The sequence below is a fragment of the Hibiscus syriacus genome, unplaced genomic scaffold (assembly GCF_006381635.1).
Source record: "Hibiscus syriacus cultivar Baekdansim isolate YM2019G1 unplaced genomic scaffold, ASM638163v2 tig00116995_pilon, whole genome shotgun sequence".
NCBI lineage: Eukaryota > Viridiplantae > Streptophyta > Magnoliopsida > Malvales > Malvaceae > Hibiscus > Hibiscus syriacus.
The window spans coordinates 367,893-426,526 of record NW_024063511.1 but is presented as its reverse complement, the minus strand read 5'-3'; the positions used below and the strand labels follow the sequence as shown (position 1 = coordinate 426,526).

General features: G+C 32.8%; 6 protein-coding genes and 5 pseudogenes across 6 annotated transcripts; 3 read left to right on the top strand and 8 right to left on the bottom strand.

Annotated features, from left to right (window-relative positions):
- Positions 1–11,972: 11,972 nt before the first annotated feature.
- LOC120193345 lies at positions 11,973–13,268 on the top strand. Its single transcript, XM_039195855.1, has 3 exons — positions 11,973–12,298; positions 12,412–12,485; positions 13,042–13,268. The coding sequence occupies exons 1-3, from the start codon at positions 12,041–12,043 to the stop codon at positions 13,127–13,129; spliced, it is 420 nt and encodes a 139-aa protein (XP_039051786.1). The 5' UTR covers positions 11,973–12,040; the 3' UTR covers positions 13,130–13,268.
- A 953-nt stretch (positions 13,269–14,221) lies between these two features.
- Positions 14,222–17,878, bottom strand: LOC120193421 (phosphate transporter PHO1 homolog 3-like). Its single transcript, XM_039195920.1, has 10 exons — positions 17,278–17,878; positions 16,808–17,199; positions 16,527–16,728; positions 16,310–16,430; positions 15,965–16,223; positions 15,769–15,873; positions 15,209–15,685; positions 14,983–15,119; positions 14,802–14,894; positions 14,222–14,366 (listed from the first exon to the last, which is right to left on the bottom strand). The coding sequence occupies exons 1-10, from the start codon at positions 17,876–17,878 to the stop codon at positions 14,222–14,224; spliced, it is 2,532 nt and encodes an 843-aa protein (XP_039051851.1).
- A 3,943-nt stretch (positions 17,879–21,821) lies between these two features.
- LOC120193420 lies at positions 21,822–24,724 on the bottom strand (annotated as a pseudogene).
- Positions 24,725–25,595: 871 nt separating this feature from the next.
- Positions 25,596–29,407, bottom strand: LOC120193419 (annotated as a pseudogene).
- A 1,635-nt stretch (positions 29,408–31,042) lies between these two features.
- On the bottom strand, positions 31,043–33,486 carry LOC120193323 (vesicle transport v-SNARE 12-like). The gene is made up of 5 exons (XM_039195835.1): positions 33,208–33,486; positions 33,051–33,109; positions 32,784–32,972; positions 31,779–31,949; positions 31,043–31,366 (listed from the first exon to the last, which is right to left on the bottom strand). Exons 1-5 carry the CDS (start codon positions 33,302–33,304, stop codon positions 31,211–31,213), a joined length of 672 nt encoding a protein of 223 aa, XP_039051766.1. The 5' UTR covers positions 33,305–33,486; the 3' UTR covers positions 31,043–31,210.
- Positions 33,487–34,316: 830 nt separating this feature from the next.
- On the bottom strand, positions 34,317–36,932 carry LOC120193307 (annotated as a pseudogene).
- Positions 36,933–38,228: 1,296 nt separating this feature from the next.
- On the bottom strand, positions 38,229–38,748 carry LOC120193359. The gene is made up of 2 exons (XM_039195868.1): positions 38,434–38,748; positions 38,229–38,341 (listed from the first exon to the last, which is right to left on the bottom strand). Exons 1-2 carry the CDS (start codon positions 38,731–38,733, stop codon positions 38,255–38,257), a joined length of 387 nt encoding a protein of 128 aa, XP_039051799.1. The 5' UTR covers positions 38,734–38,748; the 3' UTR covers positions 38,229–38,254.
- A 3,513-nt stretch (positions 38,749–42,261) lies between these two features.
- Positions 42,262–43,116, top strand: LOC120193418 (annotated as a pseudogene).
- Positions 43,117–47,893: 4,777 nt separating this feature from the next.
- On the top strand, positions 47,894–52,231 carry LOC120193358 (annotated as a pseudogene).
- Positions 52,232–52,539: 308 nt separating this feature from the next.
- LOC120193305 (eukaryotic translation initiation factor 5A-2-like) lies at positions 52,540–54,107 on the bottom strand. Its single transcript, XM_039195825.1, has 5 exons — positions 53,866–54,107; positions 53,474–53,596; positions 53,334–53,390; positions 53,170–53,244; positions 52,540–52,824 (listed from the first exon to the last, which is right to left on the bottom strand). Exons 1-5 carry the CDS (start codon positions 53,986–53,988, stop codon positions 52,723–52,725), a joined length of 480 nt encoding a protein of 159 aa, XP_039051756.1. The 5' UTR covers positions 53,989–54,107; the 3' UTR covers positions 52,540–52,722.
- A 1,675-nt stretch (positions 54,108–55,782) lies between these two features.
- On the bottom strand, positions 55,783–57,844 carry LOC120193355 (cell division topological specificity factor homolog, chloroplastic-like). Its single transcript, XM_039195865.1, has 2 exons — positions 57,707–57,844; positions 55,783–56,537 (listed from the first exon to the last, which is right to left on the bottom strand). Exons 1-2 carry the CDS (start codon positions 57,791–57,793, stop codon positions 55,941–55,943), a joined length of 684 nt encoding a protein of 227 aa, XP_039051796.1. The 5' UTR covers positions 57,794–57,844; the 3' UTR covers positions 55,783–55,940.
- Between the last annotated feature and the right edge of the window lie 790 nt (positions 57,845–58,634).

Here is a 58,634-nt window from a genome sequence, read left to right as displayed (position 1 = left end):
CAAAAGAACTTGGTCTGTGGTTGGAAATGATGTAACCAAAGCAATCATATTTTTCTTTGAAGAAGCTTTCATTATGTCTGCTTTTAACTCCACGATTATAGCCTTGATTCCTAAGATACATAATCCAAGTACTATCAAGGATTATAGACCTATCTCATGTTGCTCAGTGGTGTACAAAACCATCTCCAAAATCCTTGTTAAAAGGCTGACCACTTTACTTCCTGCTGTTATTACTCCTAACCAGTCTGCTTTTGTTTGTGGAAGATCTATAATTGACAACACTCTTCTTGCGCAGGAACTTGTTAAAGGTTATGGTAGAAAACAAATATCTCCTAGGTGTGCTCTCAAAATTGATCTACAAAAGGCTTTTGATTCTCTTTATTGGGATTTCATCTCTGCTACCCTCAAAGTCATTGGTCTTCCTAGTATCTTCTTAAAATGGAAAGAGGTTTGTTTCAAAGAATCCATATACCCTATCTCATTCAATGATAGCTTAGTTGGTTATTTTAAAGGTCAAAAAAGGATTAGACAAGGAGACTGTGACACCCCCAACCCGTATCCGACCCAGATCCGAGTCCGAGATGTCACATTGGCTTTTCAAACTTTGACTCTTAAAGAAAATCATGAAAATTTTAAACTTTCATTAAAATAAAAGATGTTAATTCACACAAGTTGGACCAAAATAAACAAAATCAATCAGAGCATTAGTAATTCACAATTTTGTTACATGCCAACACATTATATACAACCAAATATCTACACTTAACTACAATTCTGATCTGATATGTGGAAATGAGAGTCTGACCTGTCTTGCTTCTCTTCACTTCTCTTCTCGCTTTCCAGAACCTACGTGTAAAACACTCACACGCTATGTCGATGACTTAGTGAGGCATTAAACATGCTAATCTGAACTCTCTATAATAAATAGTGCATGTATATTTCACAATTCATATAAAACTATAATACAAACATCATATATCAATTCATATAACCCCAATTATAAACATGTACACATATCATCATTATTCTAGTCACACTATTGTCATTATCACTATCATTATTCCATTTAGAACATATAACTAGAGTTTAATCTTTGAAGCACTTCATACTATACTTTTCACAAACCAAAACATATAACATCAAATAACATTTCTTTATATTATTTATTTGTTTAGCCCATGTACGCTTTTGAGAACTACATGTATGTGAGTACATAGAGGTTGTGCACTATGCTGTCACCACAGCTCGTATAATTCCCACTAGGGGCACTGAATATTTATCCCGAATGACCATTGTTAATCCCTCGACTTTTGGCATGACAACTATACCCCTAGCTCTTACAATCTATATCATGGGCATTATCATTATATTATCATACATTCACATATTCACTTAGTTCACTTACACATAGTTCACTTCCATATGATTCACATGTCACATATTCACTTATTCATATCACATAGGCTCATAGCGTTTTATCATATTATTTACATTCTCTGACTTATTTCTGGTAATCATGTAATCACTGCACTTATTTTCATATAACCTATTGTCACCTACCTCATACATTACATATAGACATCTATATCACTTTCACATAGTTTATATTAACTTCCAAGTCCCTTTAATAACATATGTTCTATAATCTACTTTATGCTTCATTCTTTTGTATTCAATTGGATTACATAATTTATGTTATATTATAAACATATCCCACTTAATAGTATTTTATTTATATACTAATTTAATTTATTTACTTAATTCCATTTCCTATATTTCTTATAACATTTTAACATATCTCCATAGTTCTTTAGCATATAACTTATCTTACAGGTGTGTACCATCACTTCGTATATAAATTTCCTAATTGATTTACTATTCCTATTTCATTCTATAGTTCAATCCTATTTAGTTTCTCCCATTCACATTAACTCATCTAATTCTATTATACAATTCTTTATAATTGATCATACCACTATGTACTTATCCAACTTATGTTTCTATATAACTGTTACACATGTTTACCTAATTCCTATTGCTTTTCATGAATTCACTTTCATCATATTCTTCTATTATTATGTATTTTATATTATGACCATATCTTCAAATAATCTTATACTTCATTATCATATGACTTATATTTTGTTCGATTATGACTCTTCATAGACTTATATTCTCATTTCCATAAATTCCATAAATCTTATCACATGACTTATCTTTTAGACTCATATAATTTCATATCTATTCTTATATTATCATATAACTTATGTAAACATATATATATATATATATATATATATATATATATATATTACTTATACCGGTTCTTATATCTTATCACTCTAACATATATTCATACAAATCATGCCACACATACAGTAACATATTACTCATTCACTCATAACAAACACATACTCATGGTCATGAATTCATGCATAATGCTATAGAAAATAGACTTGTCATAAGTCTTATTACCATTAAACATCATATATTATCTAATATGCACTTACCTTGGCCTCACTAAGTTTCAAATCCACTTTATAATTTCCTTTCTTACAATCGAATCTTAACTTGATGATCGTTCCAAAACTTGTTCGTACTCGATATCTACATAATTATATATGGATCCATATAAGTATTCTAATTGATATACTCAAATCTTTCATTCCTTAGACTAAAAGAAAGGTCTATTTTATTTCCCCTTGAAGTGCATCGGTACACACTATAGTGTATCGATGCATTCCTTATCGGGTGTACAATGTACTACCTATGCATCGGTACACAAATTACATTCAATGTTTTCATTTTAAGGGGTGCATCGATGCACTTCCGGTGCATTAATACACACTGAATAATTTCTTGAAATTTACCCTTGATGCATCAGTACATGTTAAATGTGTACCGATGAACACTAGCCTATAATTCCAATTTATGCACAAAAACCACTTCCTTTTAGCTCAATTGTTTCATATTTCATCTCTTTTCTTATTATTAACTTACATACTCATTATTAAACTCATTTATTCTCATTTATCACATCTTTATCCTCAAAATCCTATCTTCCAAATGGAATTCAAGAATCTTACCAAATTTTTCATGTTATCCAAACTTAATTCTAACACCTATAACTTCTTATTCTTATAGATGACAAGTCAAATTCAACCTCCAAATTCATTTAAATCTTCTTATTCAAAATTTCACTTAAAAACTCTATTTACTTAATCTCTCCTAACATCTTCGTCTTTGAGTTTTTACTTATGTTTAAACTTCCTTAAGCTTTCTTACTATCCAAATAATCGAAACCAACTTAGAATTCAAATAATAATCAACTAATAAAAACTCTCACCTTTGCCTTGAGCTCCCACGTATGAAGAAGAAGGAGAAGAGGAGGTTTATGGAAGCTTGGATATTTCTTCCTCTCATCTACGTGGTTACTCCTTTAAAAATGAAAGAATAAAAATCTTTCCTTGCCAAATAACCTTTTTACCCTTCATCTCTTTTCATATTTACCAATCAATCCTCTAGAATAAAATTCTCTATAAATTCCTTAAACTTTTAACTTATTTCAAAATCGAGCACAAAACTTTTCAAAATTTGCAATTTAGTCATTGATCTTGATTTGGGATGTTACAAATCTCCCCTCATTTTAAGAAAATTCATCCTCAAATTTTCACTATACATTGATAAGAATATATCTTCTAATGTTCTCATGTTATTTTCTCTACTTTATACCTTCGAAATTACAATTAATGATTTGCCTTCAATTTCTAAAGAACTCAATCCATTTTTATCTTCTCTCTTACTCGATTGTACACTTACTTTTAACCTTTAAAAATCCATATCATATCACTTATCATACAAACAGTAACATTCATTCTTATCATTCAAAGTCATAAATCAATTGATTTCCTTCGTCACTTTTTAATTGACTTACAATAATAACTCAATCTTTAATCCTTTATCATTTCAAATAGCATGCTTGTTCTTGATAACTTGATCAAAATAATATGATAATTCAACTATATTTTGAATTTCCTTACTACTTATAAATCATTTCTTATTCCTCTGACTATGCCCACTTGACCAAGAAACACAACCTTGAACCCTCATCAAATCTGATAAAAACATACTCTTTACCAAAATCAAACAATCTATTTATACAACCTTACATACTTTTCTTATTTCTGTATCGAACTTAGAATCTACTCCTCCATATAATCAAATCTCCTTATAACATAACTAAACCATATCTTTTCCTTCATACTCATATACTCTTTTCATATTACTCATATTTATCCCTTATCATCAATCTTTATAACATTTTCATGACTCTGATAGTCAACACTACTTACACAAATCTTATCCTTTGAAAAATCCTAGTTCGAACCACAATACACATATCATTTGTCATCATTTTCAAACTTTCTATCAATTCTTAAATATCTTCAAACTTACAAATCCTTATCTCATTCACTACACTACCTTTACATGATCAAGATACATAACCAATCATATTCAAATTCACACCATACTTACGATCACATAATTTTGTTAGTTAGTATCAGTACTTCCAATCTCGAGTATAACTTTCATTGAGTCATTTATATACATTCTTCCATTCGGATTTAACTCAGCAATAATTTACTTAACTTTATCTTTCCTTTTAATCTTATAACCCTATCACCTTTACTCTTACAACTAGTTAATAATAATTGTTCAATCTAGGGCATATGCCCTAATCAATTAATCATATACACTCTTTCCAATCAGAATTATCTCAACAATAATTTACTTAACTTATCAAATTCATATTCATTCTCATACACCATATAATTTTCGTTGTTCAAACTTGACATTTTGACTTTCTTTGTCTTATAAACTGATCACTGATGTATTTATTCTTAAACTCTTCTTATCAATCCTTAGTTTTACTCAAATATACAAATCCTCACTTCCTTCACTATATCACATTACTAGGATCCAAATATACAATTGTATCCATATCCACTTTATATTTGGTTATCTTAACTTGTCAATATCTTAAAATATATCAACTCCAATACACTTTTCATCACATAATCTTGTTAGCCAACGCCAACTCTTTCCATCTAAAATGCAGCCTCTTATCATATCCACACTTTTGCTTATACACAGTACTATTCATTTGTTTCAACTTCATAAACTGGCTTTCTATATCTTATACGCTTGTCATTGATGCACTTATTCTTGAACTCTTCTACAAATTCTAACCACATCTTTAGATCTTTTAACTTTCTTATGGTGACACTTGTTCACCATATTCTATCTTATCCATGAAATAATAAGAATACTTCACATCACTTTTTCGATTCAAAACTGTGAAAACCTTCTATCACTATTCTAATATGATTTTAACTTTCTGAAATCAATCTTTGATCTTACAAAGCACTTTCTGAGGTGTCCGCTCTTCCTCCTGCCTAGCCAGGGCAAGTGAATTGCTATCACCATCAGGTTTACCTTTCACTTTTCTTCAAAATTCATATAATTGGATTTCTACTTTATTAAACTAATTTTATTCTATTTGTAAGACAACATACTCCTTACACTATCATATCAGAATTTTTTCACTCTGGGTTGGCATGTACTCATTTAACTTAGGTTTAAGCCTAGAATTGGCTAAACCTTAGCTCTGATACCATTAAATATAACACCCCCAACCCGTATTCGACCTGGATCCAAGTCTGAGATGTCACATTGACTTTTTAAACTTTGACTCTTAAAAAAATCATGAAAATTTTAAACTTTCATTAAAATAAAAGATGTTAATTCACACAAGTTGGACCAAAATAAACAAAATCAATCAGAGCATTAGTAATTCACAATTTTTTACATGCCAACACACTATATACAACCAAATATCTACACTTAACTACAATTCTGATCTAATCTGTGGAAAGGAGAGTCTGACCTGTCTTGCTTCTCTTCACTTCTCTTCTCGCTTTCCATAACCTACGTGTGAAACACTCACACGCTAAGTCGATGACTTAGTGAGGCATAAAACATGCTAATATGAACTCTCTATAATAAATAGTGCATGTATATTTCACAATTCATATAAAACTATAATACAAGCATCATATATCAATTCATATAACCCCAATTATAAACATGTACACATATCATCATTATTATAGTCACACTATTGTCATTATCACTATCATTATTCCATTTAGAACATATAACTAGAGTTTAATCTTTGAAGCACTTCATACTATACTTTTCACAAACCAAAACATATAACATCAAATAACATTTCTTTATATTATTTCTTTGTTTAGCCCATTTACGCTTTTGAGAACTACATGTATGTGAGTACATAGATGTTGTGCACTATGCTGTCAGCACAGCTCTTATAATTCCCACTAGGGGAACTGAATATTTATCCCGAAGGACAACTATGTCCCGAAAGACCACTGTTAATCCCTCGACTCTTGGCATACCAACTATACCCCTAGCTCTCATAATACATATCATGGGCATTATCATTATATTATCATACATTCACATATTCACTTAGTTCACTTACACATAGTTCACTTCCATGTGATTCACATGTCACATATTCACTTACTCATATCACATAGGCTTATAGCGTTTTATCATATTATTTATATTCTCTGACTTATTTATGGTAATCATGTAATCACTGCACTTATTTTCATATAACTTATTGTCACCTAACTCATACATTACATATAGACATATATATCACTTTCACATAGTTTATATCAACTTCCAAGTCCCTTTAATAGCATATGTTCTATCATCTACTTTATGTTTCATTCTTTTATATTCACTTTGATTACATAATTTATGTTATATTATAAACATATCCCACTTAATAGTATTTTATTTATATACTAATTTAGTTTATTTACTTAATTCCATTTCCTATATTTCTTATAACCTTTTTGCATATCTCCATAGTTCTTTAGCATATAACTTATCTTATAGGTGTGTACCATCACTTCGTATACAAATTTCCTAATTGATTTACTATTCATATTTCATTCTATAGTTCAATCATATTTTGTTTCCTCATTCTCATTAACTCATCTAATTCTATTATACAATTCTTCATAATTGATCATACCACTATGTACTTATCCAACTTATGTTTCTATATAACTGTTACACATGTTTACCTAATTCCTATTGCTTTTCATGAATTCACTTTCATCATATTCTCCTATTATTACATATTTTATATTATGACCATATCTTCAAATAATCTTATACTTCATTATCATATGACTTATATTTTGTTCGATTATGACTCTTCATAAACTTATATTCTCATTTCCATAAATTCCATAAATATTATCACATGAATTATCTTTTAGACCATGGTTATCAAAACCGGACCGGACTGGACCGACCGATTCAACCGGTAACCGGTGGCATGTCCGGTCTGGTTACCTCACAAAACCGGTCTGATAATGAACCAGCTGAAAACCGGTAAAACCGGGGTGAACCGACTGAAAATCGGCAAAACCAATTTGAACCGATGGTTCACTTTTTTTCTTTTAAAAAAAATTAAACCAAACGACGTCGTTTGTTCAACGAGCCAAGTCAAATTTGAGTATTGTTGAGCTCGACTCGAACTCGAAAACTTTAAAAGTAAGCTCAACTCAACTCAAAAACTCACGAGCTAAAAATTATCAAGTTCAACTCGAACTCGAAATATAATATTAAAACTTGAACTCGAAAAGGCTCGAACTCAAAAAAAATTTAGAAGTTCGATTGAAGCCTAAAATTTGAGCTCAATTGAAGCGAAAGAATAGTTCGATCTGTGCTCACCAAAAGGCTCCATGATTTTAAATGTCAAATTACCTCTATTATTTATAAAAGTAAGTTGGGATGCTCTTTTATGTTTCTTAACTATGTGGGATTGTTTTGTTCTCATATTTTTACTCTTTAAACTTTTGGGATGCTCTTCTATGTTTATTAGCCATGTGGGATTATTTTTTTTAAAAAAAATTAAACCAAATGACATAATTTGTTTTGATTTTTTAAGCCCTAATTTTATTTTTTATTATAGTTATATAATTATATTTATTATTTAATATGTTTTACCTTAAATATTATGTTGTAGTTGATTTGAATCATTTTGTTTCACTTGATTTTATGGTTTTTAATTTATATATATTATGACTTGTATCGATTAAAAAGTGTTACATATATATTAATATTGCTTTGAATATTATGTAAAATTAAAAAAAAATATTATTTTATATAAAATCCGGTTCAACAGCGGTTGAACCCGGTTGAACCAGTGAACCAGTACCTTCACCGGTTTAATGTCCGGTCCGGTTTTAAAAACATTGTTTTAGACTCGTATAATTTCATATCTATTCTTACATTATCATATAACTTATGTAAACACATATATATATATATATTACTTGTATCAATTCCTATATCTTATCACTCTAACATATATTCATACAAATCATGTCACACATACAATAACATATTACTCATACACTCATAACAAACACATACTCATGGTCATGAATTCATGCATAATGCTATAGAAAATAGACTTGTCGTAAGTCTTATTTCCATTAAACATCATATATTATCTAATATGCACTCACCTTGGCCTCACTAAGTTTCAAATCAACTTTATAATTTCCTTTCTTACAATCAAATCTTAACTTGATGATCATTCTGGAACTTGTTCGTACTCGATATCTATATAATTATACATGGATCCATATCAGTATTCTAATTGATATACTCAAATCTTTCATTCCTTAGACTAAAAGAAAGGTCTATTTCATTTCACCTTGAAGTGCATCGGTACACATCTTTATCCTCAAAATCCTATATTCCAAATGGAATTCAAGAATCATACCAAATTTTTCATGTTATCCAAACTTAATTCTAACACCTATAATTTCTTATTCTTATAGATGGCAAGTCAAATTCAACCTCCAAATTCATTTAAACCTTCTTATTCAAAATTTCACTTAAAAACTCTATTTACTTAATCTCTCCTAACATCTTCGTCTTTGAGTTTTTACTTATTTTTAGACTTCCTTAAGCTTTCTTACTATCCAAAAAATCGAAACCAACTTAGAATTCAAATAATAATCAACTAATAAAAACTCTCACCTTTGCCTTGAGCTCCCACGTATTAAGAAGAAGAAGAAGAGGAGGTTTCTGAAAGCTTGGATATTTCTTCCTCTCATCCACGTGGTTACTCTCTTAAAAAGGAAAGAATAAAAAACTTTCCTTGCCAAATGACCTTTTTACCCTTAATCTCTTTTCATATTTACCAATCAATCCTCTAGAATAAAATTCTCTATAAATTCCTTGAACTTTTAACTTATTTAGAAATCGAGCATAAAACTTTTCAAAATTTGTAATTTAGTCATTGATCCTGATTTGGGATGTTACAAAGACCCTTTATCCCCTATCCTCTTTGTGCTTGCTATGAACATACACTCCAAAATCCTAAATCTTGCTGCTTCTAAAGGGATATTTGGGCATCACCCTAAATATAAAAAAATTGGTTTAACTCATCTCTCTTTTGCTGACGACCTTCTTATTTTTTGTAAAGGAAATCCTGAATGTATAGCTAGAATCATCTCTGTCTTAAACCATTTCTATGCCTTGCCTGGACTCAAGCTCAATGTAAGCAAAACTGAACTTTTTGATGCTGGTATTCCCTCTAGAAACCTTAAAATTATTCATTTCATTTATGGCTTTACGCATGGTCAGCTCCTAGTTAGGTATTTAGGAATTCCAATAGTCACTAAAAAACTGTCTGAACTTGACTGTCAGCCTCTTCTGGATAAAATCAAGTTAAGGTTGTATCATTGGTCTAGTAAGCTGCTCAGTTATGCCGGGAGACTTGAATTAATCAAAACAGTTCTTTTCAGTGTGGCCAATTTCTGGTGTAGGCAATTCATGCTTCCTCAATCTATTATTAACCGTATAGATAAGCTCTGTTCTCGGTTCCTGTGGAAAGGCACTGATCAAGCAGCTTCTGGGATGCGAGTCAGCTGGACAAGTATTTGTTGTCTTAAATCAGAAGGTGGCCTAGGTCTGAAGAACTTAAAATCCTGAAATATTGCTTGCATGATTCAGTTAATTCGAAATATTCTGGCAAGAGAAGGATCCCTTTGGGTGGCTTGGTTGCACTGCTATGTTCTCAAGAATAATGACTTCCGTGACATGGATGAAAGCAATGCACACAGCTGGTGTACTAATAAACTTCTGAAGCTGAGACTTACTGCTCTCCCCATTCTGAATGCTCGAACAATTTACACTAAAGATATTTGGGAAGATGTCAGAGATAGAAAGAGTAAGGTGACTTGGCATAAAATCATATGGTTCCCTATGCATATTCCTAAGTTTAGTATGATAGCTTGGATGACAATCCTAGACAGACTCCTAACTCGGGATAGACTGTCCAGGATGGGAATTCTTAATGATGTTCAATTTGTTCTATGCAATGAGGCTTTTGAGTCTATGAACCATCTTTTTGCAGATTGTAGCTTTGTTAAAACTCTGTGGAACTCTATCTTAAACTTGACTCACTTGCATAAACCCCAAATATCTTGGGAAACAATGATTGAATGGGCTTGTGTTGAATGGAGGGGTAAATCTTTAATCCCCACCCTACTGAAAATAGTATGGACTTCCTTCATCTATGCGATTTGGGAGGAGAGAAATAGAAGAATTTTCCAGCAAAGAACCAGGGAGGCTGCACAACTTCTGTCATCTATCAAAGAGATTGTTCGAATCAAGCTTAGTGGAAAAAATGTCAACAGAAATGATTCTGTTAACTATAACATTTGTTGTAAATGGGGTATAGACTAATCATTATTTTGTTGTAATTATTGTTTATACTCCCTTTTCGGACGATTTTTGTAGCTACTTTTCCTCTGGATAATAAAATCTAATTATCCAAAAAAAATTAAAATAACTTTTTTAAAGTTAAAACATATTTATTGTTAAAGTTCAATTTAACTGTAATTGAAATTAACTTTTTAATTGAAATTGGTACCTAAATTTTCAATTAATTATTATATATTTTTTATAACAAGAGTAAGGAAAGTAGAACAAAGACTAATCTAGCATGGTATTCTTTCGTGTGTACCACATCCGAGGGTTGAGTCAACTCATATAACCCGTTTGCAAGTGTCCATGCATATTTAGCTAGAGTATCTGTTGCCTTGTTCCCTTCTATTGATGGAGCCATCCCGGATTAATTTCACGGCCTCACTGCTGTACGTTTCACTTATGACTTGCCTTTCTTCTAGTTTCCAAGCAACCCGGAGTCCCTCGTATAGCGCTGCTTATAGAGCAGTAAATATGCTTATTTTCCGTGCATAACCTATCATCCAGAGCCTTTGTTATTCTGGGCCACCCCTCCGCAGGTAGGCTCACCCTAGGGAGTCTATGCTTATCTAGCCTTGTCGTAGTTTTTTTTTAATTAAAAATAAAAACTGCTAATCCTATTAAAAAGTTAAAATATTTAAAATTACGAAAGGGTTTACAACTATGAGGAAAAAATTCAATGTTAGATTAGATCTTGAAGTTGAATTCAAATGCAAAATTCATGTTTACCAATTTTAAAATATATGAGTTTTAGCTCATTAAATTTTGTATTAACCTCCCAATCCCAAACCATTATAAAAGTATTTTCATTCGTCGCCTCATTTCCCCAAATTCCCAATTAAAAAACCAAAAAACTTAATTATTGTATAAATACATAAAAATTAAAAAGGTGTATTAGTAAACTAATATTTACTTCAAAATAATATCCTTATTTAATGCATTTCTTTAAACGAAAAACGAATAAATTATATATCTATAAAAGCCTCGAATGCAGCCCAAACGCAGGATCTTCTTCAGCCCAACTCAAACACTGTTTGCCTAATTGAAAAACGGCGTCGTTTGAAAGAAAATGTCCTCGCGGTCTCTTTTAAAAACGATATACCTAGACGGAGCTGGCGCACCAGTCACCGCCGCTGTCCTTCCAAAAATGGCGTCGATACTAGCGATGCTAAAGCGCTCCGCCGCCGCCGAATATGGTTCAGTTATGGGGTTGAGGAGATGGGTTCATGCTTCAGCACTCGCTCCACCTCTGGATGCTTCCATCACTCGTCCCCCACCATCACAGCCGTTGGTTTTACCCGAGTCCAATCAAATATCTGACAGCAATAGTAACATCTTCGGGTTTGGGTTCTCAAGTTTCCCCTTCGGAGGATCCATGGAGCTCATGGCTGTCCCAAAGAGAAAAGTAAAAATTGTTTTCTAAATACTAGCTTTATTTATTAATACAGTTAGATATGTTCTTAGAATACAAAGATGTTCAAATAGATTTTTAAATTTTTTTTCTTCTATATTTTGTAGGTGAGTCGCCATAAGAGAGGCATAAGAAATGGACCCAAGGCTTTGAAACCCGTTCCGGTTATTGTTAGATGCAAGTGAGTATTTTTAATTCATCTATTATTGTTTTATGTTTGTTATTGGAAATTTCTTGATAGTTTAGTACATTAGTTGTTCAAATGGTTGAATAGCAATGGATGTTCATCATATTTATTGAAATGTTAAGTTTTAGCTTGGATTTGCTGTCCTTAGTAAGAATAGCAAAGCACTGATCAGAGCCTTGGATATGGTTTAAGGTTTTTACGGCATATCAAGATTCGAGACTGTAAGATAAATGGTTGAATAGCAATGGATGTTCATCATATTTATATGAATGTTAAGTCTTAGCTTGAATTTTCTGTCCTTAGTAAGAATAGCACAGCACTGATTAGAGCCTTGGATCCGGTTTACGGTATATATGCATATCAAGGTTCAAGACTGTACGATAAGTAAATGATAATGTAAGCTTTTGGCCCTGTAAATCTCTTGAAGACTGAACAAAGAGATGGAATAGAATATTCAACATGTACCTTAGATAACCTTCCTTCAAAACAAATACATTGTCAATATGTAAAATCAGCATACATGTAATCACCATCCACTGCTTTATTGCAGGAGCTGTGGTCGTGTTAAGTTGCCACACTTCTTTTGTTGTAGTGGAGATCGGGGACAGAACAGCGAACAAGGTCATTCATCTGGTTAAGTATGTTGTGTCTTCTGTTGGTGAACTACAGAGATAAATAAGATGATTTCTGCGTTTAATGATTAAAACTTTGTATGGATGTCACTTATCCATTTTTCCTTGTAGAAATCTAGATTTTCCTAAGCTTTATGATCATCTGAGGCTGTCAGCGGATTCGATCACGAAATAGGTTATAAAGTTTCATTTGATGCGATTATAACAAGATTGTGTTGCACTCTATTTCTCTTCACCTTACAAGATCGTGTACAAGAATTGCAAATTTTGTGTTTATCGGTTGAAATTTCCAGATATTTCTTTCAAGGAAAAGATGACTGTGTTTCATGTATTTATTGGCTGCAATTTAGTTAAAGTTGTTTTCATGGTCATAGGATTGGCCATTGCATTTGCATTTACCCGAAAAACAGTAGTTACAAGTTCAATATATTGATTTCTGGCATGTTTGCTGCCGCATGGCTAAAATTTACGTGATTGATCTCTAATATCTCCTTTTCTAAGTATTTCTTCTGGATTCTCATCCTAGTTGGTTTAGAGTTAGGATTCGAGTATGGAGATGGCCACCAGGTAGTCGTTGTCCCTCTGATTATTTGACCTCCTGATACTGTTTCAGATAGAACCCACTCTCTCCATTCAATCGGCAACAGTTCAGTCACTCAACCCAGCCTTCACTTTCAATAAGCAAGCCTGTCATTGCCGTCGCCACCTCCCATGCTCGGCATGAAATGCATGTCTCACAACGAATGTAGAGGTTGTGTGGGTTCTGTGATCGTCAGCATCTCTCGACAACATAAATTCCAGCGATAGGGCCACTCGGTCATCTTCATCACCGCTGCTCCTTGTATACTCAATAAGAAATATATAGAGTAGTTTACCAATGAGAAATTCGAAATATAAATCAAACACGATAGTTTTACGTTTCTATCAAATAAATCAAATAACATTCTCACTAATATATCACGTAATATTGTGTTCTAAAAAGACTACTTTTAAAGATAATTTTAAATTCAGTGAATCAACATTTCCCTATCTATTTTATTAAAAATATTTTTTTTCAATAACGTATGACCTCCCAAGACTAGGCTGAAGAACCCAACCCTACAAGGCAACCTCCGGAGGACTCAAAGAACCTATTATTCTGTCCCCCGCTTTTTTCCAGTATTCCCAGTCAACGCGGTTCGAACCTAGGACATGAGACCAACTAATAATCCCAATAGTCATTGCTTTACCAACTGGACCACGCCTATTGTTAAAAGTATTTATAAGTAGATAAAATACTCATTTTAAATATGATATTATAAAATAAAAATAAGTGATGTTAAAATTCGCGAACATAATTATATTTATAATAAATAAAGTTAAATTATAAAAAAATATAAAAAAATATAACAACTCATTAGTAATATTTAATATATAAAAATATAGATTTTAAAAATTATAAATTCAATCTAAAAGTAATTTTTTACAATACAAATTGAGTGTTTAGATTAGGTTGATAAACAAATTTTCACCCTAATTTTAAAGTGAAAACTAATGTGTTTGACATTGCTTTTTCCGGCGAGAAAATATTTTGAACAGGCAAAGCATCGGCAAACGCACTCTTTATCAAAACTAGTTTCTCTTGTATATATATATATATATTATTGAATTCTAAACTACCTATTCATCTTCTTCTTCTTCTTCTTCATCATCTTCCTCATAGTTGAAAGGCAACGGCACCGACTTGAATGCCCGATACTTTCCGACGTTATTCAAATGCTCGTTTTCTAACCTGGAAATAACGTTTACAAACATGTCAGATTCAGATTCGATATTAGAGATTTGAGTTTATCAGTTAACAGGAAAATAACACAGTTTACCTGAAGAAATTCCACACCCCTCGCCGGATTATCTCCAGGCTTGCGACAATGGTGATCATATTTTGTGTATGCAAACCAGATAACTTGAAACTGAACACTGTTTGCAGCCATGCAAATCTCAGCACAACATTCAGGACCTGCATTCCAATCAATGAACCTTGTTAAAACAGATGAACGACGGTGATGAGCAAGTTTTGGAGTTCTAATCCTTGGTGTTTAGACTTACCATGGCACCAAAGTAGACACTTTTTCGTGGTATAAGGAGTTTATCTCTCAACCATCGGTTTCTGGATTGGCGTTGAAGAAGTCCCCAGTCGTAGATAAGGTCCCAATAAGTACCGACAATGGCGGCTGTCACCGAGAAAACGAGAGCCAAAATTTTCCAATTTAACTTATTGTTGTTAAGACTGTAAGCAGTTCTCAAACAAAGGGCTACAATGGTGAGGAAATATTTCACCGCGTTGTAAACTTGAGGAGTGTCTTTCTCTTCGAAGAAACGACGCAAGCACTGAAAAAGACGAGACCAGAAAGGAATAACGGAGACGATGAAGCTGAAAGTGGTGAAAACGTCGTTGCTTTTACAACTGTTTTCTCTGTGTCTGAAATCTCCCCAACCATAGTAGCAAATGTAGAACTCAAGGCTTCTAAATGCTTGAACCTGGCTAGTTAACTGGTCTGCCAGGAAGAAATCTGGAAGCCTGACCTGCAATTTGAAAGTAATTTAAAGATTAAAATTATCTGACATGGATATCTGACGCCGGTTCTTCAAGAAAAATGAGACCTTACCTTGTAAAGAGGGGCTAAGATACAGTGAAACAAACAAGTGAGGAAGAAGAAGCGACTCGATCGATACAGGATGTTAAATGGCAGGAACAGTATGACAAATATCACCTGCAAATAGAAGAAGACACCAAGAAATCAGTTGTATATATATATATCTATATATATGTGTGTGTGTTTTGAATGAATTCAATGATCTTACCAGCACCACGATCAAAGGGACGATTTCGGTGAAAGCTTTATAATCTTTAGTTTCGGGATCCATCTCCATATGAAGATTAGAAAGCACACTAGCAAGTGCCATTGCTGCAAGGCCAAAACTTACAAGCAGCACTTCCCTGTACCCAAGCTCCGTTCCTTGCTTGAAACCAAATATGAAGGCGTAATTAACTCGATACCGTCTCCAAAAGTACACACTCCCAGCATACATAACCGTATGCAGAACAATGAATCCAAATAAACTGCAAAATTGTTTGCCAAAAACATGTCAAAACAAATGGTTCATGCAGACTGAATCAACTCGAACTGCAGGGACAGGATACGTTACCTGTAAAGAGGAAACATGGTTTCCATGTACTTGTTCGTACCGTCGTGATTGCTGAAATGCCGAGCACGAATGATCAAAATAAGCGCTAATATCAGAGCAAATGCGCATCCAGCAAAGAAACCTGAGAAATATCCAAGAATTGCAGAGAGTTATATCGATTGAAACGAAATCGCTTTGGTAATTTCCCTATCTATATGTATGAATTTCAAAGTTGTACCTGTATAAAATGTTGTTGTATGTCTTTGTTTCCTAGTTTTGGGTCTTAAAATATTCATTCCTTTTCTGCGGTTTGAGTTTGCAAAATGTTTGATGACTGTAACCTCGACTCTTTCCATAAGTTTTGTAACCTCTTCGGAACTACCTAGATAAGAACTATCCACCATGTTCATGTATGATTTTGAAGCATTCCTTGAACTGATCTGCAATCATAAAAGAACAAAACACTGTCAAAAACCAGAAATCTATACAATTTGCCACATAAATGGTGTTTATGTATACCTTGTCATATTTCTTCATGATTTTTGAGAAAGCCAATGTATTTAAGAAGCTGTAACTTTTGAGGAGGAGAAGTTTCCGGTAGAATTCAACTAAAGCTCGCTTAAGTTTGTTCTCAATACTCTTGAGATTTTCCATATTAAACTTCAAATCAGACTGTTTAGGGGCGTTTAGGATCACTTTAATGGTTGATCGAGGCGTCTCAAGTGTGTTATTCATTTTAACACGGTCCAGTATCTGTAATGGAGCATGTTTATGTTGCTTGAACCCATTAACCGGCTTTTCAATGGCTTGCGCTTCAATATCTGGCTTTACATTATCTTTCTTTTCTTCATCTGAATCGTTGTTCACGATCGGTCCTTCTTCGATGATCTCCATGTGCTCAACTGATCTTCCTGCAAATCAACAATCAAAGTGTATTCATGAAAAAATTGCTTTCCGAGTGTAAAATTCAATGCCTGTCTTGTACTTACTGCCACTCGCTCTAGAACCAGCGGGAGTCGAAGCGGTCAGCGCGGTGGCCGACGCGGTGATGGCGGAGGCTAGACGAGTCATGTCATCAGACCGGTCCTGCCACGACCATCCTAGAGGATTCTCCACTTTGATTCTAAAGGCAATAAAAGCATCCATTTGCTTGTTTAAGGTCTCAGCCTCCTGCTTCACCTCAGCCACTTTGGACTTGTAAAACTTAACCACCTTATTGAACTCATCGTCCAGTCTTCTGAAGTACACCAGTTCGTACTCTCCACCTTTCTCTCCTTGCATATAGAACGTCGTCTCGTACTTCTCGAAGCCGTTCCGGTTGACGAAATTCACCAAAATGGAATGATCTTCGACGTCCAACGACGTCGACGTTGAGCCAACGGATTGTTGCCTATGTAAAAGCCCACTGAAAGCTCTGTACATCGACAAGCTTCGTATCATTCCATGTGGGATTGGTTGTTGTTGTTGCTGTTTGATTCTCTGTTTGAAAGCTTGAATTTCTTTTAAAAGGGACTTAAGATAATCATAATCCATGTATGCCGTTTTCCATTCCGGCACCATTTGAGCTGCAAATTCCTTCCCAAACTTCATTTTTTTTCTGGGAATTTTCAGCGCTCAACAGAGTGTCATTCAAAAGGCAAAACGAAGGTTCAAGAAAGAATGAAAATGGGGTTATCTGGTTCAAGAAATGTGTATCTATAGACGTAAAAAAATTGACTTTTTCTCTTTGTTTCCACTCTCACTGTTCACGTGGAGAACTTTCCAGTGCGAGTGAAAATAACGTTTCACTATTCGCGTAAAAATTTTCAACTTGTTTGAGGACATTTGTTACCAGAACACACAGGTGAGTAAATAATTCAAAGAAAGAAAAAAAAGGATAAACTAAGTATTTAGTCATCAAATTAGTCTCGTGTTTCTATTTTGGTTAACTATTTGTTTTTTTTAAATCATGCCTAATGTTACGTTCTGATCATCCACAGTTAAAAAAATTAACGGTGATGTTGACATGTCAGCCTAAGATAATGTTACATTATCATTGAAAAAAAAAAATTAAAAATGACCACATCAACAGTTTTATTTTTTTAACGATGGATTATTAAAACAGAAAAAAAAAGTAACATTTGATATGATTTTTCTTAAAAAATAATTCGGTGATAAAAATAAAACTGTGAGAATAATTAGATGATTAAATATGTAATTTACCCAAACAATATTTGTTATTAGGTTAAGTGATACGTGGATTTGTATGGACCACAACATCTGGTGTAACACAAAAAAAATTAGTTGACCCTATTTACATATGTAATGGGATAAGGGGAGATAGGGTAGTAGGCTGCCCCCAACGCTAGGTTGAGAGCAAGTTTCGTGGAAGATCTCCGACAATTATGAATTGCCCACTATGAAACTCGATCCCACGACCACAAGGTTAAGAGTCTTGCGGTCTACCAACTGAGTAACACACAAATAATTTAATCTAATTAATGAACAAAATAGACCTCATGAGAGATTAAATATGTTAAAAGTACATAATTCACTAACATTACACAAAATTCGACCAAGCCGAAGAAAAAAATGTTAATTTGAATTTTAACATATTAACTATTGGTTTTAAAAATAATTACATAAATTCATTCAATTAGGTATTGATTTCAAAGTAATTATTTCGGGTTGTCATTACACTTTGAAAGTTATGAGTTAAAACATATTCTTAATTGAGTGATTTGATTTAAGGATTCAAAGAATAATAAATAATTTGAGTTTATTTATAAAAATTAACCTCAATAATATTTTTCTTTTTATTTCTTTTTTCAATTTTTTTTTAAATATGTGGTGAATACAAGGTACATAGTATCTATTAAAGACTTTTAATCATTTGATATTAAACGCTCATATCTCTTCATACGCTGTGTTCGAATTCGAGACTTTAAAGAATAATAGTAAATTCCTTAATCACTGAGACCACTGGTATCGGAATCTCTTTCCAAAATCACCATGAATAAGCATTATTATTACTTTTGTCAAATTGGAAGAGAGTACATTAATAATGAGTTGTATACACATCGAAGAATGTCAAAATAAATAAATGATAATGAATTTAGCAACAAGCAATAGAAGATGAAGATTATTGATTTTCATCTCATATTAATTAGGTTCTTAAAGTTTTGGTGTTGAATTATTAGGTGATCGATCATTGACGTTATCAAAGTTTCTTTTATTAGTCGTTAGGTGGCACGAATACATAATTTGGTCAAAATCGATGCATTTATTAAATAAAGTTTATGAAATCTTAATTTACAATTAATTATTATTATTATTATTATTATTATTATTATAAGAGATCTGCCACTTTAAATTGATATAAACCCTAGACAATCATAGATTATATATGTATAAGACAATAATTTTTTTAATTATTCGTATTTAATTTTGTTAATATAATGACATGCATCGCTATCACTTCTTGATTAGTTAAAAAATAAAAGAAACTTGGATTCAATTCTATTGAAATGGAGTTTAAATTAATAACATTAATTAATTTTAAAATACGAGTTTTTAAGCAACATGTTTTTAAATTGTGTATACTTTATTTTATTTCTCTTTGAATGTTCTAAAACCGTTGGCTGAAATTGACTAATTTTTTTTTTCTCGTGAATATCTTTTCATTTCCTGCTGTTAATCTCAACTATTTATTTTTATTTATCCATCGCTCCTAAATCTGTGTAAAACTAAAAGAGTTTTACATTGTGTAACAAAATCTTTTATATATATAATACTCCATGACTTCGATAATTATTAAAAAATGATCAACTCTATTTTTTTTTTAAAAATAAACGAAGAAGAAATTTTAAAATTGTATAAACATTCAAATTATCTTTTAATTTTAGATATATTTTAAAAATACTTATTTTATTTTATAATATTAATTATAATTATTTCACACCTAACTTTTTTTTGAATTAATCACAGTGTCCGAATTATTAACCAACTAATTCATATTGGATATTGCAGGACAATGACAACCCTCCTAACCCAGTTTACTCCATTCGCAAACGTTAGGGTTTGAACTCCTAACTGTTTGAAAATATAAAAGAAAATAGTAAGTAATTTAATTTTTTAATTATTAAAAATAATTTAATTATTTTTTTCATCTTTTTACCTATTATTTTTGTGTATCATGATTTAGTATTAATGTAATTAATTTGAATAGGCTTTACTTGATAATTGAAGTTTCTATTGTTGGTGACAAGAGTTTTTTTAAAATAATTTATAAGGTAATATCTATATTTTTTTAATTAATTGATAACATACTCTACAAATATAACTAGGCATGGCATGGGACTTGAACCCGTCGGGTTCCGATCTGACCTGATCCGATCGGGTCAAATTTTTAATAAAAAAATTCGGGTTTGGGTCAGGTTGAGGGTGAAAAATACCGACCCGACCCAACCCGAAAAAATATAATTTTACCTTATATTTAGGAATAATTATAATAATACACCCTATATATTATTATTTTCAATTAAGTCATTGTTTTTATTGAATAAAAATAATATTTTTATTATTATTTCTGGTTAGATCGGGCTTTTAAGTTATATATCGGGTCGGATCGGGTGAAACCTTGTTTTGATTGGGTCGAGTGGACCAAAAACCTGACTCATGCCCATTTCTAAATATAAATGCTCAAACTTAAAATCTCTTTAAAAGAATAATATTTTTTTACTACAGATAGATTCTTATCAACAACAAATTGAATATGAATTTGAGGTGTAATAAGCGATTTTCAAAGCTAAAATAAGCTAAAATCCAACACATAAAGAGATTGGCTTTTGCAGCAGTGAACCTAAGCATCTTTTTTAATGCTTTTATGTTGTTCTTTACCTTGGAAAATTGATAGTAAAATACAAAATCAAAATGTTATGAATGCGTAATCCAAAATAATTAAGACCATATTAACATGAAATGAGATAAAAAAAAGATTTAATATAATATAATTTTATTTATTTTTATGAATAAAATAATAATAATAATCTATTATAGATATAAGTATATAAAGATTATGAAGAGTATACACAAATATATAATATCTTATGCATCTCAAAATTATCTAATATATATGTCAAAACCTTATATATCCCAAAACATTATCTTAACATTTTAATAAAATTCATATCTACAACGTAAATCCTGAAATTGTAGACATTACTGATTACACTACAAAAGAATTATGTATCATAATTCTAAAAATTAAGACTGACCCTATATTTATAGAAAAAACAAATTTGGTCACTAAAAATAATTATTATATGATAATTTTTAACTAATTTTTTTCATCGTTAAGTAATTTTCAACTAGAAGAATTTATGTTTATTTTTAATTGGAATTTGAGATAATATCTAACCATTTCTTCCCGAACACAAATTCAATTAAAAAAATTAATCTTCTAATCTTTAACAATTAATCCTCAACATTTATATCTTCAAAGAAAGAAAGAAAAATTCTCTTTGTATATATCCTTTATTGAATTCTAAACTATCTACTCATCTTCATCTTCATCATAGTTGAAAGGCAATGGCACCGACTTGAATGCTCGATACTTGCCCACGTTATTCAAATGCTCATTCTCTATCCTGAAGAAATTCCACATCCCTCGCCGGATTATCTCGAGGCTGGACACGAGGGTGATCATGGTTTGCCTATGCAAATCAAATAACTTGAAATTGAGCACTGTTTGAAGCCATGCGAATCTCAGCAGAATATTCAGGACCTTCAATCCAATGAATGAACCTTGTTAAACAGATGATGAGTAAGTTCGGAGTTCGAATTCTTTGGCGTTTAATTTACCATGGCACCGAAGTAGGCACTTTTTTGCGGTATAAGGAGTTTGTCTCAACCATCGGTTCCTAGAACGGCGTTGAACGGGTCCCCAGTCGTGGACAAGGTCCCAATATGTACCGAAGACGGCGGCCGTCACCGAGAAAACTAGAGCCAACATTTCCCCACTTAATCCTTTGTTAGGACTATATGCAGTTCTTAAACAAAGGGCCCAAGTGGTAATGAAATATTTCCCTGCGAAAACGACGCATGCACTGAAGAAGACGAGACCAGAAAGGAATTACAGCGACGATGAAGCTGAAAGTGTTGAAAACATCGTTGCTTTTGCAACTGTTTTCTCTGTGACTGAAATCTCCCCACCCATAGTAGCAAATGTAGAACTCAAGGCTTCTAAATGCTTGAACCTGGCTAGTTAACTGGTCTGTCAGGAAGAAATCCGGAAGGCTGACCAACAATTTCAAGGTAATTTACAGATTAAATTACTCGAACGGATCCGTATATGCATCGGATACGTATATCTGACACGAATACTTCAAGAAAAATGAACCCTTACCTTATAAAGAGGGGCTAAGATAATGTGGAATAAACAAGTGAGGAAGAAGAAACGACTGGATCGATATAAAATGTTGAATGGCAGGAACAGTATGACTAATAATACCTGTAGATCAAAGAAGACACCAAGAAATGATCAGTTGTCTGTTATATATATATGGTTATGAAAGAATAGAATAATCTTACCAGCACCAAGATCAAGGGGACGATTTCAGTGAAAGCTTTAGAATCGTTAGTTTTGGGATCCATATCCATGTCAAGATTTGAGAGCACACTAGCAAGTGCCATAACTGCAAGACCAAAGCTTACAAGGAGTATTTCCCTGTACCCAAGTTCTTTTCCTTGCTTGAAACCAAATATGAAGGCATAATTAATTCGATACCGTCTCCAAAAGTACACATTCCCAGCATACATAACCGTATGCAGAACAATGAATCCAAATAAACTGCAAAATTGTTTGCCAAAAACATGTAAAAACAAATGTTTCATACAGACTGAATCAACTCGAACTGCAGGGACAGGATACGTTACCTGTAAAGAGGAAACATGGTTTCCATGTAGTGTTCCGTTCCGTCGTGATTCAAGATTTTCCGAGCACGAATGATCAAAATAAGAGCTAATACCAGATAAAATGCGCATCCAGCAAAGAAACCTGAGAAATAGTCAAGAATTGCAGAGTTATATCTATTGAAACGACATTGCATTGGTAATTTTCCTATCTATATGTATGAATTTCAAAGTTGTACCTGTATAAAATGTTGTTGTATGTCTTTGTTTCCTAGTTTTGGGTCTTAAAATATTCATTCCTTTGCTGCGGTTCGAATTTGAAAAATGTTTGATGAATGTAGCCTCAACTCTTTCCATAAGTTTTGTAACCTCTTCGGAGGTACCAAGATAAGAACTATCCACCATGTTCATGTATGATTTTGCAGCATTCCTTGAACTGATCTGCAATCATAAAGAACTGAAATGTGAATAATTATATATATATATATATGTATGTATGTATACCACTATACCTTGTCATATTTCTTCATGATTTTTTAGAAAGCCAATGTATTTAAGAAACTGTAGCTTTTGAGGAGAAATTTCTGGTAGAATTCAACAAAAGCTCGCTTAAGTTTGTTCTCAATACTCTTGAGATTTTCCGTATTAAACTTCAAATCAGACTGTTTAGGTGCGCTTAGGATCACTTTAATGGTTGATCGAGGCGTCTCAAGTGTGTGATTCATTTTAACACGGTCCAGTATCTGTAATGGAGCCGGTTTATGTCGCTTGAACCTATTAACAATCACTGGCTTTTCAATGGTTTGTGCTTCAATATCTGGCTTTACACTATCTGGCTTTACACTATCTTTCTTATCATCATCCGAATCATCGTGCACGCTCGGGCCTTCTTCGATGATCTCCATGTGCTCAGCTGATCTTCCTGCAAATCAACAATCAAAGGGTATCAATCAAAACTTTGCTTAATTTCCCTGTTTCCCAGCTATAATTTTTAGTATAAATATTCAATGCTAGACTTGTACTTGCTGCCGCTGGCTCTAGAACCGGCCGGAGACGAAGCCGCCAGAGCGGGGGTCGACACAGTGACGTCGGACAGGTTTTGCCACGACCATCCTTGAGGATTCTCCACTTTGATTCTAAAGGCAATAAAAGCATCCATTCGCTTGTTTAAGGCCTCAGCCTCCTGCGTCACCTCATCCACATTGGACTTGTAAAACTTGTCCACCTTATTGAACTCATCGTCCAGCCTTCTGAAGTATACGATTTCGTACTCTCCACCTTTGTCCCCTTGCATAAGGAACGTCGTCTCGTACTTCTCAGAAACCTTAATGGGATGATCTTTGACGACATTCGACGACGACGACGGTGAATCAATGGATTGTTGAGTATGTCTATGAACCAACAGCCCACTGAAAGATTGATACATCGACAGGCTTCGTTTCAATCCATGTGGGATGGTTATTTGGTTGAAGTTTGAATATCTTCTAAAAGGGACTTAAGATAATCGTAATCCATGTATGCACCCTGCCATTCGGGCACCATTTGAGTTCACTGCTCAGCAGAGTGTTGTTAACTTGTTATACAAACAAGAAGAAAACGAAGCTCGAAGAATTGTCAGAAAATGGATTTAGAACAAATTGAAAGGAAGTTAGTTTAATGGAGGGGAAAGCTTGGTCTCGACCAGACATAGAATCATGTCTATTTAATATTTATATGCATAAAACATTGACTTTTTCTCTTTTTTGTTTCATTGTTCATACTTCTGGTTTCACTGTTCACGTAAAAACTTTGAACAGCGAGTGAACATATTAAAATAAAGGGTAAACAAAGTATTTAGTCATCTACATATTCCCTAGGTTTCATTTTGGTCACTCAACTAACAATTTTTTCCAAAATCATATTTATCATTACATTTTAGTTCTGTTTTGATCACTCGCCGTTAAAAAATAAATAGAATTGTTGACGTAAAGAAATTTTATTTTTTCAATGATAATGTGACATTATCTTATGATAGTACGTTAGTATCACTGTTAGTTTTTTAACGATGGATAATCAAAATAAAATCAAAACACAAAATTAACTATGAATTTTAAAAAAATAATTAAATAAGTAAACTGTTAAAATAGGTAGGTCAGTATATATGTAGTTTACTCTTTATCTTTATTGAGATTTCCAAGTCAAAAAGTTACAAGACGAGAGCACCTTTTTCATTTCCCTTATTTATTCGCTAATATGAATATACTTTTTTTGACCAAATAAATATAAAAACTCTTCTACGTTGATTTTCTTTCTTACAAATTAATATTATGTTATAATTTTTTTATATTTTACGAAAAGTTTAGATTCTTAAAAATGAATATATTGAATTGAATGAAAAAAGTTTTTCTTTGAAGATTTAATTAACAGAGGTATTGATTCAAAGATTATTCTACATTATATTTATTATATTAAAAAACACATTAATTACATTCTTTAAAATATAATATTAACTAATATCTATTGAAATTAGGACCATACGATTTATCATCTGAATCAAATTAAACTTAAATCATCGCTTCTAAAATTTAAAAACTAAGTATATTTGATAATTATTTATATATTTAATATAATTATCTAAATTAAAATCAAAATATATTTTGACAAAATTGAGAAAGATTTTTACTGTTGAATTTTATTTTCCATCAACTCTAGCTAATGAAGTTTACCATTGTGGACCGCTGACATGCGTAAAACTTAAGTTACCCAAATTGGCAAATATATGAGAAGTTTATCGTACGGCAATTTTAATATACGATTAAGCAAATGAGCTATCGGAAATATTATTTTTTTAAATATTTCTGATAAAAATTACTTAAAACATTATTTTTTACTTAAAACATTAATGTTTTTTAACATTTCTGATAAAATGTCAAATATTAACATTTCTGGTAAAAAAAAATAATGTTTTAGATAGCACTTTACCGGATATATTAACAAATCCGGTAAAACACCCAATAATAACATTTCCGATAGAAATAATAATGTTTTAGGTAAATTTTTACCGAAAATGTTAAAAAAATAATAACATTTTTGATAACGCCTTTCCTTAACCGTATATTTAACTGCCGCACGACAAACCCTAAAGACACCAAATATGAAGGCATAATTAATTCCACGTATATCCAAGAAAGAAGGCCTTTGGTTCATGTCAGCAGCCCAACACTTCTCTGTTAATCTAAGAATAATTCAATAAAGAGAACAACCAGAAAAGTTATTACTAAATATCTTTGAAATGAAAGGCAAAAGGTCAAGCTATATGTCCGACATGGATATGATCATTTTCTTTCGTATTCAAAGATTTTATCCTCGTATCCATGTCTGAAAAAATGCAGAGTTTGAGCAACATAGGGCAGTATTAACTTGACTCGAGATGCTAATAAGTAATAAATAAATAGCAGACACATGGAAATCTTGACGCAGACATATAATTGTGTGGACGGCTTACTCTCTCAGTTCAGGGAGGTATGATTTTGATCAAAAGATAGGTCGGTGTCCATCAGCGACATGCTTAGCTGCTTCATAAGGTTCATAATTTGACAATGGTGGTTCTCCTTCAAGCATCTGCTCCAAGTAAGAATAATGTGCATTAGAACTAGTGTAAAAAATACTACATGATCAACTTCATTTCAAGAGAGGAGGAAGATTACCTGATAATGTATCATTGCGAAAGAGAAAACATCAACCTTTTTATCATATTTCCGGTGCTTGAAAACTTCAGGAGCCATATAACGATCTATTCCGAATCAAAGTGAAGAAAGTATCCGAGGATCATATTTTATCCAAAAATATATATAAGATACAACTCCCGGTCTCGCCAGTCATTTTGTACACATCATGAGAATTTTGAACTTTGACGAGCTTGCTCAGTCCGAAGTCTCCAACTTTCAAATGGTCTGCACTGGAGTTGACCAAAAGCACGTTACTGACAAAAAGGAATTAAGTTTCAAATGAAAAGGTCAATGCAATTCAAAGTTTTTATTCATGGAAGCAAAAAAGAAACAAATCAACTAGAGAAATGGAGAAATTATTTTGTATTTTCAGAGAAAAGCAAAAGTGCATTAATCATTCAAATTTCAAGAGGTAATTTTTACACCTTAGACGTGCAGTCACTGTAAATGCATAAAGCCTTGAACCAATAGCTAGTAGAACAAGAACAGGATTGTTTGCACAAGAAAACTGAAATAGCAACCGACTCACCTGGGTTTTAGGTCTCGATGAACAATGACATTTGGCTCAGTGTGAAGATAAGCCATACCCCTGGCAATAAAATTTATAAAATCCTGATTAGCGAAATGGTATACATATGAGAGAAAATTCAGTTTAGTCACGTAGCTAATACATTCTGTAGAGTAGCTCGGAGGAGTTGTTCAAAACCAAAAAAAAAAAAAACTACAGATTTTATCCCAGAGATGGTATCATACTTCTATGGAGCATGTCCTGATCAAATGATTACGAGAGCTGCTTCTCAATATGCTAGTCATAAGAGAATCTTTATTATATTTTTTAGGAAAACACCACACATCTACACCCCTAACAAGCACTCTCTGGTTTGACTAGCAATCACATGCACTCATGACAAATGATAGAAGACACTAGTTATGAAACAACTAAAAGGTTGAAGAAAAAAGTTTTAATCCATGGTCAAGCACATTGGAAGATGGTTATGAAACCTAAAAATTGGATAAAAAAATATTTTAGGCCTCTCCTTTTCCATCCTCCGTACCAAGCAAAGCCTAAAATCAAGATACATCATGCTAAAAATGAAGCAAGAATTTTTCTCATTATGGTTTTGCACTTAAAACAGTCTGTAGGCAAGCTCTGCTCTGCAAGTTAGTAACATTAAGAAATTGAAAGCATACCTTCCCTATGATATTTGAATTTGAAAAGTCAAGGTCAGAAAGGTCAATTTCCCAGTCACACTTGTTTGGTAGAGGGAGTGAAACCGGCTTTGGTTCAAAATGGCTTCCATTTTGGCCCTGCAACAATGAAAACTTTAACTTTCAGCCCATAAAAGCAGTTAAAATGAAAACTAACAAGGTCCAAAAGTGTTTCCATCAATTAAACCTGTTTAACTAGCTCAAGTAAAATCAGATCAGATGGGATAATGAAGAAGAATTGAGCGCCAAAACCAGTTTGCGTTTACATTTTAAGAAAATTGTTCATGAATTAGTGTAAAGTGCAAACATCATTGAGTATGGATGTGGAAACACATATACAAGCATATATGATAAACAACTTCCGCAAACATAAAGTGACTGACACTAAGGATTTATTTTAAGCCTTTCAAACAAATAATGCTTAAAGATGGATTACTAGAAAAATTGGGAACGTTTTTGGAAAGTTAAAAGATCATCCACAATTTCAAGTAAGCCCCCATATCTAAAACTCTGATTCCTTCCTTAGACAAACAACCAAGTTTGAAAAGTAATCCATAATTATTATGATCAAATATGATTCAAAGTGCCAAGTGGCATTGCTGGAACTAATCAGTCATCATGCAAATTACAGAACATTCATTTTATGAACTCTAAAATTAGACCAAGTATTGAAGGAAAATAGCTAAAAAATCTCAATAAATGAAAATTTGTAAAGTATAAAATGCTGAACTTACGTAAGATAATCCACCATTCGATTTCAATAGCTCGACCATCTCACGTTTCTCAGCTCCTTCTGCATCAGCTAAAGGCTAAATTTACCGGAAAGGGAAAAAAAGAAACAAAGCTTCAAGTTAAATGAAAAAAAAAGCTGCGGAAACAGTAAAAGCCAAAGAATAAGAGAAAAAAGAAACAAAAAGGAAAAGTTGAATTGGCACCGTATTCTTCCATCGATCTTGGCCGTTGACATCGGCGCCATAATCGATGAGGCACTTGGCGAATTCAATCCAACCGAGGAGTGAAGCGACGTGGAGAGGCGTACGGTTATCATAGTCCCTAGCGTGAACCAAAGATCGATCTTCCTCGAGAAGCTTACGGACGGGCCGGCATCGTTCTGATGAGTGTGCCATAGGATCTGCGAAGTCCTACTCACCCTCGCCTTCTCCTTTTGCTTGTCCGCCGACGATGCCGAGCTAGCTTTCCCACTCGATCCCTGCGCCGTCGACTTCCCGCCGTTTGCGTCTGAGTTCATAGTCAAAGATCCGTTCTCTTGCTGATGTACTGCGAAGTATATTTATTTGTTATTAATTTTTGAGTTATCACAAATCAAAGGCAAAACTTTTGAGATAATGTGTTTTTAGAAATTAATTTATGAGATAATGTATTCCTTATATTAATTATTTAAATAGAGTGAAATTTACAGTATTGGTAGGTCATGTCTTCCGGTCAATTTACTATGTAGTCAGTTTCTCGACGAACTCATAAAGAGAATGAACGTGTTGTATGGTATATGCATGTCCCACGTCCCAACACATAGGTCGTCAAGTCCTCCGGGCGATCTATCCTTGCTCGCTCAGATGTCCTCACATAGCTCGTTCGGATGGCCTCGGATCCTCTCGCATAGCTCGGTCGGATGGCCTCGGATGCCCAGCGTGTTGGGACGTGCATGGCACATGCAATCTCTCGTAGCTCGCCGAGAAGACATTGCGACTTAGTAGGTCACCCGGAAGACATGACGACCTAGTAGGTCACCCGGAAAGCAGCGACGTATGACCAACACTGTGAATTTCACCTTATTTAAGCAATTAATCTTGAAAGTGTATTATCTCACAGATGAAATGCAATTGAGATATAAATTGTAAGAGAAGACTACTACTTAGATAAAGAGAGGCCGTGTTGGCGTCGGCTTAATTACGGTCTGTTTTTTCGTTTTCAAGGAGTTTTATGGATTTAATCCCTATACTATACTGAAATTTAAGATTCGATTCTTCTATTTTGATTTTAATATAATTTAAGTCTTTTATTTTTATGATGTTATTATATATATAAGATAATGATACTATTATCTTACGTACTCTAGAGAAATTGATAACATGATGTATGACTTTCAAAATATTTTAAAGTTTAGATAATTTTCCTTTTTTAAATATTAGATTAGATAAATATTTTTGAACCTATCATAAATGGTTAAATCATTTTAAAGTTTCTTGACTTTGGTTTAATATTTTTTTATTAAAAAAGTGTCATGGATATTATAAAAGTGATTGGTTTTTCTTAATAATTACTAGAATTTAATACAATTAGACTTAAGTGCTCGAATAAAAAACAAAAGTAAAATAAATAGAGTAATAGAAGGACCAAATTATGTTAAACTAGAATAGAAGATTGAATTTCACAATAACATAATAGATAGAGGGTCAAAAACATAATTAGACCTTTATACTTTTTCTACAGTATACGTTAATCGACGGTCTTCTTAAGATAATTTATTTTTAAAAAATATTTATAAAAATCATAAAAAATACAATTATTTATTCATCTGTCTACCGGAACTGTGGACAGTTGGGCATAAATTACTTTTCGTTCAATATTAAAATAGTTTCCATATTAATATTCCTATAATTTACAATAACAATTTAGTTAAAAATACTTTTCTTTTTTAAAATAGATTAGAAATGAAAATCACATTAAAAATACTAAATCCGTAGGAAAGCAAACAGCTCAAACTTTTTTTTAATCACTCATATACAAATGATTCATTAATCCATATCGAGTACCGAAAATATTCATTACAAGAGATACATCGCCCTATTAGACTAACTAATTGTTGATAATTTAATATTACTTTTAATAATCAATAGCCAACTTAATGAATACCAACTTAACCGAATTGAAAATTTTCGCAAAATCGTACCAGACATTGATGAATAAGACTCATACTCGAATTCGAAGTGACCAAGACTTTCAGTTGATGCATTTACATAAAACAAACAGACAGGTAGAGTATATATACATAACATAATAATAGGTTCAGTGTCGAAACATTGCATAAAGACGGAAGTCTCGAATGCCTGGACGAAGGTATACAAATTGCAGAACAATGGTTCGAAAGATTTCATCAGCGATGTGAAATCTTGTAATAAAGGATTAAGATGATTGCAAGGACGAGAGCTACGATTACCGAGATAGCGATCCATTTGTTCTTGGTAATCCTTCGCGACATGGTTGTTAAGACTTTCTTGCTCTTGTCGATGGCGCTATCCACGTCATAAAGCTGCAAAACAACAAGAAACAAAACCAGTAAGCTGTTACGCATCGACATTACATATATATGTATATATGGTCAATAAAATAATCCGAATTAGATAGATTTCAACTCGTGTGTGCAGTTGGAGGTTTTTGTTGAAGTTTTTGGGTTCGGGTTAGGCAGTTCTAGATAGAAAGTACCTGCTCCGAGATATTTACTGAATACGTAATCAATTTTTTAAAAAGGAGCATAAGTTTTGAAGCAAGATGGTTCAGGGCATGGACGATTCCTTCATTCCAGGGCCGGGTTTGGACGTTAGAGCTCAAAGTTCAAGTTCAAAATAGTATCGAGTGAAATATTCGAATGTTAGAAAACGATACAATAAAGAAATCAAGAATTCAGTGATGAACAATATGTTAACCAAGTTATGTTGGAGGACCTTGTTATGGGCATGCAGGAGAGTCTGTCGCTGTTGATGCAAATCTTCAAGGATAGAGATACCAAGCTCTTCTGTTTCCAGAACAGTTCTTCTACTCTCCTTAATTCTGTCACTCGACTGATTTAGTCTCTCCACCGACATCGACAACCGATCCCTTTGCTCGGCAGAAACCTGTACCCAATGGTCACAATTCAATACGAAAATCTTCACCAAGTTGCTTAATGGTTAATAACAAGTATGCATGCCGTTAAGACCCCGGCTTAATCGTAAGGAGGTTCCAGACTTTCAGTTACCAAGTCAAGCCCCGCACATCGGAGTTATCTTGTTGTTTGGTTTATTCAATGTTATATATATATATATAAACATAAAAAATGTTTAGCATTTCATCAAAGGTGATGGCGAAACTTTGACAAACAACAGACAACCAAAAGTAAGAACAGACCATGTTGCTCTAATTCTTTGTTCTTCTTAAAACCCAGTGTTTGACACTCGTGTCCAATATAAGATCCTCTAAATACATGGAATAACTTGAGGGAAAATTTGAACATATCCATGTTGAAACACACGTTTTGGATACGAGCTAAGTAACAAATACAACAGACACGGATAAAGTGAAAACATTTGAAATGATAAGCATGAACAAGTCTCATAGTTCCTAACTAGGAATCAAACAAATCCATATACCAAATTCCACTTTCACTCAACTTACAAGAACAGCAGCCATTCAAAATCATAGTGGAATATGAAAGGACCTTTTATAATTACACCAAGGCTCACCCTTTTCCCCCCAAGATCGACTCCCCGAAGAATCATCAAACTACAGTACCTCGACTCTTCGTTTTCGGATATGATATGAGAACGGGAAAATAACCCATGCCTAGCACATACTCATATCACACACTCACCCGAATTCGATTGTCAGTAATCATTCCTCAAACACTCTTAATCAAGTGAGCTAACGAAACACAAAAAAGGAAAAAAAAGTGATAAAAGATCCAGAATTACAGAGTGCACATCAGCCATTCCCGATTCCATCAACTCATCATGAGCAGCCTGATTAGCATTGGGTGAAGAAATTCTCTTGAATTCCTTCTTCAATTTATTCAGATCAGCCTTATATTCCCTTAATTTTGCAAGTAGAATTGCCTTAACCCCTGGTTGCAAACTCCTGGCTTCCAGGTCCATTTTCCGAATCTACCAATAAAAAATCAAAACCCAAATCAATATAAAAATAACAACCCAGAAAAATTAAATAATTAGACAACATAGTACCAGGACATCAGCTTCATCAATCCCAGAACTTATCTCGGAAAACTTCTGTTTCTTCTGTTCTGCAAAAGGTTATCACACGATAAAGAAACATATTAAAAAAATCGCCCTTTTGTGGGTGGAGGGAGTTTAAATGGATCGATCCATAGAAGGAAAATACCTAAATCTTGAATAACAGAAGCAGAGCTGCATTTCCGGGAGAGATTGGCGGAGAGCTCGCAGTACTGTCGTTCATAACCTTCGAAAACCTCACTCATCTTCGACAAAAATTTCACCCAAATATTAGATCATGGAAGAGAAAAGATAATCGAAAGATTTAGATCAGATTGAAGAAGATTGTTGTTGGAAGTTGGGTATTTTGTAGGCAAAATAATCTAATTTTTAACTATTCAACTGGTCGTAGACGGAGAAGAGTAAAGGAGTGAATTGAATCGACCATTTTTTCGGGTGAGGAACGTAAAACTGGACAAAGATGTAGCAAAGCTAGATCATTGGCCGTCTTTTCACTTTCGTGTTCGCAACGGTGCGTTTTACGCCTTGCTAATTCAACTAGAATTAATTTAACTTTTGTAGGTAACTTTTGCATTGATGTGCAATTTGGTGCCCAACTATTTTTTATGCAATTAGATATCTAATTTTTTTAAAATTATATATTTTCATATTTAAAATTTTAACTTCTAACTTTTAGATTTGTAACATCTATTAAACATTTAATTAAAATTATAAGTATAAATCAACCAGAATTGAATATGTATCATTAAAAATCATAAGTTCTTGATTACACCATTAAAAATTATTAGATGTCTAATTTTAAAAAAAGGAAAAGTTGAATACTAAATTGCACAAATACCAAAAGTTATATTAACCCATTCAACTTCAATAATTGTATTCGCTGACGAATGTTAGGTGTATTGTAGAGCATACTGCACTTATTTTAAAAAAGAACGAAGCTTAAATTTAGAAAATATTATTATTAAAACAATAATAAACATAAATATAAAGAGTAAAATAATGATGAAAAATACTCAAAAAATTGCATGAAGCTTTCTAGATCAAATTTTTCATCAATTTCATTATTATACTTAAATTATAAATTTAATCTTTATATTTACGTACTTTTAAAATTTAAAATTCCAATTCTATACTTTAAGATAATAGGACCAAATTAAAAAACTAAAAGTGATCAAATTAGAAAAGATGGTTAGATCTATAATTTATGCTTATTACAATGACTAATAAAAAAATTCATAATTTATAACTTAACAAATTTTGCATCAAATAATTAATCTACCGCAATGCCACTAAAAAAGCTGAAACATTGAAGCATGTGAATACCTAGTGTCACCGAACACTTGTTTTCTGTTAGAACCGAGGCGAAAGCTATATATTAGCGTCGGTAAGTCTCGAATCTTATGCCATTATCTTAGCAGACCTCACATAGAGACTATGTTGGAGATGGTTTCCAGTGTTGCCGGGTATATGGCATCGGTCTTTGGATCATCAAAGATGACGAGACATCCAGCACCCTGATTCAGGGTCCCTGCAAACTTCTTATCGAGGATCATCTGAGAGTTTCTTCTCTACATGATCTATTGGCAACTCAATCAGTTCAGCAATATGAGCAATCTTAACCCTCGAGTAAGGCTCAATCAATCTGCAGAGGTTCTGCTCCAATAGTGTCGTATAGCGAAGAAAGGTGTCTGTGAACAATGGGGTCTTCCTCTAGTTGGGCCTTGAAATCACGAAGGGCAATCTCGAAAAGCTTCAGGGAACGTTTTGCATGGGCATCGGCTACAGTTTTCATGGCATCAAGTTCAGGCCCCACATACTGTAGCCCTGTCTTAGATGATATTATACCAGCAACGTCATCAGCCTGGCTCACCATTATCTTGCACAACAACATATATTTCAGGCTAAATACGGCACGCGGATCTTCGAGAGCATTAAAAGCTTCAAATGCTTCAAAGAAATAGCTGTAAGCAGTTTTGTAATCCTTTTCCTCGGCATGGAGGATTCCACTTTGTTCAGATCTATATTATCCTGTTGAGCGGGTGGTAGGTAAATTGCATTAGCTGCAGTCCTTGCAGCCGTTAGAGATGCCTTGGCTTTGGACAGGTTTCGAAGAGAGAAATGAAGCTTACTCTCCAACAAGTCTATGTCCACAAGAAGCAGCTTGTCATCCAACCTTCTGACCTTGATTAGGCCGGAAAGGAGATTCAGTGCTTCTGGGTACTCCTTGTTCTCCATCAAAAGTGCTGCAGGCTTCGCTTCAACTCGTTGGTGTAGGAAAGTTCACATCTCAGCACGAGTCCACTGCACCACTTCTTTGCAAAGAGATATTTGGAGATCCGATGTTCCTGGTATTTTAGCCACGTCATCAATTATACCACGGACAATTTTAGCAGTTTTTGCCTTTGGAATCAGTGCAAAAAAGGGCCTCAATTGGGTAAGAAGGCTTCTGAGCTCTTCCGCTCGGTTCTCTTCTCGTTAATCCGTCCAGCATCTGGAGCAGATGAAGGATTTTCTAGTACACGGTAGAGGATTGAGATAGCTTCAGACGGTGTTTTTGCTTCTAAGGCCTGAGCAATTGAATCAGTGGTTGCCGGGAGATATGATGAAGACATTGTAAATGCTTAAAAATCCAAAACCTGCAAAATCGGCAATCAATTTGAAATGGAAGAACTTTCATAAATAATTAAATTCCGGTACAAAACGGAATACAAAGGTTAAAACCCAAGAAGTTTATAGCTACTTCGACAACATGAATTGCAGCAATCCTAGTTAGTAAATCTTATATTGGACAAACTCAACAAACAGTCAACAGAATTTAAAAGCAACTGATTAAATTGCCATCACGCAATTCAAAGAATAGCATATCCAAAACAACTCGATTTTTTTCACAAAACCAGAACTATTCTTATAAGCCAAATTCAACCTTAACAGGCCATACAACGCTTCATCCAAATTTTTGAAATACTAATGTTCAATTGTTCAATCCCCTTTAAAACATGTTCTACCACAAATCATTGTATCACCCTATGTGCCTTGTCAGAGATCTACTAGAAAATAGTGTGGTAATAGCAACTCTTCGGAGAAGAACACACTATGCGATCTACGTATCCGCAACTACAAAGCTTGTTATTGCTATATGGTTGAACATATTGCGAAAGAAAAACAAAAAAATGGCATTAGGTTTCTTTTTCCTAATCTCCAGTTACCCATTCAAGTTCCATTTCAGTAAGCCTCAAATAACTAATATAATGTCAAGGCAATTTCTCACAGAAGAAACAGCCATGTGAGATCAAAACCAAGTGATAATAAGCATACCCAATATAATATTTAAACCTTTATCATTTCCAATCTTGTGAAGCAAAATGTCAAAATTACTTTGAGAAATGTTGATATCTAACCATGTCTGAAATTTCAATTATTACAAATGTGGTGGAGACAGCAGGAGGACGCCGGCACCGCCACGGACGCACAACGCATTAATATCAAACAAAAAGAGAACATGTAGAAGAACAATCATTACCAAGAACTAAATCACAGCGAAAATTGCGTGGTCAAAGAAAATTTGCAGACATATCCGACGGGGGAAAAAGAAACAAATCAAAGATTACCGTCGAAAAATTCAAATCCCTAAAGTAAACTGTCAAAATCATACCTCTGCAAAGAGAAGAAGATTTGATGAATCGATCTTTTCCCGAGTTACACGCTTCCTGTTTAACTCAGAATCCGCCCTTTAGATTTAACTAGTTCTTCTTTGGGTCCAAACCGACGCGATTCAAAAGAGTTTTATGCAGCTATAAACTTCAGATACCGTCGATTAAACTTCGTTTTGTAGAACTTCGGGCTTTTAAATGATTTGGGCCATTCCCTAGGCCTTAAAAGCTTTGTTAGTTTTATGGATAAAGTACATAAATAGTCACTAAACTATGTTGCAATAATCTTTTTCATCATTAAAGCTTCATTAATTATAAAATAATTATTAAATTTTTTGAATTATTACAAAATTTTCATTAAAATTTATTAAAAAGTAGTCCTTAAATTTATTGAAATTTATCATTATTTTATAAAATGCAGTCTCAGTTTATAATAATTCAATGAATTTAATGATCAATTTATAACTTTTAAATCTTTTATCTTAATATAATTTAATGACTATTTGTATAACTTTCATGAACCTATGTATCTATACTATAATAAAGTCTACTAATACTTTAAACTATCCAGTATTTATTTCTTTTTAGAAAATAAGATATATTCCACCATTTGTTGGTGTTTTAATTTTAAACAAGAGTTCTCAGTGCAAAAATAATGTTATTCTTATTAGAAAATTTAGATTTGAGTAATTGTATATGTAGGATAGTGTATATGCGTTGTTAATAAATTAAGAAATTTTTTGAACGAATACTATATTATAATCACTATAGACTATTACAAAAAATTTGAACGAATACTTGATTTTAATGGATTTTTATATGGTCTTATAAGGTCAATTTTTTTATTTAAAAAAAAGAAGTTGAATTTGGGTTTAATGTGAAAAAAAAGTTATATCTAATTTCATATGAGAGAATATTATGTTTTTCTTCTATATATTTCAGGTTAATTGTTATAATATCTCTCTATAATTTGTTTCACTTATATCTCTATTTTGATGAATAAATGGTTGTCCCTTGTTCCCATATGTAATGGGATAAGGGGGAGGTAAGATAGTAGGTTGCCCCCAACACCAGGTTGAGAACAGCTTCCGTAGAAGACCTCCGAATTATGAAATGCCCTCCGTGGGACTCGATCCCACGACCTCAAAGTTAAGAACCTTGTGCTCTACCAACTAAGTTAGATAGTCATCTCTCTATTTTAATGAATAAAATATTATATATTTTTGTGTCGGATCAAATCAAATGTATATTTTTACTTTTAAATTTTAGTTAAATTTTAATTAATATAAAATTCGAGTGAAATATATATGTTTTTTGGGTTGGGTTGACAAAAAAAAACCTGAAACCCTAAATATATTGATAAGTTTCTATTGTTTATACAAAACAGTAATCTTAAACCTATAAACTTAACTCAAAATTATAAAAGGAAAGACAAATTAAAAACGGTTGACATTATTTCTTTTTACAAGAAAGCTGTGATTTTGAATACAAGCAAGTCTATATTAATTTTGGATTTCGAAATGAAGCCGGAGAAATTAAGGTGAATCAGCTGACTCGAAGCACAGGAACACTGCGTCGTGCAGATATCAGTTCTTTCATATGAGCAATTTGAAACAGCAGCTGGTTGATCTTCTGCATCATCAAATTTGAGAATATATATATATATATAATACTCAAGTAATTTTTTTTTATAAAAGATGAAATTAAAAGCATTATAAATGGACCTGTTCTTTCTCTTGAACCAAAACAATCAACCGATCCTTGCTTTCTTCCTTGACTCTCGCACGCCATTTCCTCATCTTAGCATACACAAACGACACCAACAAAGCACCGCCGATTGCCCCAAAAGGCCAAATCCCGAATCCGAAACAACATCGAACTCTAGCAGCAACATTCAGGATCCCATTACTCAGCATCCGACTGATCTCGTCTGCTTTCTTCGAAGGCCCTGAACAATCATTCGCTTCCACCCCATTGTTAGAGGCCACCGAAGAATTCGCCTCCGCTTCATCGGTCGACGACATTTCGAGTGCTTCGTGAACCGTGTCCGGTCCAGGTGATGGGGTTGAGCTCGGAAGCGTTGGGTCTGGGATTTGTTCCCAGTCGTTGAAGTCAGCGTCCATGGTTTATCTGTAAGGAATTGTGCGGGGAATTGGGTTATAATGGCTTAAAAATATATGGGTTTGGATAGTGAAGAAAATATCTTTGGAGGGTTGATTTTGGTTTCTACTTTTAGCTGGGTCTTCCGTTTGGAGATTGTTCTGGGAATGTATTCGGGGTTTTTTTTAATATTTAAGTAGGATAAATTACTCTAAATCTGATTTAAAAATTTATGAGCGTCGCATTAGATTATTAGACTGATTTATTTTTAAAAAAAAGTAATTTTTTAAATATAATTACAAATGAAAAATAATATCATTCGAACTCGAATCAAAAATTTTAAAACCAATATCCATATTATTATGAAGTCTTATGCTTAATTAAAGATTTGCTTAACTTAATTTGATTGGTTATTTTTAGTCTTGATCTAAAGAAGCATATTAAATTAAGTTTTATTAATAGTTCTTACATTATACATTAGTTGTAATTTTTATCCATGTTTTTAATTCGATCATTTTAAACTATATAATTTAATAATCAGTGCTTATATATTTAACGTGTTAAATAGGGATGAGCATGGGACCCAGATTCTACGGGTTGCAACTCGATCCTACCCAATCAGGTCAGTTTTATTAAAAAAAATTGGGATCGGGTCGGGTTCAGCTTTGGGATGAAAAATGTTCGACCCGGCCCTACTAAAACAATATAATTTTACCTTATATATTTAAGAATAATTACAATAATATTTCTCTATATATTAATTTTTTTCAATTAAATCACTACTTTTATTGAATAAAAATGATATTTTTATCTCAAAAATTCAGTTCGGATTCAAATCAGATTAATGATATATATTTTCGAGTCGGATGAAAGATATAAAATTTTTAGGTCAATCGAGTTAGCCGAAACCCGGCCCAAAACCTACTCATGGCCATCCATAGTGTTAAATCACGGGCGGTAATTCCGAAGAAAAATAAAAACAACACAAAAACCGTAACCCACCAATATTACTATATCTCCATGCATTCACGAATCTCTTTTGGGAATTTGCCCTCCTTTCCGTTTATGATACATTCTCCAGTCTTGTCTCTTCTATTGTTTTTCTTCGTATTTTAAATTTATAGTTTATTCAAAGAATAAAATACCATATGATTAACAGTTTTTTATTTTTAAAACCATTTTAAATACTAGCGTAATTATGTAATACATCAAACGAATTTTGATATATTCATATTAATTTTTGAATAAAAAGTTGTTAATTTTCGAATAAAAAGTTGTTAAATTTCAAGATAAAATACTAACAATTTTTTTTTTCTTTTTATTAAAAATATACGATGAGATAAAAGAAGGGAAAAATAAACAAAAAAAAATGTTGACGTTAAGATCAAAACGAAATCAGTGATTATGTTAGCAGGCCACAGATCTAAGTGCATGCATATTTAAGATATCAAAGATACTGAATATTGGAATATACCATAAACTTATAGAGATCTAGGCTCAGTTGGTATAGCGCAAGGCTCTTAATCTTGTGATCGTAGGATCGAGTCTCACTGAGGACAATTTATAACGGAGGTCTTCCATGAAAGCTGCTCTCAACCTGGTGTTGGGGGCAACCTACTACCCTACGTCCCCCTTACCCCATTACATATGGGAATAGGGTCAACTAATTTTTTATAGAGAAGCTAGGATAGCAGACAATTCCTCAATTAGATATTTATATAAATTTTTTGGGTGAACTATATATTTAATCCCCCAACTATCACTTTGGTTCCATTTTGGTCACCTAAATATTTTTCAAATAATACTAACGTTACGTTTTTGTTTCATTTTGGTCACTTATCATTAAAAAAATAACGGTAATGTTGATGCGTCATTATACATAATGTCATGTCATCATTAAAAATAAAAATGCCATGTCATCTATTATGTTATTTTTTTTAATATCAGGTGACCAAAATGAAACCAAAATATAATGTTAGGGATCAATTTGAAAAAAGTTAGTTGAGTGATCAAAATGAGACTAAAGCGATAGTCAAGTGACTAAATATGCAGTTTACCCTTTTTAAAGTATTATTTCTATATATAATACTATGTAAAGATTGCTATTTTTGAAGTTATATAGAACTAGGGTTTGATCCTTGATCCATAGAGTTAAGGTTACATTTACAATGTCCATAGATTAGATATAGTAAATGATTGAATAATAATTATTGGAATTAATTATAAAATATATATAATAAAATTGTAATTAAGATAAAATTAAAAATTCATATATAATATTTATTTTAAATTGTAAAGATTATTTTTTAATTAATAATATCAATTAATTTTATCAAATAATAAAGAAATATTATAATATTATAATCTAAAAAAACGACAAAAATTAAATTAGACTAATCATATTAGTCACTCATATTTTATAAACTCGTAAAAGAAAAAAATAGTACAATGCATGATAAGAGTTAAAAGAATTTAACTAAAACTTCGAAAAATTAAAAGGTACAAACAAACATTATTATCGACGGTTAATGATAAATTCCATCAACACCAATATAAAAATAAATATAATAATGAGAACTGAATCTATCACAACTCAAGCGTGATATATCTATTGAAAAAGATGTAAGTATACTTGTGTATTCTAAAATTCAAATTTTTTTATGTTAATTATTTATTTTATTGATTATTTCAATCTTTAACTTTTGTTTGTGTATACCCACGTATAAAAATTTTGTGTTCTTAAACATTCTAAGAAATATTTTTATATATGTCATTGGACATCTTTAGAATGATTGTGAATATTTATTAGTACGAGAGAATTTTTATTTTATTTTTTAAAGTTTGATAAACCAAATAACGAACATATGAACAATATATATATATATATTATTAATCTGGAGTAAGTACAATGTGTATCTGTTTAAAGATAAATTTCAATCATTTGACATTGAACGCTTGTACCCCTGCATCGTTGGTACTCGAACCGAAACCTCAAGGAATAACAACAATTCATTTACAATGAAATCAATGATTTTATGTTATGAACAAGATATTTAAATAAACGATAACGGGATAAACCATAATTTTAACCTAAAGACTACTTTTAACTCATTGAGATATGGTAATATTGCATGGTTAAGATTTAGGAGCAAAGTGATAAAGGGATGGGAACAAATAATTAACAGTTTAAACATTATGAGACTAAGTATAAGTTAAAAGATTTCACTTCAATGAACTTTTGAAATTCCTTGTTATCTCCTCCTTGCATGAGAGTGAAAGGATTGCAGAAAATTCAGAAACAAATGAAAAGCCGAATTACGCATGCGAACAAAGAAATAGTTACAACAAGACCCTCACAGTATATTAATCAAACCCAATGAACACCTCTCTTTCTCTCCCCTATAAATATATATTCCATTACAGTGTCCATGAACTAGGAAGGAAAACAGAACGTGAAAATGGGGAAGAGAAAAGCGGAGATCAGTGATGTTGATGAAGAAGAGAAAACAAACTACGGTGTCGAAGAAATGACAGCGACCGATGCTAATGTTGTGGCGGTGGCCGCGGCATTGAGCAGGGTCCGCCGAGCGAGGAAACGATTCGTCGGAGTGAGGCAAAGGCCGTCGGGGAGATGGGTGGCGGAGATAAAAGACACGATACAGAAGATACGGGTCTGGTTGGGAACTTAAAACACTGCCGAAGAAACGGCGAGAGCTTACGACGAAGCCGCTTATCTGCTTCGTGGAGCCAACACTCGAACAAATTTCTGGCCTTTTTCGCCGTCATCGATCTCTAAACCAGCACTTCCTTCGAAAATCGTTAATCTTCTCTTGCTTAGGCTCAAAGAAAGAAACGATACTGCTTCTTCTCCAACTCCTATGGCTTCCGTAGTTTCCAATTCCAACGTCAATGAACACGGAAACGAAGGAGATACGGTTTGCTTCGACGGTTTCTTGAATGTTCCTGAAGATTGTAGTACTTCTTCTAGTGATTTCATGTTGGAGAATTTCGGGTCGAATTCGGCTGATTCTATATCGACTCATAACGTCGATGTCGGTCCGAATGAAGAGATCGATAAAGAGGGGATAATGGATTTCCTGTTTGTGGATTCTTTCGGATTATCGATATGTGATACCATTTCTCCGTTCGAGATTGCGGAAGAACTGGTGGAGCCGATGGTGGAGCAGCAGCAAGAAGACATCAATGGCGATGATACTACGTGCATGCTTAGCGAGACGATGAAGAGAATGCAATACGAACGTAAATTCTCGGCGTCGCTCTACGCCTTCAATGGCATACCCGAATAATGTTTTTAAAGATTTCGTGCCTTCGTTTACTCTTCCTCCTACTTGAAATATTTATGTTGGTATAATTGGAACCTGCATACTTATATCAAATTATGGTACATAAAAATCACTAGCACATTTCACGGGCAAAATTTTCGAGATAATGTTCTCGAATTTTTTATTTAACGATATAACGTACTCCGAAGATTAATTGCTCAAATAGGGCGAATTGCACAGTGTTGGCCGTAGGTCGCCATGCCTTCCGGGCGACCTACGGCGTGGCAGCTTCCCAGCATAGGTCGCCATGCACTCCGGGCGACCTTGTAGGTCGCCATGCACTCCTGGCGACCTTGTAGGTCGCCATGCACTCCTGGCGACCTTGTAGGTCGCCATGCACTCCTCCTCCTGCATGCATGGGGAGATCGTGCCATGCACTCAGTGCTCGGTTCATGCATGGGGCACTCGAGGCGACCAAGGATGACCAAGGATCGGTTCATGCATGGGGCACTCGGGGCGACCAAGGATCGGTTCATGCATGGGAAGAATGGGGAGATCGTGCATGTGTAGGTCGCCATGGAGTCCCGGCAAGGTCGTGAGCAGGCGAGCATGCAGCAGGGGATGTCGCCGCGAGTGCATGGCGACCTCCTTGGTCGCCGGGCGTGCATGGCGACCTAGGAGGTCGCTGGGAGTGTATGGCGACCTACGGCCACTGTTGATTTCGCCCTATTTCAGCAAATAATATTGGGAGCACGTTATTTCGTTAATTATTTATTTCGAGAACATTATCTCGTGAATTCACCCCATTTCACGACTTCATGCATGCAAGGCAACTGTGCATTAAATTTAAATTTAAAAAAGCTAAGCTAAGAAGCCCATAAACAGCCTAGCATTACTATAGGGCTTATAGGCCCAAACAAAGGACGAGCCTAAGCTATCTACCAATATCCTGTCAAATTTATGAAGTTGAGGCCTGCGAATGAGATCGTGTTTGGTAAAATTGTTTGAATACTGTGGAGATGGGGGGGGGGAGTTCATATAATTTGTATCAGAAATTACTTTTTAGAGTAATTTAGGAAGACGTTAGTATTATACGATAATTTCTGAAAAAATGTATAGATTGTACGGCGACTTTTTGATGCTGTTAGGTTTTTGGATGATAGTGTATATGCAAATAACATCAAGAAGTCTCATTACATAAGTTCATTTTGGGGACGATTCTTAGCCTAATGTATTTCATTCGTAACATCAAAATTAAATTTATGACTTTATTTAAGAGATCTCATTAAACCAACTATTATTAATAAAATAAATCATCAATTTCAAAACAAATAACGGTATCCTACAAGTGGTTGCCCTAATATTCTCTATTTTTTTCATTGTTAGTCTTTTTTCTTCTTCATCTTTTTGGTCAGTGATGATACCAACTTTGGTATTGATCGTCGACTGTTGATATTTGATATTGTCACGACTAATCAAGATAGTGTTTATTTCTAAATGAAAAATGTTTGTTTAATGAATTTGGTCAAGGTAATTGATAGGATAAATAAAAAACACAATGACGGATAAACAAATAAGATCAATAAATAAAGTGATAAATTATAAGTTTACTACCAAAATTATTATTTTGTTCCGTTTTGTCACCCGACAATTATAAGATCCAAGGACCTACGCATCCATCATTGATCCTCTTCTTTTTTATTTATTTCTTGGACGAGATCATAAATAAATTTAGGTCATAAATTTTAACAGTAGTCTTTATATTGAATAAAACGTTTAGTAGATTATCAAGTCTTAATATGTTTTTAGGGATATCAATGCAATTAAATATAATTATTTTTTAATCGGAGATTTATAAAATTATAAACAATTTTAGTGGTATTGTGGCTAAGTTTGAAGGCAAAATAATTGAGTAGGTGAGTTTTGAGTGAGTGGTATGTTTGGTTTAGTAATATTATTAAACTAATAATTATTCTAGTGGTTTTTGAGATGACCCTCCACTAACCTATATGTTTCTTTGATCAAGTCTTTGGATTTGAAGGAGTTATATTGTACGACAATCTTAATATATGATTAAAAAAATGTCTTACTGGAAATATTTTTTAATATTTATGGTAAAGCGTTACATAAAAATTAATCTTTTACCGGAAATGTTAATTTCATTAACTAATTTATGGTAGAACTCAATATTAACGTTTTTATAGAAAAATAATATTTTAGGTAGCGTTTTACCGAAAATGTTAAACATTCTTTGTAGTGCCTAATATTAACATTTTCGGTAGAAAAAAAGTATTTTAGGTTGCGTTTTACTGAAAATGTTAAAAATAATAATATTTTCAGTAATGCATTTCCTTAACCGTATATTAAGACTGTCACACGTTAAACGTCCCTTGAATTCGGTCTACTTTGAGCCAAAGAAATATAAATTAATTAAACTACTTATTCTTCCACTTACAGTTTTGTTTTTGTTATCAGATATTCCATCGTCCCCTTTCCTACTATATACTTTTTGTTGGCTTAAATTGCATTAATTTATATAACTCAAAAATTTTATGAAAATGACATATAATAAATTTAAAATTCGATCATTTTAGTTTATTATTCATTTTCTTACATATTCTTCCCCTTTTGTGAATTTTTTCATTAATAAATAATTATAATATTTTTTTAATATAACATCTGAACTTTTCATATTTTTTCTAAACTCTTAAATCAAGAGTTATCGCATATTTGAATATACTAAAATTTATATCTTTTAACATGTTATAATAACAATAGTGTCAATCAAAGGGACAATCAACCTCTAAAATGTAAAATTACAAATCAATTTCTTAAAATAAATTATAAGTTCGTATGGTAAAATTGTATTTTAACACCCCGGAATGATAAATTTTAAATTATTCATTATAAAAAATCGTAATAGTATAAATTAAAATAGTGATAAAACTATACTTTTGACTCTTCAATTTTAAATTTTGTTTTTTTTTAATTTTAACATTAATATCAGTCAAATTAACACCTAATTAATTATACTTCTAACATTTAACTTTAATATATACATGGATAAAATACAACTACACAGTGTAAGACTCTTTTAGTTTTACACAGATTTAGAATAATTTGATGAGTAAAAATAGATAACTGAGATTAACATTAAAAAAATGAATAGATATTCATTTGGGAAAAAAAATGAGTTAATTTTAACCATCTATTTTCAATCATCAAATGATCTTGAATCTGTATAAAATTAAAATAATTTTATATTGTATAAGTGGATTATATATATATATATATATATGAATAATTTCTTCAAACAAGAGTTGCCTGTTTAGTTCAGTTGGTAGAGCACAAGACTCTTAACCTTATGGTCGTGGGATCGAGTCCCACGGTGGACAATTCATAATTCGGAGGTCTCTCACGGAAGCTGTTCTCACCCTGACGTTGGGGTCAGCCTACTATCTTACCTACTCTTACCCCATTATATATATGGGAATAAGGGTCAGCTAATTAATAATTTCTTCAAACTGGTTGGTGGGGTGCAGACAAAATTTGACTAAACCTAAAATCCCTTTACGGCTAAGCCACTTTCCCATATTGGTTCATTCGGGTTTCTTTTTCTATTTTTATTTTTCATTTTCCTTAGCACTTAAACAAAAGACAAATTGAACTAATCATTGAATATATAACGACAAAAACGTTTCATATATCGATGGTTTTACATCAATTATACGTGACACAGTATCTTATTTGTGTTTGAAATTTTAATACATTTAATGGTTATATTTTTGTCTAATTATTTAACTATTTATTTATATTTATTTAAAAAAAATTAGATACTAAATACATTTTCACTATTTTTATTTTTGAATTCAAGTTTTCATTTATGTTAACCAAACATATATTTTAATTTTCAAAATGCTTAAACAAAACTGTTTTCTAAAAAATTAAAACTGAAAAAAAAATACTTACTATAATCAAACATACCCTAAATTTTGTAATAATCAATCTAAATTAATCTATTATTAATAAAATATACTAATAACTAATTAAGCCCCTCGTACTTTCAAATAAATCTCTAATTTAAGCAACATTTATTATCCAAATATATAGTTATAAAATTTAATGAGATTTAGACAAAATAATACCTAAATACAATATACTCAAAAATCTTTAAATGATCGATCAAATTAAAATTCAATTAATAATATAATAAAATTGATCAAACTTTTTATTTATTTATTTATTTATTTATACACAATTAAATGTCACGTCATTGCAAAAACAATAAGGGCAAAATAATAAATAAATCCCATATCAAACAACCCGGATTCCATTGGCATTGTAGAATTGTCCATTCAGGACGGCGTCGTTTTCATGGAGTAGCTGCACACGAACGCGGAACCGTAGTTTGGCCTTTTGCCACTCTGCCATGATGGGGACATTAATGTATATATTTTTATTTTAATATTGTTATATATTATATATGATTAAAAATTATATGTAAATCGATTTTAATTTGATAATTTTATAAATATCAGTTAAAACCAAATTAAAATATTTAAATCATATTAAGCATCTAACTAATAAAAAATTATCTACTAATATTCGAATCAAATGCTGAATTCTTCTAAAATTTGAATTGATATTCGAAGAAGAGAGCTTGGACTTCACAACTACCATTACAAAGCATTATTTTATCACATTAAAATTTTGAAAAGGATTTTTCATGAATAAACAGAAGCGCGAAATCTTCGACGAGAAAACACAAATGAACAAATAATTATTAAAAATTTGAATTGAAAAACAGAAGGAGAAGATTTAAATAGGAGAGTTTTGCAGATTAAGGAATCTGCTTACCGGAAGAATTCATCACAGTTTCTTCTTCTCATTCATAGGTTCATCTCTCACTTGTTTCTGTTCTTTTTCTTGTTCCTTCAACCTTCATCGAGCGTTTTTGCTGAAAGCTTATCGTTCTCGTTTCTTCTTCTTCTCTTTCTTCTTGTTGTTATATATGTATATATTTGTGTTGCAAGGTAATTTTAATTGTTTGATCTGTTCTCTTAATATATTACTTGATGATCTTGTTTGTACTCAAGGATCTAATCATGATCAGACAAAATCATGCATTGTTATCCTAGTCAACAGTTTCCGCTTTAGGTTTTGAAATTTAGGATGTTTTGCAACAATCTCTTCTGATTTTTCAATGTATATATGTATATATGATGAAGTTATACTGTTTTTTTTTGCTGTATTTTAACTATTCTTATTATTGATGTTTAGGTAGTGTTAAAGTTTTGGTCAGGCTGCTTAAGCAAATCAATGAAATAGCCTTTGCTTGATAAGATTTTGCTTGGATTAGGAAGCTCCAAAGGAGTGTTTTTCTCCTTTGGAATGACTTCAAGTTGAAGGTATGTTTCAATTTTCTATAATGATCATATTTTGTGCATCTCCTTGTATTCCAATGGAAGTCCGGGTTAGCCGAAAGTCCCTATGGATATATCCGGTTTTAGAGATATTAGAGTTTCAGGTTTAGAGTTTAGGATTTCCATTTTCAAGAACATTGAATATACTACATTTCGAGTTTGGAGCAACTCATTCATATTGCCTAGTCTTTATACTACATTTCGAGTTTGGAGCAACTCATTCATATTGCCTAGTCTTTCTTTCGGTTTTTTAGTGTTGATTGAAGTCTGTGTTGTGGTCTAAAAGGCAAATCTCTTATTCTGGAGAACTCTCCGATGAGCTTTTCGTATGCTGCATTCATGGATTTTTAATTGATAGATTGTTTCCATAAGATGATATTAAGGTCCCCATGTTTGGAATTTACCGGATATCATGTGTAGCCGATATTATATTGCAGCATTTGTTTCATTTTTCTAGGATTAATTGATAGATCCGGCGCTTCCTTGGAGCTTATCAGCTTTGTGTCTGCTTCATCTTCACTAGTAGCAGTCCAATTATCCACATAATGGGTGGCTGCATCTCGGTACATAGTGAGAAGGCACAGTCTAGGTTGCATAAAAGACGCTTTGGCAGATTCCGCAAGCGCCATGGGAAAATCGCCTATTTCATTCCCCATGTATGTGTGAAAAGGATGAGTGATGCTGGGAGTCATATGACAGAATTTTCTGTTAGTGAATATGTTCATCTCGACTTTGAGGCGGATGCTTCAACCACCTGCAATCGCAAGCGCTCAGAGATGTCTAATATGTCATTTCATCTAACACAACTACAATGGAACCGCAGTCAAATCGATGCCAATGGTCTCTTCTATTCATCTCTTGCCCTCTATACACTTATTGCCTTCCTTCTCTGATATTTCTTTCCAATAAAGGCATCCACATCACATTTGTGCTCGTTCTAGGAGACATTTTTTACATATGCAAAATCTAGAAGATGCTGGCTATTTATTCATGGAGTTGAAGCAACTGTGCTTTTTCGAGCAATCTCTAACTGTCGAAATGAAATTATTATGCAGGAAGATGCCAGGAGGAAGTATGTTTTGATTCCGTTAGCATTATTGAGTCCGAGTCAGATGACGATTCCGGAAGTGTCTACGGAGGTAATGCTTATTGCTACCAATTCATTGTTTCTTTAGACTATGATTTTCGATGTTGGGTCGGATGGAAAAGCTTACACTTCTCTTTTGGTATCTCTTTTGCTGTTGCCTCCAGATGCATTTTCTTCATTGGGTAGTTCAGTAGGGAATATTTCAAATGCGCAAATGCTTCAGTATGAAAGTTCATGCTTCGTTGAGAACGGGTCTAAACATGAAACATTTTATGAAAGTTACAGCTGCAAGGGCCATAGAGATGGCTCAGTCAATTCGGGAGACGAAACTCAAGAGTGCCGAAAGAAATCGACCGTTATCATGCTTTCCGTGAAGCGAAAATCTTCCGAAGGTAATGAAACCACAGAATTTTGTAGAGTAAACCTCCCAATCAATATTGTTTGAACATTCTGATAAGAAAAATGATGCATTATTCATAAATATTTCTGAGTTATATAGCATTGGAACTTACTCAAAATCAAAAGAAAAACAAACAAATCACCTTTATTTCATGCCTTGATGACGTTGTGCTGCTTCTGCAAACTAATAGAGTTAATAGCAAGTGCAGCTGAGAGATACTTATACCGTCCAAGAGCCGGACTCGTAATTCCTTGCTCGGGAGAGAAACCGACGGTAGGAAGCTGGTCGGAGGTTTCACCTTCACTTTTTAAGCTCCGAGGCAAGAATTACTTTCGGTAAGCCACTTCACTGCTATTGCATTCCGCAATATATCATATCCTTCATACATGGAACTGAAGTTTGAACCTTGTGGTGCAGAGATAAACAGAAGTTACCAGCTCCAGATTGTAGTCCATACGTACCAATCGGTGTCGATTTATTCGTCTGCCCTCGGAAAGTGAATCACATTGCTCAGCACCTTGAACTACCGCATGTAAAGCCACACGAAAAAGTGCCTGCACTGCTAATTGTCAACATACAGGTTCTTCTTTCACTCTACCGTTCCGAAAAATGTCCCCTTTTCATCATTGAGGGGTACATTGCTTTAGATCAGTTTTCACTACATCTGTAAGTCGTTTGGTTTCCTTCTTGCAGGTTCCGACTTACCCGGCAAGTATGTTTCTTGGTGATGCCAATGGGGAAGGCTTGAGCCTTGTCTTATATTTTAAGATCTCAGATACTTTTGACAAAGATATATCCCCTCACTTCCAGGACGGCATAAAGGTATTTCCTTCATCAATTCTCTCATACACTTGAGTCCGTGTAACATAGAACTGAATCTATTCTTTCCACCTTTGTGTTTGTGCTTTGTTACAGAAATTTATTGAAGATGAAGTTGAAAAGGTCAAAGGGTTTGCAAAAGAGTCCACTGTTCCTTACAGAGAGAGGCTAAAAATTCTGGCCGGTTTAGTCAACCCGGATGAGCTTCAGTTAGGTACTACCGAAAAGAAACTTATTCAAGCTTATAACGATAAGCCAGTGCTTTCGCGCCCTCAACATAACTTTTATAAGGTAATCTATAGTTTTTCCAATTGCAGTGATGGAATTCAATTACATGCATTAAAACTATTCTAAGGCCCACTTTTACATCACTTCCTACAAGGGTTGTGGGAAAAAAAACTATTAAATTATTTGATTTACAATATAAATATTTAGTATGATGTTAAAAAGTATTTTTAAATCAACAAAATATTTATTTTAAATAATTTGTTCAAAAGTATTTTTGAGAAAAGTTTGAAATCAGTTCTTGTAAAGTACTTCTCAACCCAAATTTAAAAAAAATTTTAACCTGAAAAAATCTAAAAATAATTTTGAGAAGTAATGCAGAATCCGACCTAAATTACAAGTTTTTCATTTTTCTAAAAATATTCATGTCTATCACGTATCTAAATAGAAATATGGAAATGCAAACTTTCAAAGATCTTTTAAATGTATGACTCATGATCAAATTAATTATTTCTAGTGATGTGGGATATTATTCATAAATTCTTTAAGAATCAAAATAACCTAGCGCTTAACCTTTCATTTACTGTATAGGAAACTGAATTTGCACCCATTTTTACACCTTCCTGTATTGACTGTGTTGGTTATCGTCCAGGGATCAAATTACTTTGAGATCGACCTTGACATACACAGATTTAGCTACATATCTAGGAAAGGACTTGAATCATTTCTAGAAGAATGGAATCATTAATCTGGGTTTGACTATTCAGGTAAGTTCTCCCCATTTTTCTCTAATTTTCAAGAATCTAAACCCCGAGTTTTAGGAAATTATTTGATATATAGACCGTATAAAATTTAAGCTTCACGATCTTATTTATTTTAATTATAAACTTTTAATATTACACATGACATTCAAATAATCAAAATCGTGATGTCTAAATTTTACATGATATTTGTATAAAAATATTCCAATTAAAGGGGCGAAAATGCGAAGAAAATCATAAGGCTTTGTGTTTTATGGTAATGTTTGCAGGCACAAAAGGCAGAGGAGTTACCAGAGCAAGCTTTGTGCTGCTTGAGGTTGAACAAGATTGATTTTGTAAATCACGGCCAAATTCCTACCATTGTAACCGTTACAGATGATTAAATAGCAGATTTAAATTAAACGAAGGTGATTAATCTGTATCAGCATTATTTGCATTCATTTATATTGTTATTTCTGCCTTGTAACTTTTTATTTTATTTTTTTCAACTATCCACACCAGCCAAAAGCAATTACTAGAAATCGGAATAATTTTATATATAAAAAAAGAAAATTTAATATATTTCCAGCCTTTATAAACAAATAACATATTTAGTAAATAGACTAAATTTTATAATTTTATTTAAAATTGTTCTCAGATGAAAACGATTTTAATGAAGTCATATTGTACTGATACAAATTATTAATATTAGCATGAATTATTAACATCCTTAACTTATTATCTATGATAATATCTTCAAAAATGACAAACAAAATCATCAATTATTGAATTTCATACAATGTTATTATTAAACTGATAAATCAAATAATCTTAAAGAATGCACTAATTAGCAAAACTCTTCATTTAAAACCCATATGGAATTTCAGTAAAAATTGAACATTACCATATTTGATTAGGGCAATGAGAAATCGGAATTTATTTGGGGCCAATGTCCTTCAAAGCACAGATCTGCTCTTCACCCATTGCTGACATCACAGTTACAATCAGATCCTTCCCCTCTGCAAATCCAGTCTTTATCTGTATTCACATAATTCGATTGTGAATATCAGAACACTTGCGAATATAAAATTTTATGTTGGAGTTTATGAATTTAAGAAGTTATATTAAAAAATTTAAAGTAAGATTATAAAAGCTCAAGAATGCGAAATTAAATCATGAATAGAAAATATAAAAAAAAATACTTAAACTACATGAGAATTTAAGATATCGTAGATTTGAATCAATTTGAGAGATAGACAGAGATATCATTGGTCTTCTGAAACTAGCAGGCATTTGACAATCCATATGAGGTTGAATGAATTTATCAATTTCATTATAGCAAAGAAGAAAGAAGTATAAATGCCATTTAATATGCAAACTAACCTGTGTAAGCAGAGCATCATCAGTGGGAAGCCGAAGATCATCCTTAGTATTACCACTTTCAGTAAGCAAACTCACCTAAATCATTATCAAACATTACGCTCTGAAGAAGAAGAAAAAAACCATCCACAAAATTTAAAAAACAAATCAAACAAAAATGGTTTTACAAATCCATCCTCGGAGATATCAATCAGCTGGTAATCAGTACGATTGACATGAGGAATCTGTAAAATGGAACAAAAATCATAAACATTAGCCTCTGAAACCCAAAACATGACGCGTAATTCGAGCGGGAGAGAAGACTTACATCGCAGTTGTGAGATGAAGGAACGATATCTTCGACTTTTTTGCCGGAGAAGATATCGATTCCGATGAAATGACATTTCGCGTGCCCGTGTTTTCCGGTCTTGGAAGTCGAAACTTCCACAACCTACAGAAATTTAACAACAGCGAATCGAATATTATATCATTTAGCTAAACACTAATTATCCTTGAATTCAATAAGTTCTTAAATCGAGGATTATCCTCAGATCGACTAATTATGTAGAATTTTTTTATAACTACATTTCAAATTCTAGTGATCTGTATAATAAAGAGAATTTTACAGAGATCGAGAGCAGAAACTGAGACAAAAAGAAGGCAAATATACATAACAAAATTGAAATTTAAAACGAAAGATTTATGGATCAAAATCGTAACCTTGCAAGGACGACCTTTGATCACAATGTGGCCGTTCTTACGGACGGTGCCGGCCTGCTGAGGAAATGTTTTAGAAGCTCCCGCATCCGCTTTCGATTCAAAATGACGATCCTCATCGGACATGACGACCAAGCTTAAACAAATTCAGAAAGTTTTGGAGAACGGGAGAGATACCGATCAAAGCAAAACTTTGGAAGAGAGAAAGGAGAGTGAGTTAGTGTGCGTAACTGATGCTTTGCTTGAGATGTATCCACGTGGTATATTTTTCGATTCACTATCAATTCAAATAGATTTTTTTTAATATTTAGGGTAAATTACACAAATGATCCCCTGACTATAGAATATTTTTTGTTGAGTTCCAACTATTAAAAGTTATAAAATAATCCCCTGACTATAGGGAGTTGTTTTGTTGAGTTCCTCGACTATTAAAGTTACAAAATGGCCACCCAACTATTCATTATGTTCCAAACGGATCATTTCCGTTAAAAAATTAACGGTTGTTTGAGTTAGACGTTAACATGCTAACTGAGATAAAAAAAATTAATGATCACTCGACTATCATATATCAGTCAGCATATTAACGTCTAGCTTAGACGACCGTTAATTTTTTAACAGAAATTGATGAGTTTGTAACATAATAAATAGTCGAGTGACCATTGTATAATTTTTAATGGTCGATGGACTCAACAAAGTATCCTAATATTTATTATTTTTCTCCTTTAAACAAATCTTATATTAGAAATACATATTGATAAATGAATTTTATTATATATCAACAATTTTTCTATTCTAATAACTAAGTGGTATGGATATACTCTCCTTCAAGGTTAGAAGCTCGTCTTCTCTTTTATGCCTCCGTGTTATACAAGTTATATTAGTTTTGTCTGACTAGTTCAAATATTTTATTAAATCCCCTCAAGTGAAACGATATCATTTTAGGTTTTTTTTTAAGTTAAAAAAAAGTTACACTAAAACGGTATTATTTTGGTTTAACTGCCACATCATCTATCGTTAATCATATCATTGTGGCATTAGCGATTTAATGAAAAAAACGATGCATTAGCATCGTTGAATTAAATTAATAAATATTCAAATAGAATTTGAATATCGAGCAGGTAACGGGAATCGAACCCACATCGTTAGCTTGGAAGGCTAAGGGTTATAGTCGACATTGATTCATTATTTTTAGCGTTTCTAATTCAAAACCGAGCATGAAATTTTGGTTTCATTCGGGTCATTTACGAAAGATGGAGAAATTCAAAAAACAAGAAAAAAAAATAAGGCAAGAACGAAATGGAATAAGAATTCGGCCCATAACATCTATGTTAACTTTTCTGTCCGAATGCAATCAAAACAATTTCGCTTTCTAGATGATCCTTCTAGAAGAGTGGGATTAGAATGGAACAATTTTTAATTAAAACAAAAATCAAAATTTAATATTAAAATTAATTAAATTAAAAATCCAATAATATAAAAGAATCAACGCTCAAAGTTTGATGGTATCTGAAGTAATTTTCTTTAAATTATATTTTGACCAAATCGAACAAGCCATCTATAATTCATCAACGTGTATAATTTGAAAAGACCAAATTAATAAAACAATAAACATTAGAGATAAAATTATCCAAAATGTAACGTTAACTGACAAGCTTTTTTAGAAAAAAAAAATCTAAAATTGATTACGAGGTAGTATATGTTCAAAATTTTCTTAACCGTTCATACACCTACAGATGTAACTGCTCAAACATATAATCTTTAAAGAAAAAAAACATTTTTTTTACCACCGAGATCATTTGATAATGCCGTGAAACCAAATAAAAAGTCGTATCATTTTAAAATTTTACATTATGATATAACATTTTCGTAATCAAACACACCTAAAATTTAGAGAATACAACGAGGGTAAACGAAACCGTGAAAGGGATATGTAAGATATAGGAAAGAAGATGAGGGCAAACGAGAAAATGGCCTCAAATTAAAATTCCATATATACAAACAAGTGTAAAGTTGCAGTGCTACCTAAAGCTTCAATCCAAACAACAAAATATCAGAAAAGATAATTCAGGAATATGTGTTTACTCATCTGGAACGTAGAAATCGAACCTGACATCAACAGAACCAGACCGATCTCCCGTGTTTTTGTACTCGATATTTGTTATCGTCCCAACGTCATCTTCCTCTTGGTATTCTGCCTTCACCCGCCGAACAGGCACCGTGACGGAGTAAATGGTTCCCAGATCAGAATCGGTAGAGACACTAAGCTGAACCTTGTCCTTAGACTCTATCTCGACAAAATCCGACAGAGCGTGCACAATGTTTTTGACGATTTTCTGTTTCGCCTCATCGCTAACTGCACAGCGATCAGAGAACAGGATCATCTTCAAACGCTGCTTCCCTATATTTGCATTAGAGCTCCTTCTAGTTGCCGGAGACGGGAACACTATTTTCCGAGCCAAGTTAAGTCGCTCGAAGAAGCTCATGTTTACGGCATGTAAGAGGAAGCTCTCAACATCTTCCCGGACAGCATTGGGAGATAACTTTAAATCTCCCATGATCCCTGCTGATCTTTTAGTTTGGCCACCAATGCTTCGACTATTTATCGCCAATCCCTTCCATTTTGGTGTGATTTCGAGATACCTTGATCCTCCATTCATGGAACACACGGAATCAACCTATAATAGAGCACCAAAATTAAAACAAAAAGACCAGAGAATTCGCACTTTTCTATAGCTATTACACACAAGTAGAACATCAATTAATCACTAACAAATGGTGCTCTGTACAAAACAATGAACTATTGTACCGAACAATTAATAAACAAAGCGAATGCCCAATAGCTATGCAAAAAATAACAAATGCCACTGCACCTACAGAACTAGCTGGAATGAAAGAGCTAAAGAGCTCAGCAATATGGTAGAAAACTTGAGATGATAATCTGGTTAAACATAATCCAACATAAAATCATCGCCGGTACCACACCAACGTGTTTCCCACAGTGCTATCACACACTAGAGTTGAAGACATTATCACCCAATGTGACATTGTAACCTACAAGCAATCACAATGCATCTTCTTTTCGTTCCTAATCACCCTAATCAGTAAAATGTAGGAGGTTAAAAGATTATGAATTTATGATGAACAAGCAAGGGTACGACTTATTCGAAACACCAAACTCATCAAGCTCGGATCTTCGGTCGATGTCTTTTTTCCCTTACTTGTAATTGCCAGGCATCATATTCGGAATAAGATTCCAAATCCATACCAACAAGTAACAGGTTCTAAAATGTACATACATGCTTAAATTTGACTCTACATGCAATTTGACAAAGATCAGTCCACGGCCATGATTCTTTGACTATTTCTTGGTGGTTAAACCTTTCAGGAATTAAAATGCAGCCCTTTAATAACAAAATGCGATTGAAATTTAAGAATATGAACCCAATAAGGCTAATATTGAAAAGACTAACGGATCTAAAACAATTATATGAAATATTAGGGTAGCAAAACCCAGAAAACATTTTCCCGGAATTGCAAAACCGAGCGCCGGTAAGGGTTTGCTAACCATCATTGTTGCTTCAAATCAGGAAAACCCAATTAGCTCTTGCTCTGATTACTGCAAAAGAACACCTAAAAGACTAGGAGTTCAAACGAATCAGAACAGCATCTCCAACAATAACCCTAAAAAATAAAGTGAATTACCAAACTTAGCAATTCCATCAAGAAAACCCAGACACTAAATTGAGCAAGCAGATGATAAATTACACAAATATTTCACATTCAATGAAAATAAAAAGTTCAACAAAAACTTGGAGGTGAGATGAGAGGGAATGAAGACAGTGACCTTTGAAGATGGGACGTAGCTTCGAAAGGGGTGTTGATGGTAGGAAGCAAGAGTAGCATCCACACGTAAATTCCCCGATACCGCCATTTTTTAGTCAGCTCGAATTTCTCTTAGTCTCTTACGAGCTCGTTTGCTCACTATGACTGTTCTTTTGCCCTTGGTCGATTGGTTTTAACAATTTTATTAAAATTTGAATTTGGAAAAAAAAAGAACATGAGTTACTAGTACTTAAAAAAAACAATGTGGTCTAGTTATTTTTTACACTTAATATGATTTTCAAATTTAGAAAATAAATCTATTTGATCAAATGTTTCCATTGTTAATCATTACGGTACTGATATAGTAATTTATGATAATTGATGATGTGACAAATGAACTAAAATTAATTTTTTTTTTCGAGTTTTGTGGTCAAATTGATTTTTTTTAAAAGTTCAAGAGCTTATTTTATATTTTAAATTTAAACTATACAAATATAAAAATTTGATTCCTTTGAAAAGTTGGATAATTTGGATTATAGATGATATGCTAAAACTGAAGGTAAAAAGGATATAAAATGTTTAAAGATCATGATGAAAAAAATGAGAGAACTTGTATAAATCGACTAGAAACAATTAAAAACATAAAGTTAATATCAATTCATTTGTTCGAGTCATTTTTATTTAATTATTGATTGGATATTAATTTATTTGACATTATTATTATAATTAAAAAATTAAGTATTTATATGTATTTAAATTTATTATTTTTAACTTAAAAGTTGAGATTTAAAATTAATTTAAGTATCATAATTAAAAAAATATTCCCGAGCAAGTATATTTGATCGAGTGGTCAAGTTACTCTTTTTTGTTCTTCATATTTCCTTAGTAATTTATTTTTAATTTTTTTTAAATATATATATATATATTAGTAATTTAATTTTTTTTTTTTA

Bases quoted from the DNA above. Each gene is read 5' to 3' on its own strand.
- LOC120193323 (XM_039195835.1), bottom strand. From the start codon at position 33,304: ATGAGTGAGGTTTTCGAAGGTTATGAACGACAGTACTGCGAGCTCTCC. The intron at 33,110-33,207 runs GTATTTTCCTTC...AACCTTTTGCAG, and splicing joins TTCTGTTATTCAAGATTTAG to AACAGAAGAAACAGAAGTTT. The intron at 31,950-32,783 runs GTAATTCTGGAT...CATTGGGTACAG, and splicing joins GAATGGCTGATGTGCACTCT to GTTTCTGCCGAGCAAAGGGA.
- LOC120193305 (XM_039195825.1), bottom strand. From the start codon at position 53,988: ATGTCCGATGAGGATCGTCATTTTGAATCGAAAGCGGATGCGGGAGCT. The intron at 53,597-53,865 runs GTTACGATTTTG...AAATTTCTGTAG, and splicing joins TCAAAGGTCGTCCTTGCAAG to GTTGTGGAAGTTTCGACTTC. The intron at 52,825-53,169 runs GTTAGTTTGCAT...ATGTGAATACAG, and splicing joins ATGATGCTCTGCTTACACAG to ATAAAGACTGGATTTGCAGA.
- LOC120193359 (XM_039195868.1), bottom strand. From the start codon at position 38,733: ATGTCGTCGACCGATGAAGCGGAGGCGAATTCTTCGGTGGCCTCTAAC. The intron at 38,342-38,433 runs GTCCATTTATAA...TTGATGATGCAG, and splicing joins TGGTTCAAGAGAAAGAACAG to AAGATCAACCAGCTGCTGTT.
- LOC120193355 (XM_039195865.1), bottom strand. From the start codon at position 57,793: ATGGCGGTATCGGGGAATTTACGTGTGGATGCTACTCTTGCTTCCTAC. The intron at 56,538-57,706 runs GTCACTGTCTTC...GCTCTATTATAG, and splicing joins GCTACGTCCCATCTTCAAAG to GTTGATTCCGTGTGTTCCAT.
- LOC120193345 (XM_039195855.1), top strand. From the start codon at position 12,041: ATGGCGTCGATACTAGCGATGCTAAAGCGCTCCGCCGCCGCCGAATAT. The intron at 12,299-12,411 runs GTAAAAATTGTT...TATATTTTGTAG, and splicing joins TGGCTGTCCCAAAGAGAAAA to GTGAGTCGCCATAAGAGAGG. The intron at 12,486-13,041 runs GTGAGTATTTTT...GCTTTATTGCAG, and splicing joins CCGGTTATTGTTAGATGCAA to GAGCTGTGGTCGTGTTAAGT.
- LOC120193421 (XM_039195920.1), bottom strand. From the start codon at position 17,878: ATGAAGTTTGGGAAGGAATTTGCAGCTCAAATGGTGCCGGAATGGAAA. The intron at 16,729-16,807 runs GTATACATAAAC...TTATGATTGCAG, and splicing joins TCATGAAGAAATATGACAAG to ATCAGTTCAAGGAATGCTTC. The intron at 14,895-14,982 runs GTAAACTGTGTT...CGTTATTTCCAG, and splicing joins GGGGTGTGGAATTTCTTCAG to GTTAGAAAACGAGCATTTGA.